Source organism: Halichoerus grypus, chromosome 1 (genome assembly GCF_964656455.1).
Source record: "Halichoerus grypus chromosome 1, mHalGry1.hap1.1, whole genome shotgun sequence".
In the NCBI taxonomy this organism is placed as follows: domain Eukaryota; kingdom Metazoa; phylum Chordata; class Mammalia; order Carnivora; family Phocidae; genus Halichoerus; species Halichoerus grypus.
The window spans coordinates 7,206,210-7,278,298 of record NC_135712.1 but is presented as its reverse complement, the minus strand read 5'-3'; the positions used below and the strand labels follow the sequence as shown (position 1 = coordinate 7,278,298).

Genomic DNA, 72,089 nt, shown 5'->3' with positions numbered 1-72,089 from the left:
TTCAGATTAAATTTACAAATAAGTAACTTGCAGAATTAGTGCTGAGTTTTGAGCCTTAAAGACCTTGATCTCAAGGACACGGTGTATGACAAATGCAGCTGTGTGAACAAGCACACATCCTTAGGTGTATTTCTTTCAATATCATGTATCATATTATTCACAAACAGCATTGCATGTGAAAAGTAATAAGATGTTTAAAATATTAAATGACAGTAGCTAGCTAGTAGCCTAGTTATCCTTATTGATTGTCCAGTTGATCACAATTTACCTTGGGCTTTTAGGACCTACTTAAGGCCTGAATAACTCTTATTCACAACTTTTGAGAGTGAGAAAGATCCTACATATATTGCTATAAATTCATCTTATCTCTGAGAGACGACTTACATGTGTATAATTTTATTTAATATCCCTAGCTATTCATTCTAATACTTGAAAAGCTCCTTTTCTTTTCTTCCTTTTCTTTTCTTCCTTCCTTCCGCCCACCTTCTCTTCCTTCCTTCCCTTCTCCCTCCCTCCCTTCCTTTCTTCCTTCCTTTCTTTCTTGATATCTTTTAACCAGTGTCTCCCCTTTTCCCAATATTAACAAAGCAATTTCCCCAGCTTGCAAATATTAGGACCTTTTCATCTCTAATAATTTTCTAGTCAGTCTGTTCCAATGTCCTATCAATAACTTATCAATTACCCATGACACCTGAGATCTCTCCCACCAGAATTTAGGTTGTGAATTTTCACAGGGAAGTTTATTTTTAAAACCAGGGTGGTCCATAAGACCAAGGGCTTAGTTAGCCCAGAGCTGTGTAAACCCTGCAGCTGCGTTGTTGAGCACCAACAGCTACACATTCAATGTGCATGTTAAAGAAGTAAGTGAAGTTTCAGAATTTCGCGTGCGCTCTGATGTTCACTGCTGCCCATGCTGAAGAGAGCTTGGAGGCCATTTCGTCCAACCCTCTCATTTTACAGATGAGGAAAACAGGCCTAATTGATAGCTGGCAATACTAAATTATAGCCCTTCTAAAACTCAATAGCAGAGTTAGTAGGCTTCTTAATGTGCTCAATACCATATGGATCCCACGAGCTGATGAGTGTGCTGTGACCTTGAGCATTTACATTCTGTGGTTTTCAGATGTTTATGTTTCTAACGTGGTATTTGTAATCCCAAGGCCCGGTAACCTTTTACTGCGGAGGCCTCGCCAGTCCCCAGTTTTGGGCACCTCCCTTCTTCCATACTCAGCCAGGGCTCCCAGGCTGTGCAGTGTCCGCAAAGTCACAGCAGGTGCTGCTGAGAGACCAGGTCCTGAGTGAGGGCCTCATGGGCCCTGTGGCCAGTTGAACTCCTTTCTTCATCTCTTGTCTCCTCTCCTGGCCTCTAGGGATCCAGCCCAGATCCTTCCACCTCCTTCAGCCCTGCTCATCTTACCCCAAATGACCATAGCATCATTCCCTGGACTAAGAGCACAGTTCATCAAGCTTCATCCTCTACTGCTTAACATTTTTCTATAGCTTTTCCTATCTCTCTTTCCCGTCCCCTCAACTGGAACAGAAGCTTTATGAGAATAAGCATTTCATTTGTACACTGGTATCCCCCGTGTCTGGAATAGTCTGGAAAATAGTAGGTGCTCAATAAATACATGTGCAGTGGGTATAACCTTTCCTCTTTCCCTCCTGTCTTTGGGAAACAGGTGTCCCCCTCCTTTCTAGGACTTAACCTCTGGGAGCATCAGTGTCTCCCGTCAACCCTCAAAACTTTGACCTCTAATTCATATCCTCTTTCCTGAAATCTTATTTCCTTAGTTGTCCACTCTGCTGAACTTACATTGCTGTCCAACCATCTGTCTGCCCTTTCTCCAGCTGCTTTGCTGGGAAGTCCTCTCTCCTTCTCCTCAATGCAGTCTCCAAGATTCTGCCCTCATATGCCTTCTGCTCTTGGTATTTTTCTTTTATATAGATCTCATTGACTCATGTGGTTAACTTTTCGAGTCTTCATCATGAGCCCCAAATTTATTTCTTAGAGATGAGCATCTCAATGCAAACATGATGAGAGCCAACCTCACGATGTTGCCTTCAATACTCTCTGCTTTTCATGTAAGTCTTCCTCTTCATCCAGGGACCAAACCCCAGAGACCTATCAGCTCCACGTCCCCTGCCACCATCCCACATCTAATAGTTGTGTGAATTTCCTCTGTTGGTAAGCCAAGGTGGTGATGCCCTTGAGTTCATGCATTGCTTACTGAATTTAACAGCATCCTGAATAATGTCTCCATAGCTACTCTCCCGATCTCCACCTGTCTTGCTACATGAGCCTGGCTTCTTTTTACCTGTTGAAACAATTCAGTTTGATCTCCATGGCCTTTTAAAATCTACTGCCAGTATAGCTTTTAATTTGTCTTCGTACTAACTTTCTTGAGGTACCACAGTGATTCTTTTTTTTTTTTTTTTAGCAGGAGAAAAACTATACAAATTTATTAATTTTTACCATTACGTGCATAGGGCACCACAGGGAAAAAGTGAATACCCCAAAGAGCAATGAGATTTGAGAGCTTATATATACCCATTTTTCTTTTTTTCTTTTTTTTAAATTTTTTTATTGTTATGTTAATCCCCATACATTACATCATTAGTTTTAGATATAGTGTTCCATGATTCATTGTTTGGAGGTACCACAGTGATTCTTAACCATCAATACACATTAGAAGCAAATAGGGAATTTTGAAAAAGTACCAAACCTCAGGCTCCAAATAATATGTCCCTCCTTTCCCTCCTCCTAATGAGAGATTCTGATTCAACTGATATGTAGGGAAGCCAAGGTACCAGGGCACTTAAAAATTTCCCCAGATGTTTCTTAGATGCAGCCACGGTTGAGAATTATTGATATAACCTATGATCCAATCAAATGAACGTACTCAGGAAAGTACTTTGCCTCACATCATACTTTTGCCTGGGCAATTCCCCTCACAGACAATTCCTTTCCTTTTATTTCCTCTTCCTACAGAAAATGCATGAAGACTTCTCTGATTCTTTCAGTTGGAAAGAATCAATCCTTTCCTGGAAGTTTCTATGTATTACATTCATTCATGTCAGCTGGGAAGACACTGAGTTAGATAAGGACAGCATAGAGTATTAGAATAAGACAAAGTCCCTGTCTTTATGTGGCTTACAGTGGGATAGGAGAAACACATGACCCAGTAAATAACATAAGTTTTGTGATAGAAGTCTGTAAGTGTCCACAAGATAATGTTTAGCCATAAAGGGTTCTATTCTGCTTGGTGTTATAATAATTCATGTATATGTCATCTCCTCTATTAGATGGTATAATTTGAGGACTAAGACCAGACATGAGACCGCATTTTCTTATAATAGTGTTAAATGTTTGCTGAATGAGTGAGTGAGTGAATGAGTGAATGAGTGAGTGAGTGAATGAATGACATGCTGGTGTCATTAGGCATCACTGGGGAGTAGTAACAGCTTCCAGGAAATAGTGGCCGGGATGGAGGGGTTGTCACCACTGGAGTTTAAAAACCATGTCATCATCTTTAATCCTAGGCTATGTGTGAGTTTTACAGTTTTCCTCAATCATCCTTTCCATAGTTTATTTAATTAGCAATAATCGCGCCTCGGATAAACCTCATTGGCTACGATACTGTCACTGCACAAAGCTCCATAGTTTATTTAAAATGGTAATAGGAATAGCATTAGAAACTAGGTCCCATTTCTCATGATGGAGAAGAGGGTAATGGTCTGCCCAAAATAATAACTTAGCCCCTTTGGTTTTAATAAATAAATCCTAGAGATCAAATGTGATGGTTTGATGGATAAAGAGAAGAACTGGAGGAGATGAGAAGAAATAGCTGCCCACCCTATTGATCCATGAGCCTTCCCTCCTTTCGTTCTGACCTTACCATGGTCTTCAAGTTAAGTCCTTGGGCCTCTTAAAAAATATTTTAATATCTTTAAGTTAATGAAGACAAATAGGATTCTGCAGCATCCAGGCTAATGTTGTGTATGTGTGTGTGTGTGTGTGTGAATGTGTGTGTATGTGGTGTGCATGTGTGTGCATGTGTGTATGGGGTAGGCAGGGTAAATAAGGGAGGAACCAAAGCACATGTGAAAGTAATTACACTTCTTTAGTGGAAACCTTTAATCTCTTGAGGAACAACAGGTATGATTAATCATTCCCTAAAACGGAAGCCATCCTTGGGGAGAAAAGCCATATCTGAACATCCATGTTCTCCTTAAGGTCACCCGTGAATCACAGCATAAGGGTCATCAGCGGAGGAAGCTGAAATGGTCAGGCCAGCTTCCGGGAGCATCTGAGTCAGGACAGACAAAAGGAAGTGTTTCTTAACCCAGAGAATTGCAGCACAGTGGACACTCACTTCCCACAGAGGTGGAACAATGTGTAACCATAAGTCACTTCAAAGAAGGAATTCAGAGAACATCACGTGTACTGATAAATGGGTTGAAACTGCTCACGTGTTTTGGGTCATGTCTTTGACCTTTATTCATTCTTTAACTTATAGATCGATTATTAATCCATTTATTAATTCATCTGTTGACTCATTTATAGAGTGATGAGTATAAGTCATCAAAACTTTTTTTTTTTGAGCACCTACTATATATCCAGGACTGTGTTACTGGTGGGTACAAAGATGAACATGGCCCAGTCCCTGCTCTCAAAGAACTCACCATCCGGAAGGGGAGTTGAACGCATTAAGAGAATGTCATGATGCTGGAGTGAGGGTACTGCCAGCATGCGTTATAGTGGGGAAGGAGAGGCAGGGTCTTAAGTGAACTCTCAGTGGGAGGAGTTAGCCGGCTGAACCATGGGCTTTCAGCTAAGGGATCTCACACTAGGATGGGCTTGTCAGGCAGCCGAGACACTGGGAAGGCAAAGGCAGGTAGAAAGGTGTGGGGCAGCACGCAGCATGCAGAGAATTGAGAGCAGTTCATCATCACTGAAGCATGGACGATGGAGAGAACATCCAAGGATGTCACCAAAATGGTAGCCAGGTGTTCTCACTTGGAAAACTCGGACGTAGGGTAAAAAGCTTAGACTTTATCATGTAAGAAATGAAAAACAATTTGAGGGCTGACACAGGGAACTGACATAGACGTGTTTTCATTTTTGAAAGGGAGATTGGCTCTAACAGGGAGCCAGAGTGAAGAGGGGCCAAAAGGAAGCCAGGGATGTAGTGAGCAGGGTGAAGCCTTGAAAGGGCGGAGGAGCTGGGGATGGAAACAAGGACTGTTCTGGAGACAGAACTGAAGACAATGGGTTGTGGTTATAAAGGAAGAGGGGAAGGGAGGCAGACTGGCACGAGGCTTGGGGGACTGTGGAGCCACTCACAGAAAGGACACGGAGGAGGCGCACCTTCTGGGTGGGGTGCTGCATGGCAGCACTGTACACTTCCAGGGAAGGCCGACTTTGTAGGCGGGATCCCTCCTGCATCTTCCGACAGTAAGCGGGGGTGTGTGTTACAGGGGACCGAGGCAAAGTAACTTTTTCTCCACTCAATTCATCAATACACCAATACATAAGAGCATTCATTTTGAGACCCATGGCTGCTTTTTCTAGCACTGCCAGACTCTAAGCTGCCTTTCTTCCATAATTCGTTCGTTCATTCATTTATTCATCAACATTAAGCCCCTGCTGAAACTTTGGCATCAGCCCCGCAATATAAGGTATGAGAGCTTATAGTCCAATGAGGGGCAATGAAGCGTGACGCACAATGAGCTGGATTTTGAGTCAGACCGACCAGGATCTAAATACTGTCACCACTACTGACGAGTCGTGTGGTCTTAGGCAAACTTCCTACTTGTCTGAGCCCCTTATTTTCACTGGAGTTCTACCAGTTACTCTGCCGTTTGGAGTAAAGGAGTAAGAACTGCCAACACAGTGCTGGTCACGTGTATGTTCTCAGCTAATGGTTGTTGGTAATTTGATAAATGTTACTGCAACGAGATATACATAAGGAAGCAAACAGTTACACCACTGAGGTAAAAATTGCGAGAGACAGAAGCACAGGGGCCGGCCGGAGAGCATGTAGGGAAATCAGGGGAACAGGGGAAGCACCTGCCTAGGATGAGCAGTGTCTCAAAGGTAGATAAGAGAAAACAGGTGGAGAAAGGGAGAGAGCTTTCTAGCAGATGACCTGGGATGTTTGGGAGCATTGAATCAATCAACAGAGGACCAACCCATTAGGGCAACTGTGAGTCATTCAGCATGGCTTGTGCAGGCTGAGGAACAGCTGGTGCCAAGGCAGAGGTAGGTGGCACAGATCCTGAAGGGCACACACACCATGTACAGAAGGTCAGGAGCTCAGGCCTTGGTTTGTAGATAACCTGGGTTCCTGAGCTGGGCAGTGGAGGAGCGCTTTCCGGAGATCACCAAGGCTGCACCCTGAGGAATGCTTTAGAGGGATGGCCACTGGAGACAGGGACCTGGTTACGAGCCTGCTTCAATCCCCAAAGAAAGAAAGTATGTGCCTCTAACCCAAGGTGATGGTGGTAAGAAGGGAGAGGGGCAGCTTCAAGGTATCCCAAGCTTGGCTGCGTGATGCAAGGCATTCTCCTTAGCTGAAATTTTTGTCCCTCCCCACAACCCAAAAACAGCAATTTGGCCTTTCTCGTTCCATGAGGGTTATTTACCAGTGATCACGAGGATACAAGAGATGGCAGACAGGGAACACAAGGATACATTGCCCGGGCTTGGCAACCAGGGTCCCGTTCCCAGCTCCACCCTCTGAAAATGGTATCTTTCCTGGAAAATAGGGCTGAAGACAGATGCAAGATAAAACATTAAGAATTGGCCTACTAGGTATAATTCAGGGGCCAACTCATGTCAAGTGGCCAATGTCGTCGCCCCTTAGAACTTCCCCTTTCGTCCTCTCCACGATCCTTGTTAATCCCGAACACATGCTCCCAGGCATTGGGGTGTTCGACTCTGAATCCTTTTGGGCTGCATTATGTTTGTGGGATGTGGGCCTAGATTCAGAGGAAGCATCGTCTTGATCACACATCGCTTTTCCCTGACACCAGCCACACAGGATAGAAGATGCGGATATTTGAAAATGGGTTCGCAACTGCTATTGCAGAGTACAAGGTGGCTCAGAAATTGAGCTAAAGCTTGTGGTTCAAATTAGACCAAAGTAGTCTTTTGAAAGTTGCACTGGGACACACCAACGTGAATGGCCAGGTACACTGTGAATTAGGAGAATCATTTTGTTTGTCAATAACGAGTGTGTGTGTTTTAACTCACAAGTATTCATTGAGCACTCTATGTATTTTTCTCCTCTTCCTTTGGACAAAGAACATTTGTAACCCACTGACTCTCAACACCAGGGTCCCATTAGGATGAGGGTGTATGGAGGTAGCTCTTTCTAGTCAGAAACTTCTGACTTAGTTTTCTTCGACTTACCATTAGTACTGTGGGATCTTTGATGATAGGAGTTGTCAAAATGTTGGTTTCTAGCCATGCTTCTCATAAAGGGGGTTTCCAGATTTAAGCCAACAGAGGAAGAGAATTGCTGACTACAGACTGGCTTACGATGCTCTTTAATGTTCTCTTTTTTTAAAGGAAGCCAGCTAGTGACCTTGAACTTTCTCCCATAGGTAAAGCCCCTTTCGCAACAGAGTTGTGTAAGAGAAATCAGCCTTCCTGGCCCCCACAGCTGGTGATGGCCATCCATGGGAGAGAACAAAGTCCCCGAAATCATTTTCTATGTTCTGTGTTGTGTCATTCAGATGAGGAACTGTGGTTGGAAAATGCTGATTGCAACCCCAAGTGTAGGTACCTCATTGCTGGGGAGCTTGCTAGAAAGGCAAATTCTCGGACCTCAGCCCAGAACTTCTGAATCAGAATCTGTATTTTAACAGGAGACCCAGGGAATCTGTCTGCACATCAAGGTTTAATAAGCACTGGTCTAAAGCAAAGGATTGAAAAATGTACAGCCCCCCCTCCACACACACACACACACAGACACACACAGACACACACACACGCACACAGACATTTTGGGACCTAAAGGCATGATACATACACTTTTTGTCCTGTAATAATATATTATGTACATTTTAAAATATACGCAACATATAAACACTGAAAGGGAGGAAGTGAAAACTCAATTTGAATACTTCTATTCCTTCCTTGCTCTTGGATTCCTGAGACACAAAATGTCAGAGACTCCCGTTCTAAGGAAGCAAACGGAAAGCCATTGCTGAAAGGGATCTTAGAGCCTTCTATATATGACGGCCAGTGTGCTTGAAACCTCATGGAACATGAAACCATAGGAAGTAATTTGTTAAGCTAAATCGAATATATTGATGCCGCTCATGCTTGTCAATTACATCAGTGTGAGAAATATAAAACCCATTTTCTCTTCAAGGCCAGATCCTGTAGGATATTCTTTGAGCTATGACTCAAAATGGAAAGTCTAAACCTTCATTTCTAGTTCAGTGAGTCAAGTCAGTGGTGGATTTGTACCCCTCTCTTTTCTGAGGTGCCTAGCTTCGGACTGGCCTCCCCTCCGACCTACAACGTCAGTTCTCGTATCTTTAAACGAGCTTCATCAGTTACTAAATCCGGACAGCTGGGAGTTCGCTTGCGTGGCATCTTTGCCCCGTTCTTCCCTCAGACATGAAGACCCTACATGTGGCAGGACTTGTGTTGGCTTTAGGGTTAAAAGATAAATGAACACTGAGCCTGGTTTAAGGAGAAACAGGGGTCGCAAACACATCACTATAGCAACACTTAAATGTTATCGTGAGGTGGGAACAACTTACAAAAGGCAGAAGGAAGAAGCAAGAGGAACTCTCCCTGGAAGCTGAAGGGGGTGATGTTTGAGCTGGGCCTTGAGGGATGAATAGGAGGTTGCCAGACACAGGGTACAAAAAAGGAATTTGGTGTAAAGGGACCTGCCTGAGCGAAGGCATTGGGCGGGAAACCTGCTTTATCAGCACGCCTCTTGAGTGAAATGCAAACTCTTCTAACCCACTCAATTAAAGGAAGCCTTAAGCTGACGTGAAATAATAACTCTGAACACTTACTGAACACTAGGTTCTTGGAGTTGTACTATCTAAACGTCTCTGAAAGTAAATTATTTCATACGGTTTGGCCACAGCAGTGTGTGGAAAGTTTCTCAGTAGGGTACAATAAGTACTTCACATTTACAGTAAAATCTGGAATGTTTGGGAATGGTCTGTACTAGGGAAATTGAATTTTCAGATTAACTCCATAAAAATGGAAAGTGTGGTTGAAAAACCTTCCTAATTTTGTTTTCCTTTGAAGAGATAACTGCTATTAACATTTTAGAGGCATTTCAGTTTAATCTTACCTAGAGAGGGAAACACAGAGCAAACACATTGTATGTCCAGCTTCATCAAATACCTGTTTTTAATTGAACACGTTTAGCACTTTGCCATGGTTTTTAAAGACTGCACAGTATATCAGCTTATAAATATTTTATAAATTTAAAATCATTTCTACCGTATTGGCGATGCAGTTTGATTTGAATGTTTCAATATTGTAACTAATGTAGAAGGCATTCTTGTACATAATCCCAATGCACACTTCTTATTAATTCTTAGACATAAAGTCACTGGGTCAAACAGTATAAATAAATAGTTTTAAACTTTGAGCATATTGTCAATTGGCACCAGAAAAAGCTACGGCAAATGACTCTCTCAAAAGCCGTATATGAAGCCATTCGCCTCTGCATGCTTGTCAGTATGAACCATTGACATGTCTTAAAGATCTTTGATGACCTGACCAGTGAAAAGCTGTGTTCCTTGGACCCGTGGCTCCTGGGTCTCCTACTCTGCCAGGCGCATAGGCTGCCCAAGGCTCAGACTGGGGCTGCTTCTCCCATACTCTATGTCTGGGAGAATCTCACCCACTTACATGTTTCAAATTCTATCTGCAGCCTTCAACATTAAAGGCGGCCCTCCTGCCCAGCTCTCTCTTGTGAACATCAGCCCAGACCCCAGGTCTTATCTTAGACCTGTCCTTTGCATCCCCCAGCGCTCCCTCAGACCCACCCCTGGAGGGCCTAGATCCTCCTTCTGTATTGAAATTGTGTGCCAGAGTGAGCTCCACACACATATCATATCAAAGTGTTCGAAAAGCATGGGATCTGAGAACATATGAATGATTTTTAAATTCCAGCGGAAGATCCAGTGTCCTCTGCATCAGTGTTCCCTTTAACCCGCTCACCCCCATCCCATCCACCCAGGAGGGCAGGAGCCATTTTTGAGACCTCATCTGCCCCCCGCACCTGTTAGAGGTGTCTATTGACTATCTGGAACAGGTAACTCAGAGCCCCTGGCTCCTCTCAGTCCACGGATGTCCAGGCATCGTGACTTACAGCTTGGATTGCTGAAAGCATCAGCTAACCAGACTTCTAGCATCTATGCTTGCGTCCTGCCACTTCATTCTGCATGTTGTGTCAGAAATGATGACTTTATTTTTTTAAGATTTTATTTATTTATTGGACAGAGAGAGACACAGCGAGAGAGGGAACACAAGCAGGGGGAGTGGGAGAGGGAGAAGCAGGCTTCCCGCTGAGCAGGGAGCCCGACGCAGGACTCGTTTCCAGGACCCTGGGATCATGACCTGAGCCGACGGCAGACGCTTAATGAGTGAGCCACCCAGGTGTCCCAGAAATGACGACTTTAAAAGCAGGTCTGATCCTCTCTTCCTTGATTGAAACCCTGAGGTGCTTCTCGTTCCCCTAGGATGGGGCTGATGGTCCTCAAGGAGCCCCCCAAGCCCTACATGGTGTGGCTTTGCTCCAAGCTCCTGCCTGACCCTGCTCTACTCCTCCTACTCAGTGCCCTTCCCTACTTCCCGGAAGTAAAAGCTCCGTGACACCTGGGGCCTTTGCAAATGCCATGCATCCCTCTGCCCAGAACACTCATCTCACTCCTAACCCACCTCCTTAACCTGTCTAGTGCTCCGTATTCTTTATGTCTCCACTTTAATGCCTTCCTGGGATCCCAGACTAGGATATATTACACACCCCATGTTCTATTCTCTCATCCATTCTTGAATGTCTCCCTAATTCTTCCCACAAATATCTTTAAAAATTCATCTAATGATTTATTTAATGCCTCCCTTCCCTGCTCTACTATAAACTACACAAAAGCGAGGACCAAGCTAATCTTATTCACTGCTGGATCTCCAACACCCAGTGCAGGGCTTAGCACATAACAGGAGCTCAGTAATTTCTTGGTGTGCAAATGAACGAACAAACACTGTCAAAATGTCTTCAGAGTTTTCAGCTTTTTAATTTTTTTGAGGTGTATGTTTATAAAGGTTGCTGTTTTGGGGGCAATGGCTTTTTGTTAACTTGCAAGAACTTTCTATAACCAAAATATTAACCCTCTGCTGTTATCGTTGTTAAACATAATTCTTTTTGGTAAGTCATATTTTGTATGTTTTGGTTCTTGCAAACACAAAATGATAATAGCTCTTATATAATAATTAGCGGGAGCAGGCAGAGCATTGTGGTGCTTTATGTATTATAACCTCACACCACCCCATCATGTGTAGGAGTTCTTATTGTCACTATTCTGCAAGTGAGAAACTGAGGCACAGAGGGGTTAAGTAAGTTGTTGAAAGTCGCACAGCTATTATTAACAGAAGGAGAACTCTGTACTCTTAACCTTTGTGATGTTTCTGAAGAAAGGCTTGTAGCTTTTTTTTTTTTTAAGTACAGAGGAGGTAATATTCAACCTGACTTTTAAAGTACAGATGGGAGTTAACGGAGAAGGGGGAATGAGAACCTTTAGGAAGGAATGGCGTGTACAAGACAAGGAGCTTGGAGGGCACTGAGTGCATAGGGAAAAGGCAAGTATGCACCCAGGCTACATCCGGAAGGGAACAAAGATAAAGAGGGAGCGGAGAGCCTGGGTTTAATCAAGTCTTGAGCTTTGCAGAGGTGTGCAGGACTGGTCCTGTCAGCAGTGAGGGCTGTTGGAGGATTTACAAAGGGGAGTGTTCTGGGGATAACTACTCTGTAGATGAGTAGCTTTCTTTCTTCCTGGTAAGAATGAGGAGGAAATCACGGTCAGATAAAGCTGGGTGCTACTGAAAGTATATTTGCTGTAAAAATCCAGCTTCACAATTCTGAGAAGTGCAATGTGGCAGGCTCTGAAGACAGAGGGTTGTGCGTGTATCTGAGCTATCTTTTCCTTCTTTGGTTCCACGTAAGAAGAAACTGTACCGTCGCTTCCGAGTAGGGGGTATTGGGTTGTCTCCCCAGGGGTACTGTCGTTCCAGTCCCCATGCACCTGTGCATGGTCACTGCCAATGCTGGGCCATGCAGTGATGTCCTGCTGGAAAAGAATGAACTGCGGTTCTAATTGTTAGGGATCCTGGATATTCTTCTAAAAGAAACAAGGATTGCTAAAAATGTTAAGAGTGTCTATGGGGCAATCAGGCAAGGAGGATTCAAGATGTTGGCCTTATTTCTGTGACAGGATCAGAAGCACTACACTTCAGAGCCTTATTCACAACAGGGCTTAAACCCAGGTCCACGGAGCCTGGAGAGATTAGCAGCAGAACTGAGGGGTGCCCATGACCTAGGCTGGGGCAGGGGGAGGAGCGGTTTGTTGTCAATCACATCTAACTAAAATTTATACCTTTTTTTTTTTTTTTTACTATGAACGGGGAACACACTGCAATCCTACCAGCCGCAACTATGACTTGGACAGAGCAGGAGTCATGTTTTTCCACTTCACAATGCATTTGTTTCAGACACCTTGAAATAAGGTTTCGGCTCAGCACACCTTCAAAATACCAGCACTTATTAATTAATGCTTAAAAGAGAAGCCCAGTTTGGGTTTTTTTTTAAAGGCTTTAATGAGTGCATTTGAATATTACTGGTGTCTTTTGTAATCCTCTTTAGCTTATTTTTATCTATTTAAACCCATTCTGAGAAGGCAGTCCAACCCAAAGGACCACAACACAAAAATGGTCAAGGACCACCCCCCCCCAGCTGAAAGATTAAAAATGAGACTAGCTAGCTAGACTTTCTGACCGCTCTGGTGAGCCATGCATGAAATGGCCACACTCTCATCCCACAATGATTACATTTGTCTTTAGGGTTCCTAGTACTGGGAAAGTCTGGATGGTTGTTCTCCTAAGAATGATATCTGTACATGAAACCCTGTCTTTAAATTTTTTGACCTTCTGAGCTACTCTTGAGCATACATTTGCTCTTCCCTAAGGATGCCAGATTTAGCAAATAAAAATATAGTTCTCCTTGGGACTCCTGGGTGGCTCAGTCGGTTAAGCATCTGCCTTTGGCTTGGGTCATAATCCCAGGGTCCTGGAATCGAGTCCTGCATTGGACTCCTCGCTCAGCGGGGAGCCTGCTTCTCCCTCTGTCTGCCGCTCCCCCTGCTTGTGCTCTCTCTCTCTGACAAATAAATAAATGAAATCTTTAAAAAATATATAGGTCTCCTTTATACCATATCTATATAGTACATATATATGGATTTTAGATAAAAACGAATAATTTTTAGCATAAGTATATATCAAATATTGCATGGGACATAGTTATACTGGAAAATTATTGTCCACCTGAAATTCAGTTTTGACTGGACATCTCGTATTTTACCTAGCAACCCTAAAAACACCGAAATTGGGCTGGTAGTCCTCCAGCTAATTAACTATAGATGGCTAGAAAGTGTCTCCTTACACTGTTTACTGATGGAGACTCGTTAACCGCCAAAGGTCTCAGACTTTGATTGAATGGGAAGGGATTTTGAAGTTTGAGATTTTCTTATTATCACTCAGTGATCATAAGCATCTATGTTTTCAACTTTGGGACCAGCAGACAAATCAGAAATATGACCAGTTCTTCAAGTAAACTGACCAAAGATCCAAGAATTTGGGTATAAACTGTGTCCCCTTGAGATACCGTGAGATTCACATATCAGAGAAGGTGGTCAAAGTTTAGACCGAGAGTGAAACTGAATTTCAAAACCTTTTGACACTTGTCCCATTGTTAAATAATCCAAATTAAGCAAAAGTCCTAATTTCCTTTGTCTGAGACAAGGTTCCAATCATGATAATAATGAGTGTGGAAATCACCAAGGACAAGAATTCCACTCTTGTGTCCAGGTGAATCACACCAAAGGCCATTAATCATCAATTGACAGAGACCAACAATTCCAAATTAATTCTAAGCAGAAGAAAAAGTAGTCAGCTTGCAGCCGGAAAAAGAAGCCAGCCTGCAATCGGTATGTATATTTATAACGTGATACTCTTTCTATATTTCTATGCCTTTATTAGAGTAAAAATATTATAAATGTGAGGCAAAGCAAGATGTGAGGGGTTAAAGGTGGTAGAGTCAATGTCTTGGTGAGTGAGAGATTTATTAACGGGAAAATCAACTTGAAATTTTGCAAATTATGGGAAAATCAACTTGAAATTTTGCAAATTATATAATGATACACTGGAACAACACAGTGCTCTAGTCTCAAGCAACTTTTCAAGCAGGGAGATAAAGGTTAGAGAAAACGAATGTCCTGGCTTGCTTCCCATTTTTCTCTTCTTCTTTTAATGCTCCAACTATATTCAGTTTGAGTTTTATTAAACAGAATACACCAAATAAAATATTTGTTTCTCTACAAGCACTGTCTGCAAAAACAGATGCCTTCCGTTCCGATTTATTCCAGGTTACGGTCAGACAAACCCAAATGCTCTGCCTTTTCTTCTCCTTATCTGAAATCTGAAGGGGACAGTGTTAAGCCACCTTCTCTGTGTTACATTTGAACTAATCCAGACAAGAATAGTAAGCGAGAGTCCATGAGCTAGTCAAAGAAATCTCTTCCCTGAAGAGAAAATCAGGGGCAGTGTTGTTAGGGAGGCTAATGCAATACAATTCGCCTTGGGTTTTTTTTTCCCCCCTCAGACATAAATTTTCCTGTTTTACCAGTCATTCCACAACAATGCATGTCCAAGCCATGCTGTGATTAGAGGGGAGAGTATGCTTATTACCCAAGTTCTTCACATGTTGGAGCACGGAGAGATCAAGGGTGGTAAACCAAAGGAAATTTCCATTTGCTGTTCAGCGGCTGCACATTCTTACTCTATAGGAAAGTTAGCTGTTATTAAGTAATAACGTTCAGCTGAAGTTGGTCACTTGTAACAACAGACAGATGTATAATGTTTTATTTAGGTTAGCCAGCTCTTTCACAAATAAAGGGCTTGAAATTAAACTGTCTTTACAAAAATATTCTGCAAATGATACCTCTGCCTTATTCCAGTGCTCAGATTCTTTGCCATGGAAAATGGAAAATGAGTCTCCTGTTGAACCCTGTGTCTGTTTAAACTTGTTTTTGCCGAGTAGAGAAAGGTTGATGTTCTACAGAATGAAAAAAATTTTAAAAAGAATCTGCATTGAGGAAGAAAGGGTATAACTATGCAAACCACATTTAGAGACGGAAAAGGATTTTTTTAGTACTTATGGAATTTGAAACAATAATAATAGAATGGAAACATAGGGAGAAGGCTAAATATTTGACCACAGAGGCAAATTGGATCATCAGACACTCACATGCAATGCAAAATGTGGGATTTGTCTTTAAAGGAGTAGTCGTTGGTTTCCAAAAGAAAGATATCGCCAACCCACCAAGCCATCACTGACAAACTCTGGCCACATAATTCTTTGGGAAGTTGGGTTCTTTTTAAGACAGGTTTTGGGCAGCACCTGCAGGGCTTCTGATTCAGTAGCTGAAGTGGGAAACTTAAGAATTGGCATTTCAAATGAGCTTCTCGGTGGTGCTGATGCTGCAATTGTTGGGGGGATGGGTTCACCCAATTCTATGCTACTTTGTCATCAGTATCCAGTGAGATGGATAGCTCATCTCAAGATACTTTGTGAGAACAAACACAGATACCTGCCTGTCAAACGGATTGAGAAGCACAAAGCCTTGCTTCCTCCCCTAATCCTGCCACTGGCTCAATGACCTTGAACAAGTCACGCAACTTTTTGATCCTCTTTTCCCCCAGATATGAAGTGCAAATTTAGACTGGATCAGCACTCTTCAAAGTGTTCTCAAATGTTACATAAATGCCAGATAGTTCAGCAGGACTTCTCAGAAGCTGTAGTATACGCCATGAGGCATCAGTCTCCAGTGGGTGCCGACCATGAGCTGTTTGGATGTTTGGTAGGCGAATCTTCCCAAAATTATCTGAGTACAAATCCCTTTATTTGTGGAATGCCTGCACCATACACTTGGGGGAAAACTTAACAAAGGACAGCTAAGACCCTTCAGCACCTGCTCACTCAGCCATAGAGTCCAAGTTCACTCTTTAGGCCTCCGACATTCTTGGCCAGTGAACCCTGAAATCCACTCCAGGATGATACCCACTATCCAATGAAGAAACTTTTGGGCAATTTTCAACCAATTGCTTTCCTTTTCCCCTAAATTTCTCATTTTTCCCCACAATATTGTACTTAAATTTCTATCCCCTAGGACACTTCTGGCAATTGAAAACTCTACTGGACATCTACCGTACTTATATATTTAAACCCACTGACTTTCTCTTCTTTCTTACACCAAAGGGCCCATTCCTTTGTTTGAAAGTAGTGAGACTGAACTTTGAGATTTATGATTTATGTGCTTGTGAATTTCCTATGTATTTTTATAATTCATTAAGTGGTGCATAGTGCAGATCATGCTCTCAAAGTGTGGTCTCAATACGAGCAGAGTCAGCATCACCTGGGAACTCATTAGAAATGCAGATTCTCAGGCTCCCCTCCAGACCTACTGAATCAGAAACTCTGGGTGGGACCCAGCCTTGTTTCAAGACCTCCGGGTGATTCTGATGGCCGCTGAAGTTAGAGAAGTCATGGTTTAGAGATGAGAGACACGGAGTACAGGCTCAAGCAAACCTTGTGCTGTATCATAGTTTCCTAACCTGGAATCCTCAAACAATAGCAGTACCTCTTTCAGAATTGATGTGAGAATTAATATATGGCACCTCTATAAGGTCTGGCATGGTATCAACAATAAATCAAATATAACTATTTATTCTGTAATGGATACGAACATGTAGTGAGCAGGAACTTACCTTATGCTGCATCAAAGTTCATCATGAGTAGAGATGCTCTTTGTGAGTTGAATTTGACGACCAAGGGGCACAGTGGCTAGATAGGAACTCAGCTATAGAGACAGATAGATCTGACTTGCCAACAAGGTCCTCCATGGATTAACTCTATGAACATGTGTGAATTATCTCATCTCTCTAAGCTTCGTTTCCTCATTTAGAAAATTGAGAAAATACTTTCTTCACAAGGTAAAAAGAAGGATTAAATACCATATTGTCTGTTGCTTTGGAAAGTTCCTGTTCCCTTTTAAGTATCCCCTACCCAAATGAAAGCTGTCAGTGATATAATGATAACGTGTGTCTCTCATCACCTTAACTAAGGGCTTCTTGTTCAACAGAATATTAGAGTGATAGCATCTAAGGCCCTTTTATCACCCTGAAAAGTTGTCTTGTCAAGATAAACTTAAATGTTGATTTAGACGCAATTTAACGAGAATTTACTAGCCTTTCCTATGTTGTCCTTAGAGGTCAAGCAAATCTTTCTTCCTACTTGAATCTTGTTAGATTTGGGTTTCTTTTTCTATTCTGTGTTTAGTCATAGACCGACATTCAGAGTTTACATTAGGGTATTTCAAGACTTTCCATATTTCCTTTAAATACCGTATCTTTTAGGTCAGGCATATAATCCTAAGACACAAAAACATATAGTAAGAGTGTCCCTGTGGTCAGGCTTTCACTAGATTTTGCCTCAGTAACAATCACTTCCAAGAATCCAGTGGCTTAAGCAACCAGAGTTTTTTGTCACTTGTGTTGCAAGTCAGCTTTGGCTTAGCTGTAGCTGGGCTGCAGGTGCCCCCCTCTCCCCATTCCCCAGAAGAAGGAACAGCCCATCTGCAACCCACCTGAGACCCTGCCATGAGTCTGATGCCTCTGTTCAGGCGTGGTGTGAGTCACTGCAGCTCACACCCCATTGGCCAACACAGTCATGTGACTACATCTGACACAAAAGGATGAAAACAGATTCTCCACCCCCATCCCCAGGGACAGGCCCAAGGAAGGATTCCTTATAGACGGACCCAGCAGAGAAGAGCAGCAAATAACTGGAAGCCACAATCAGCTATAACAACCAAAAATGACCTAGCTTTTATTTACCCCAAAGATACAAAAGTAGGGACCCGAAAGGCTACGTGCACCCCGATGTTTATAGCAGCAATGTCCACAATAGCCAAACTGTGGAAAGAGCCAAGATGTCCATCAACAGATGAATGGATAAAGAAGATGTGGTATATATATACAATGGAATATTATGCAGCCATCAAAAGGAATGAGATCTTGCCATTTGCAAAGACGTGGATGGAACTGGAGGGTATTATGCTGAGCGAAATAAGTCAAACAGAGAAAGACATGTATCATATGACCTCACTGATATGAGGAATTCTTAATCTCAGGAAACAAACTGAGGGTTGCTGGAGTGGGGGGTGGGGTGGGAGGGATGGGGTGACTGGGTGATGGACACTGGGGAGGGTATGTGCTCTGGTAAGCGCTGTGAATTGTGCAAGACTGTTGAATCTCAGATCTGTACCTCTGAAACAAATAATACATTATATGTTAAGAAAGAAAAAAAGAAGAAGAAGAATGTAGCAGGAGGGGAAGAATGAAGGGGGGGAAATCGGAGGGGGAGAAGAACCATGAGAGACGATGGACTCTGAAAAACAAACTGAGGGTTCTAGAGGGAAGGGGGGTGGGAGGATGGGTTAGCCTGGTGATGGGTATTGAGGAGGGCACGTTCTGCATGGAGCACTGGGTTTTATGCACAAACAATGAACCATGGAACACTATATCTAAAACTAATGATGTAATGTATGGGGATTAACATAACAATAAAAAAATTTAAAAAAAAATGACCTAGCTTTGTCAGTTAGGATCCAACTTCTTATCCTCAAAACACAGAGCAAGATAGAGGAAACTCAGTTGCAAATTTCCCATCATCTCCACTGGTGCTTCCCCTCAGATCATTAAGATTCTTATGGACAAGAAGGACCAATTCTACAGCTTCCCAGAAGCTGTCATTCTTCCCAGCCATCCTCAGTCCTCAATGGCCTGATGGGAAAAATGGGTTTGCAGAAGGAAAAAGTCATTTCCCCGACAGATAAGAACCATAGAGGCACCCTTTGGAATCTGCTGAGAGTCAGCTTTGTCCACCTTCTTTTTCAGTAGACATGCCCATTTCTGAGGTCACCTTGACAAAGTCAACCATGTCCTCAGCTGACATGGATGGAATTGATGACTTCATAAAGAACAGTCAGACCAGCCACTGAAGCGAGTCGTAGACTACTTTGAAGAGCAGGGAAGAGTATGGCATGAGGCCAGAGCCAAAGGTCCCAGCACATGTATTTGTGTGGCCACAGTCACAGGATCCAAAGAAAGGACAGCCAAGCCTCACTGATTTTATTTTCAATTATTTTTAAACCTTTTGAGTTCAGTGAACCCCAAGTACATTCTTGTTGAGCATTTCTTTTTCTACTTACTAGTTAAACCCATGGTTCCTTAATGTGAAATTTAATCCAGGTATTTTGGATTCATAGCTAAGAGATCATGCAAAAACTGTTTTGTTAGAAATACTTGATGTCCAAGGAAGCTTTTTAAGCAACTTTTCCTACAAACAGGAAACTGTTTTGATAGAGCTTTAAAGTCAGATACCCTCAAATTGCAATTTTCATCTGGAAATCCAAAGTTGTAGTTTGATTTGGATTTCATTATTTCATGCCTCCCCACCCCCTTTGAAGGTACGTGGAATAACTTCACTTGAGCTTTGGCTGAGGAACTCTGCTGCCTCCCTATTTTGTTATTAGCTATTTTTCTGTAGATGAAAGTTAGTTATTTTTCTGCCCACCAGGGAACACAGAATGAAGTTTTTATCATGATGGGCAAATTGAAAACTCCCAAAATTTGACTCAACAGAGCACTAAGGTTTTAGAAGGAATCTGTTGTACTAACTAGGAGGGGGAAAAAATCATTCTTTAATGCTTTAAAAAATCAGTACTTATCATTGGCCCACTAGGTAGTTGGCATTCATCTACGAGGATGGTGGAGATAGGACATTTCTGAAAACGAACAACCAGACGTTTTCAGTACCTGTGTGCAACAGTGTTATTTTAGAATGTTCAGGGAAAATGAGGGGATAAGGGTCTTCATCAAGACGGGAAAAGCTATTGATATCATTTGAACTGTATATCATAGTGTGGTAGTTAGATGACATAGTGTGGTAGTTAGATCTGCAAGCTGTTAGATGTGCAAATTCTTGGGCTCCGTCCCAAACCTACTGATACCAGAAACTCTGACCCTTCCAGGTGATTCTGATGCAGCTAAAACTCGAGCACCTTTGTCAAGGGGGCAGAGAGGGTAGGCATGGGAGCTTCACAGGGGCACTGTGCAGCTGTTGGGAACTTGGGTGAGTTGCTTAACCTCTTCGTGCCTGTTTCCTCCTCATGGGGATAATGATGGCACTTGCCTCATGGAGTTGGTATGAGGGTTAATTAAGTTCACGTATGGAAGGCATGAGAACAATGATTACAGTGCTGTAGCGTTAACTATTTATGATGATGATGATGATTATAACTTATCTGAATCTTTATTATTGTCATTGTTATTATTTATCTGCATCTTTCCCACATTGGACAACTTCTGACTCTATTTTGACTCTATTCATGCTTATTATTTGCATGCATATTTCTTCCACTTGGTCAGTGGCTTTCTGGTCATTTATAGATTGATTTCTCTGGTCATTTATAGATAGGACAGGGTGTTCCGGCTCAGTGCAGCTGATTTCTTTGATCATCCATTCTCCTAAAACCCTCTTTCTTTGACAGAATTTTGTCCTCTCTGAGGAAATGATGGGAACTCCCTTTCATTCTTCCATTCTCATTGTTTTGTCCCCAAGACTGGATGTGTAGTTCTTCATATAGCTAAATACCTTTTTCAATGTGCTTACTCTTTAGTTCTGCTTCAAAAATATGTTTTTCTTTCTTTTATCTTCAGAAAACAAATGCTCCACAGCATAGGCAAAATGACTTCATTCCATGTGTGTGTTCTTGGCTTGAAGTAGGAGAGGAATGTTGACCTCTCCATTCAGTAGTTTCAAGGACTTCACCTCAATAAAGATATCACCGTTCTAAGATTGCAATCCCAACCCACGGGCTGGAACAATATAGTGAAAACCAGAGAAATAAATACAATTTCCAGAGACTAAAGAAAACGATAATGGTTTGTAGGGAATATTGCTTATTCGTGGGATTAGGAGAGGGGAATTTAGAGAATATCTTTTAATCTTGTTTCCCAACTTAGCTTTTGGAAACTGCTCTTATTTCTTAACATTTTAGAAGTGAAGCCAGGTAGATTGCAGAATCACTGAAGAAAAAAAATCTAAGGTAGTGACATAAAATTATATGAAGTGAGTGTGTATAAACAATGAAGTAGACTTCACGAAGAAAGTCTGCTGCAGAATACAATACCGTATATTCAGAGCATACGATGAAGTGTAAATTATAAAGCATACAGGTAAGATTGATGGGTACAAAGAAGGAGATGCTGGATCTTCACAGATGATGATTACAGTGATAATAAATGCAGATGCAAATGGATAAGAGATCGTTTGCCAAACACTGCGAACACACTGGGGGAATCAAGTGTGCGAGAGGCTATCCAGGTTGATAATGGGGATTATTGGCATGATCAGAGAGTACTTATTGTAACTATTTACAGTAACTGGTGGATCAGAAAGGAAGTGTGAAGGGTGTGTATACACCTGGGTGTAAGACAGACAAAAATGTGGAGAGATCTACAGATATATATCTTAGGAAGAAGAACTCCAGAAAAGTAGGAAGCGAAAGAGCCTTTTGAATTTAGAACAGATTATGTTAAACTTTGGAGGCTAAAGAGGCATTTGTGGTGTACTGACAAGAACTCCAGTCTAGCTTTTAAAGACTTTGGACATTTTTCTTTCTGCCGTGAACCATCTTTGTGATGCAGACCAGTCAACCTCCAGATCTATCTGTTTGTTTGAAAAATGTGTGTCAGATGCCTCGGGTTTGACAATATTTTCAGCTCTGATGTTCTGTGACTCAACAGTAATAATGCATTTCCACAGGCGGTAAAAATATTCTAGACTCTTCCCTTCCAATGCTCACTGTTTACTTCCTCTGCACTTCCCCTTCCTGCCTCCCTGTTTGCTGGTCAGTTGATAGTGGGCCTCAAGGGGGGTGAGTTAACCCACTCTTTCCAGGGTGTTTTAGTATTGAGCTCCCTCCAGAGGGTGGGAATTCTATAGGGAGGACAGTGGTTGGGGCTTCAATTTAATTCTTAAAACATTCCTTGAGCCTTTGGTCTATTCTGGGCACCATGCCAGATGATCAGGGATTGTAAGGTGAATGTTAGGGCTCTAGCCCTGGGGGGAACAGTTAAGGGTCGGTTTCACTGGGTCAATCTCTTTGTAAACACCTGTGAACTCCACGCGTCCCTCTTTCTTTCAGGCAGAAGCAGAATCCCATGGTAGCCAGGTGGGTGAAGGGGAGCGAGGACGTCCCACCTGCCTTGAAGAAGACGCCTTCTGACCTGCTGAGGGAGTGACCAGGTAGTAAACAGTCTGAGGGCACAGGGTGTTGAGAGGGAGGGAAAAAGTGTTTACTCTTTGAGTGTGGTCCACCAGCCACTCTTTTCCACAATGAGATGCTAAAACTGAGACCCCCACCCCAGAGGCTCTAGGTCTTGTTCCCCCTTTAAGACCACCAATCTCGGGTGGCTATTGGTGTCCTTATCTCCAACACTAGATGTGCAGAAATGTAACAAAAGAGCTTTTAGCAGAAAGAGGGAAAGGATCCAGCTCATCCCAAAGGCTGGCCCATTGCCCCTTTTAAAGAGAGGTTAAAACAGAAGCTTCACGGCATTGCCTTCATGCAAACAGGGCCAAGTTTTCCAGAATCTGGCAGCCAGCTGAACTTGGAGCTTCGCTCATGCCCACAGGACACTTGTATGTCACTCACACTTGAAAACTTAAGCCTCTGTTTTTATTTCAGTGGATTGAATGGCATGCACTTTCCTCTAGCAGTTTCTCTCTCTCTTTCTTTTTAAAGTGCATGTGTTTACTTGTACATAAGCTGCATTTGTTTTTGGCAGTGCTCGTGATCTGAGCTTGACTAGGTGTTTGGGCATGGTGGCATGGCGTTTGGTTCCCAATCCTTCGTGGTGGTCACTTTCCTCTTGGTTACTGAGAAATGCTGCTGAGGAGCTGATAAACCTATGCTCATCAGTTATATCCTATATTTTTCTTCTAAATTGGTCTCCAAATAAGTGGAATAGGCTTCAACAAGAAAAATAAATTCTCAGTAGCTTAGGGTCCTTCTTTGCAATGAAAATGAAAAAGTAACTTTCCTTTCCAAGAAAAAAAAAAAATCATTTCAAGGGCAATTCAGTAAATGACACGCTCTTAATATAACAGGAAAATTAAAAAGCACAACAACTCCCTGCATCCTCAACAAGTGTTAGCCTCTGATGGATGGTTTCAGTTTCCTTGAAAAGGTTTGCCCAGAAGATTGCTTCCAAAACTTCTATTGAGATAATGCTGCTCTAACAGCAAAGGTTATTGCATGAATCACAGACCACTGTATCCAGTTCCTTTTGAAAGAAGGGATTTTTCCTTTATCCTTAAAATACCAATGAGGTGGAAAAAAAAAAAAAAACATGCGAACCAGGTAGAGTTACCCTGTAATCACTCACATTATCCTTTTCAAGGAATGTAGGGTGACAGATTTCAGTCACCAGGCAGGTAGTATAAGATGCTGTATGGCCTCACACCCAGCTTGTTCCTGTCTGTTGATGCAGAGGGGAATGTTCCCTGGGACTTAGCATGGAAGTCCAGCTTCTAAGTGGGTCTGTTCTGCCACAATGTCGAGTGCCTATACCTACCTACTTGTTTTTAGCTTTTTTCAAGAGATTCCTATGTTGGTTCTAGTCAGTTCTAAAGGAGTAAAGCAGAAATTTTGTGACATACCTAAATGTCATACCTAATATGACATTTTGATAAGCAGCATATCAACCAACTACTAATAAAGTGTAATTATTCACTATGTGTTTGTTGTTCGTTGGTTGATAAGTTAGTCCTTTCCAATGTCATCAAGAACTAATAGAGGTCATGGATTCTAAATTATTCATTGGATTGGGGGGAAAATGAATTCTGTTGCAGAGAACGCCACACAAAAGGGTAAGTTTTTAAAAGTTTTATTAATATTACCGAAGTTTTTAAGATATGTATTTATATTATCTATTGCTATATCAAAACTACCTTATAGATGGTACATTTTAGTTATATCAGTACTGACCCTATGCTCAGTCAAATTATGTTTAAATTTTCTAGAATTGGAAATCTGTGCTAGTTGACTATACATAAATATTCATAATACTCAGTGGGGTAGATGCATGTGAATGTGATTTCGTGAGAAGATTGGCATGATTTTTTGAGCATAAGGCTTTGTTTTGGCACTTTCTAGCTATTATCTCATTTAACCATCACAAAAACCTGAGGAGTAAGTTGTATTCCCATTTTATAGATTAGGGAGCTGAGATCCAGAGAAGTTAAATAGTTTGCCCTAGGTCACACAGCAAATAAATTGGAGAGTTGGCATTTAGCCCAGGTTTGCTTGTCTTCCAGAGTCCATGCTCCTCACTCCACCCTACTGTCTTCTTCAGACTAGTAGACTAGTCTTGCCTTCCAAATTCTCCTTTCTGATATACGTCTATATGCATTCCTACGTATTTCACATGGTTATCCTATTTCTGTTTTCTGGATGTTCTACTACATGTGACAGTAATGGAATGTCTTTCTTTGCCATTTCCTTAGGTGGTTTCAACAGCCTGACAATGGACGCCATTCACATCAGCATGTCCAGTGGTCCCGTGGTGAAGCACACTGCAGGAGCTGGACCCAAGACCAACAGACCCCGAGTCATGTCCAAGAGTGGGCACAGCAACGTGAGAATTGACAAAGTGGATGGCATATACTTGCTCTACCTTCAAGACTTGTGGACGACCGTCATTGACATGAAGTGGAGATACAAGCTCACCCTGTTTGCTGCCACATTTGTGATGACCTGGTTCCTTTTTGGAGTGATCTACTACGCCATTGCATTTATTCATGGGGATTTAGAACCAAGGGAGGATGTTTCGAATCACACTCCCTGCATCATGAAAGTGGACTCTCTCACTGGAGCATTTCTCTTTTCCCTGGAATCCCAGACAACCATTGGCTATGGAGTCCGTTCCATCACGGAGGAATGCCCTCATGCCATTTTCCTCTTGGTTGCTCAGTTGGTCATCACAACCTTGATTGAGATCTTCATCACGGGCACCTTTCTGGCCAAGATTGCCAGACCCAAAAAGCGGGCAGAGACCATCAAGTTCAGCCACTGCGCGGTCATCACCAAGCAGAACGGGAAGTTGTGCTTGGTGATTCAGGTGGCCAACATGAGGAAGAGCCTCCTGATTCAGTGCCAGCTCTCTGGTAAACTCCTCCAGACCCACGTCACTAAAGAGGGGGAGCAGATTCTGCTCAACCAAGCCACCGTCAAATTCCACGTGGACTCCTCTTCGGAGAGCCCCTTCCTCATTTTGCCCATGACATTCTACCACGTACTGGATGAGACGAGCCCCCTGAGAGATCTCACACCCCAAAACCTGAAGGAGAAGGAGTTTGAACTCGTGGTCCTCCTCAATGCCACCGTGGAATCCACCAGTGCAGTCTGCCAGAGCCGCACATCTTATATTCCAGAGGAGATCTACTGGGGCTTTGAGTTTGTGCCTGTGGTTTCTCTCTCAAAAAATGGAAAATATGTGGCTGATTTCAGTCAGTTTGAACAGATCCGAAAGAGCCCAGATTGCACCTTTTACTGTGCAGATTCTGAGAAGCAGAAACTTGAGGAGAAGTACAGGCAGGAGGATCAGAGGGAAAGGGAACTGAGGACTCTTTTGTTACAACAGAGCAACGTCTGATGGCAGTGGTCACCCCGGGTTTAACTCTGTGAGCTGTTTCCACATCTGAGCTCCCTTCAAATGCAAAGGTCACTGTGAAAATGAAAATGTGTGTGGATTCATTCTAAAAAACTATACAGACATACAAAATCCATTTTTTTCCTTTGATCTGGCGCCTAAGCAAACATTTCCACATTTGAGAAGGTTCCTCTTTAAAATGCTTTGTCTGAAGCAAACTCTCAAAATTCCTATTTTCTAAAATGGGGCTATATTTCCAAAACCGTGGTGTAGGACAATTGAAATAATGTTGTGCCGGGTGGACGGACATTTAGCAATGCTGGTGTTGAAAGGAAATGTATTTCTATACAGGATATCAGCTATAACTTAAGGTATTTATTCAAAACAAGTATCAAAGATGTTGTGGCCGAGAGTTGAAATGTGGTTCAGTATTCCTTTATGCCATTGCTTTACAACACCCTCTTTCCGAGCAGAGAAAATGTTATCTTTCTTGGAAGCTATCTGGCAAGTCAAGGGGACTCTGTACTCACAAAAATAATAATCCCATTCTTACTTGTTTTCATCAGATTTAATTGTACAGAGTGAAATTGAACAAATCAGGAGTTAACAGTTGTGAAAACATATACGAATAGAGTTGACTTTTTTGTTCACAGTAATTTTTTTTTGTTGGAATGTACTAGCTATTTTCTATTCAAAATGCAGCATCAGCACCATCTGGGAGCTTATTAGCAATATAGACTCTCAGGCCCCACCCAGACTTAGAGAAACCAGTCTGTAACTTCACAAGACCTCCAAGTCATTTCAGACAAACGAAAGTCTGAAAAATGTCCACTCAAGAAAGTGTTCAAGGGAACTTTCTGAAGCCACAGCACCCTCAGGGTCCCAAACCCACATGGCCTCCAGACCTGTCCTTCTTTCTTCAGCTTATTATTATGGGCCAATATTCTTGTCAGCCACTGCATTCCTTGTCTATTAAAATACCTTGTTTGCCAGGGAACTGCCACTGATATCCCAAGATTGAAAAAAGTTGCTTGAGGGTAATGGTTGTCTCACTCATGCTAAGCACATGCTTGTTGACTATCGTTAGCACAAAAGAAAAATGAAGCCGCATTAAAATCGGAAATTTGCTCAGATGTTGAAGTCCACAAGGTTGGATGGGGCCATGAGGAACAAGAAGACCTGAGGATAATGAATTCATATACAGATGACTCCTTGAAGCATGACCGAAATTTGATAATCTGATGATATGTAAAGAATGCCCTCAGTATTTAAATAAATCTCATGCAACCGAGTGGTATGGGGTAACATTTTGCTCTTGGCAGAACTTAGGGGCCAGGAGCCACATTTTGGGAGGCAAAGAATATACATGGGCAGGGATTGGCTGAATGTGCAAAAGGTGAATTCTCATTTCATTCAAACCAGGACAGACTTGTGTATTCACTCAAGAAGAATGTGACTGTAGGTGGGTAGGCACTGCATGGGTGTACACGTGAACACACATACATGTACACACAGGCATTTCTATACAGGATTCTATAAATTTCTATACATTTCTATATAGGAACCCACATACACACACACAGGCAGGCACATCCTGGCTTTTCGAGCATAATTGTGGAAGTTGAAAGACGTTTGCAATTAAGACAGCAAGTCGTCAACAAATGTGCTCACATATATTTTATTCTATAAAAATGGGGACACTGGGGCTCAGAGAAAAAGGGGAAATTAATCTGGATTCGGGTTATCAGTGAAATGATGCTATGGATTACAGAAAATGTAGTCATATCTTTATGCTACCACATTTTCAAATGTCCTTCCATAGAAGAGAAGATGTAGCTGAAACCTCTGACCTGGAGCCAAACACCTAACACAGATGTAAGAATAACAGGGGTAAAGTTAGTTCTAGAAGTTTAAGGGGCAATTTCAATGCACAAGAGGCTTTTTCTTTTATTATTCAGGCATTTTTTCTCTCTGTTGATAATTTAATGGCAGATTGTTTTAATTTCTTAAAGAAATTACCTTAGTTTAGTTAGACACTAGCTCTTTTAGTTATTATATGTGGTTTTTTATTGTCTATTGTGCTATAATCAACAGGAAAATAATGCCACAGGCATGTTTACAGGTTTTCTGTTGCACTATTAAATTCTTTACACAGGATTTACATCAGTGCTAATTTGAATGTGATCAAGATTAGGAATCTTGCATGCTTACATTGTATTTGGTACACTGATGTAGTGTGAGATGGAGAAATCTTCTGTTTATTCATTTAGCATTTCTATTGCAGCCAAATCTGGAGGACTTGATCATTTGATCTTTTGCACTGTACACAAAACAAATATGCAGTATCTTAAAAGCCAATACTTGTACAAGTCAATAAACCGTACTGTAATATAATATTCTGTAAATAGTTCTAAACTTGCATCTGGTTTGAAAGTTAGCATTTCCTTACTTATTATTACTTTGTACACAATACTCTGGTGTTAACATACTAACAAAAGATGTTAGGTGGCAGACTTATTTGATTAAATCTGGATAGTCTTTTGATGGAAACAGATTCACGCTCAACACCTAACTAAGAAGTAATCAAACTAAGGGAATGTTGTTGACCCAAAAAGGCTTTTGCATTTTGAAACATTTCCAACACATCAGGCCCTCTCAGTGAGACCATTCAAAAATGTCATGTTCCGTTTTAAAAACCACAAAGTAAATAGCAGTAAATCAGTGTAATCCGCAAGCTGTGTCTTATTTCAGTAAGAAAATATATTGTACGTGCATGGTACCTGGTAGTCAATGGTCCCAGACAGCATAGCCAAGATTCACTCATTGATCCTCCCTAGGAGCCACCTTTGGAGTCGGGGTGGAGTCGCACATTGGTTCCTTTCTCATGAGGGGGGATATTACAGCACCAGATGAGACTCCAGAAATGTAAAATAACTGGCTAAAAGTGAAAAATGCCATGAACAAGTGGACCAGGTTTTGAGGTGACTTTAAACAACGATTCATTTGATTTTTCTTTGAATTGAATTTTCTATTTTAATTGATGGTGATTTTGATACAATTAAATGTAAATTAAAATCTATAAATAAGTGACACTTCTACTCCTGTATGATTCTTTCTCTCTTCCTTGGATCCTCAGCACTCATATCATCTGGAGAAAGAAGGAAAGATAGACAAAAAGCAAAGAAGGCCCTAAGCTTTCGCATTGGTAGCTCAGTAAAGGATCATCCTCACCTTTGGGCTTGGTTCTGTATTTTGTCACTATAGTCAAAGGGTCAGACATTTGACCGTGTGGCATCATGAAGACTGCTAGTCTCTCAATCTTGGTTTTTCATTCTTGCTAGACTTTTCTTTGCCTGCTAAACATTTGAAGCAAGTAATTTTGAATGCAGGTTGTTTTATCAAAGCTTGCTGGGATGGTAATTTTTAAATGAAATGTTAGTATTTCAAGTCCTGATTTCCATGTTCTGTGGTGTGCACTTGAATTCCAGCATTTGACTCTGGATAGGTCCAAGATGCACTTAGTTTTCTTCCTCTGGGAGGACACACTTGAATGTCTAAATTTTAACATTTCACTCCTAATTGATTAACTACCTACATTTAACCCTCTATGAACTTCCATTTATCTTTCATCAGAATGGGCTGCTCACCCCTCCTTGGGTCTGTGGACAGCAATTTTCTTAGCCTTTAAGAAACACTGATGGCTTAAGTCCAACTTTTTCCCCGAAGTTTTCTGCTAAATACTTAATGAAAAAGAAACGGGAGGCAGAAATAAGGCTTCAGCCAGCTCATCTCATCTTCATCTTCTGTCAGTTCTGCTGAGCTCAATTTCCTTTCTATTTAACACGTGCTTCACTGGCTCTTCTTCATCTTTGTTATATACTCTATTAAGTCAAATTATCCTGTGTGTTAAAAAGAGTTAACTCAGATTAGTAATTTGGGGATATTTAGATGGCCAAAATTTGGGGACAGGGATTTTTATTTTTCAGTTGGTATGTTGCTGGTGTATAAGAAATAGAAAACCAAGATTCAGCTGGTAATTGCAGTTGATAGTTAATTCCTAATTAAATTACAATAATTGATTGTGGAAGTCAAAGGACATAACTGACATAGGAGTTCAAAAGCCAAACATGTCATATGTGTAGGTAAATCCATATAACTCTGAATAGTAATGATAATACCAGAGTGAAGAATGCCAGGCTTGCTGTGTCTACAGGATATGTCTCATATTTAATGATTTTTGTCCTTCATCCTGTATGGACTTTATTAAGATGTCATAAATGTTCTGTATTCATTTTTCCCCCCAAAATTTACAAAATTGCACAGCCAATTAGACAACTATTTCAAATTTAATGTCTTGTATTTTTATTTGCTAAATCTGACAGCCCTGCAGAGAGTACTCACTTAATCCCAAGCTATGCCCATCTCTAGAAGAGCAACAAACAAATGTCCCTTCATTTGGAAGCAGCAGGTTTCATACAACTGGCAGTAAAGAAAGGGAGTATTCCAGAAGGATATTTCCCTAGTTTGCCCCATTAGTAAAAGTAAATTTCAGCAAAACCCGGAGGGCCCCTGATACATTCTGTGCAGTGCAAAACGGCATGTTCTTCGAAGCTGTCTATCAAGGAAAGGCCTAGAATGATGGGTTCAAAGTCCTCTGCCACATGGCATACAGGAATCCTGGTTCCCAATCCCCATGAGAGAATCAGGCCGATGGTTAGGGTGGATTCCCAATGAAAGCCAAAGATGGAGAAGTCAACCGAAGAGTCCATCACCAAGCTTTTGCTTAGCAGCTCCCACTTCATGATGGTGTACTTCACTTCACCGGGGGCTTATCTTCAGTCAAGGCCAAACCATATCTAGTATCCAGGCATTCCCACCCCTTGAAGATACCCAATTTCACCCCTCAAAAATATTCAAGTAAAGGTAGAACCCACTCAAAATTAGACTCCAAGGAAGCTACCACAATTGATTATAGAGTACCTATTCCCTAAAATAATAACAACAATAACAATAATAATAATATAATAAATCAGAAGTTGTTGACTCTAAGCTTATCATTACTGTCATTGTTATTATTGCAAATGTCCTTAATATTATGGAAAAAGTAAAAAGCTTCCAAGAAGGTGATGGGAGGGGAATTCAAAGGAATGATTTTTTTTCATTCACTGTAATTTAACTCTATTCTTTCATCTGCAATCAAATCTTAAGATTAAGGATGTTGTATTAAATCAAATCATTACAGGAAGTATGACTATATCAGGGGCTTTTTACAAAAACAAACTTCCAGATCACCAGAGGAAGCTGTGTTTGTGTACTGACAGAGTATTAAATAGCAAGCAGGACAGGAAGGCAGGATAACAGCCAACTTGGATCTATTTTGGAAGAATTATTTCTGTAGGGTGTCATGGAATTGTAAGTTACAAAAAGTATGCTTTGGCAAACAGACATCTCCATTCCAAAAGGACCCACTCCAAAATACCATTTAATCAAATTCACGAGAATGTTATGGAGATCAAAATTCCAAATAACATGCAGATTTTACAAGCTAACAGTCCCACTACTTATAAACCCTGGCAGTATGTGCATAGCAAAATCTTGATTATGCCTCAGTCTCTTGCTGCATACAGCACTATTCTGATTGCTATACTGTGCCACAAGATGAGTGTCCCTGCTTCCCTCTGACTTTTGAACGGGTTTTATGCTTGGATTTGCCTAAGCAGAATCATGACTTGCATTTCTCAATATTGAGTTACTATTGGTGGATGTTAGAAATCTCACACTAACAGATACGTATACTATGTCACCACCAAGCCCAATCAGACTATGACCAATCAGCTTGAAATATGTACTTTCGTGTTCTACAAACCTGCACCTCTATTCGTCAAGGCATTTCTTGTTTTCATAGGTATCTCCTCCTTTTCCTGTTTATATATGGAATCCATCTAGTCTGTGAAACAATAGCAAATACAATAAAGCTCATTTTACAGTCCTGAGTTTCTTTTTATTTCATTGGAATGGTAATGGTGTCACAGTGGCATTCTAGTAGAGAGGGATCAGAGCTCAGAGGCTGTTTCCAATGACAGCAACTACAATAATTTGGGGCTGAGTAGGTCCTAAAACCTTGTGAAGATGGGATTATCTGTCAGGGCCAGAAAGAATGTATTTTTCCTTCCATTTTAATCAAAGAAAAGGAAATGAGACCCTGTCTCATCTCTTTCTTTTTCCTTAATGCTCTAGCAATCATTTCATTTTCGTCACTGATTAAGGATAGAGTAACTATTCAACAACATCCTTTCGGCACCTCATCCCTTACCAAAGTCCCTCGTGTTCCATTGCTCTTTTACTTTGATGGATTTAAAGAAAGAAAACACATGGTTACGTAACCCTTAAAGGCATCAGTCTGGGTGTAACTATGGAACAACACAACTATTTAAAAGCCACACAGCAGAGATAGGCACTGGGGACAGCTGTTGTCCTGGAAGCACCTTGCTGGGGAAACCATACACACACACAACAGAATAGCAGCCATAGCTCCAAACCTGCAACACGTGTCTCTTTTCGAATAATAGGCCCCTGGCAGCATGCTAGGCCCTCATGCAACCTTCTCTTTTCGAATCTTGGCTCACCCACTGCAATGTTCTCAGTGGTGGCAAGACTCTGTTCTTTGAGCAAGAACATGACAGTTGGAAATAAAGAAGGCTGGTGCATATAGTAAGAAGTCAAATTTGAGGATGCTGTCTGGTCAAGAAAACAGGAGGTTTTCCAGAAGGTGCACAGTAATTTGGAACACAATAATGAGGCTTGGGAGTAGGAAACATTTTATTAATTTCAATTTGCACTGAATTTCTCTGACCCATATTTTTTTCTACCCCATTATCTCAAGAATTTGCTTGCCCTTGTGGGTTCACGTTGGCCAAGAATTGAGCTCTCCATGTCCAAGACATAAGATAGCTTTGCCCACGGGCGCCTGGGTGGCTCAGTTGGTTAAGCGACTGCCTTCGGCTCAGGTCATGATCCTGGAGTCCCTGGATCGAGTCCCACATCGGGCTCCCTGCTCGGCAGGGAGCCTGCTTCTCCCTCTGACCCTCCCCCTCTCATGTGCTCTCTCTCTCTCTCATTCTCTCTGTCTCAAATAAATAAATAAAATCTTTAAAAAAAAAAAAAAAAAAAGATAGCTTTGCCTTCACCACACTATATCCCTGGGGCAGTGAATACAGGCATTTGTCACAGCAGCATGGGAAGCCTTGCTTCTGGGCTAGAAACAAGGCCTCCTGGCAGCTGTCATTTCTCTTCTCAGAAATCCTGGGTTTTGGTAACCTACCTTCAAAAATGTCAGACAAACAAGTTTAATGATTTAATGTTTCGTGCAAAAGTCCATGCAAAAGTCTTGGAAATTCTTACTCATTTGAGTTGTTTTGCCAAATTTTCTATATCTTTACTTGAATTTAACATATCCCTTATAGTGCTTAGTAGTATATCTGAGTGTCCCAAATGTATTTTCACCCAAAGACCACTCTCTGTCCTTCTTAGTTAGCCTTTCTGAGTCTGTCAGAAACTCTTGCTCTTGACAGCACACATTCCGATAAACTCCCTTTACGTGGGATTTAAAGATCTACCACAAGTCTGCTACAAACAACAGACTCACAGTTTTACACCAACACAGAACATTGTGTGCTTTTCCTTACCTCTCCACCTGGTGCATCTGGCTGACCTGCTACACGTGAAGCGTGTTGTAGCATGTTCTATTGCCAGTACCCTTCTTCTGCTCATACAACACATACACACACACACACAGACACACACACACATGCTTCAAGACTTCTGGCCACATGTTGAATTTGCAGAGGACAAAACCATACTACACTTGTAGGGTTCTGAACACTTCAACAGTGTCGAACATTTACCAGTCCATTATATACCTAGTGAAGGAAGTGGGATATGTCTGATCATCTCTACTTCACAAGAGAAGGACCCCACTGTTCACCGAGGTGCAGTGCCTCACCCAGTAGGAAGCCAGTTCAGCCATCTACAGCTTTCCTTCCTGCTCTTGTGTACATTCCCCTAAATTTACAACATGGAATGTCATTATGGAGCTGATTTCAATGTGACATAGGTCAAAATCGGGCAGAATGGATCACCCAGGGAAAGCATAAGGCTGGGAGTCTAGATGAACTCCATGAGGGCCTAGCATGCTGCCAGGGGCCTATTATTCAGGAGCTGAGCACACAGGATAAGAATCAGGAAGGCAGAAAGGACATGCAGCAATCATCCTGGAAGGAAAGGACAGAACGGTATGAATGCCACTCACCAAGATTGAAACAGAATTCACAGCCCTGCTGCTCATCCAAGTAGGGACAAACAGCCAAAGAATAGATGTGGGGGTGGCCAGGATTAAGAAATCCTGAAAGAAGGTCATGGTGACCAAGAAAACGTACCTCATTTGGTTCAAAGTTCTTTATATTCATTGTCATAATGAATAATTACATCAGATCTCCTTCACATAGGTAAGCATTGTTAGGATCCCCATTTTACAGAAGATAAAACTGGGGCTCAGAGGAATTAAGTAACTTGTCCAAAGTTACATAGCTAGTAAGTGGTGGAGCCAGGAGGAAAACCTGTCTTCTTCCCCAGGCTCTATCCTACATCCCGGGTGGGCCCTTACACAAGGCATCCAAAGGAGCCTAGGGGATTTAGTGGTTGATGTTTTTGGAGCAAAACAGCATTTGCTTGGCCCTCAAGTGTTTTCGCCCAGTGAAAACAAAAGCATGGTTGAGTTGCTATGTCACCACAGACCTGGCCCATGAGTGCTGAATTAATCCTGAAGAACAGCAACACAAATAATCAGGGATTTTGCTCTAGAGCTGCCTGCTGTGGATGGAGCGGTATGTTTCCAACTGGTTGTTTTGCTGAGTTCTAACAACCTGAGTTGTAAGGATTGATACTGGGATCTTCAGTGAAACTATAAGGTGGGTAATCACTTCAAGATTTGGCTGATTGAGGAGAGACAAAGAGAGCTTTGTAGGTATAAGCAAACACTACAGAATCAGCAGAACTCTCTGAAATCTAATACTGAGTATATGGGGCCTGTCAGGGGCAAGTGAGTGGCCCCAGCACATGCCATCCCTGCAGTAATAATGATCAGGGCTGGAGTGGGAGTGATCAGGACCCAGACACCAAGAAAAGCTAGAAACACAAGATCACAAGGGAGTCCCTAGAAGCAGACTGTGGAGGGAAGTTCCAATGGACCGGTCCTGATACCAGGGAAGACAGGTCTGCAAATTTTCCCATTTCATGGGCAAATGGGAGGGAAGGGTGGTATGAATTCACAACAGAGGATGAGATCAAGGGAGTGACATTTTAGGAGCAGGACCCCAATCCCAGGGTCTTCAAATCAGGAATAGAACCCTGTCCCTAGGAGGGAGTCAGTGAAGAAGAAAAGCAAGGCAAATCTTATTTCTGGAACAAAACAAACAAAAAAAAAAACAACTGAGGTTGGAACTCCAGCACAAAGAGGCTGGCTGAGATAAGAATGGAACTGGGTAAAATATTGTGGCTTCCTCCCTGGAAAGAAGGGTTCAAAGCGAGCAGGACCTGGGTCAAGGTAGACTTGGTGAGGACCCAATAGTCCATCACATCTTCACTTCCCCTGAGTAGGAGTCAGAGCTAGAAACCAGAGCTCATGCTTCAGAGCTCCCAAAGGCAAAGCTGGGAGGCCAGGAGGCAAGCCGCACCCTTCCAGATATGGTGTGTCGTTTACTGACAGAAAAAGTGGTTCCTTGCTTCACTTAATATTTGCTCAGCCAAGCCAGACACTTTAATAATCACCTGATTACAAAGCCACGTCCTTGGAGTGCTATGACCTCCACATTAGTATTGATTTGGCAACATTCCTTGCACTAAGGAGTTAAAAGCAGATTCCTGAAAGAGCCACGCTATTTGTATTCTTTTCCTGGGGCTGCTGTAACAAATTGCCACAAACTTGGTGGCTTAGAACAACAGAAATTTGTTGTCTCTGTTCTGGAGGCAAGAGTCTGAAATCAGTTGTCGGGACCATGCTCCCTCTGTAACCTGTAGGACAGGTTCCTTCCTGACCTCTTCCAGCTTCTGGGAGCCCCAGACATTCCTTGGTTTGTGACAGCATCTCTCCAACCTCTGCCCTGCTCTTCATGTGGCCTCTCCCTGTGTCTTCATATGGTCTATTCTCTATGTGTGTCTTTCCCTTTTCTTTAAGGACACAAGTTATATTGAACTAGGGACCACTTAATGAGCTCATTTTGATTTGATTACCTTTGTAAAGACCTTATTTCCAAATAAGGTCACATTCTGAGGTACTAGGAGTTAGGACCTCCACATATCTTCTTCTTATTATTATTATTTTTGGCAAAGGTATTTTATTTATTTGGAGGAAGTTCATGGAAATCATGCATTCTGGAATGTAAGCCTTGGGTTAATTTAGACTGTCATTTCCACATATCTTTTTGAAGGGACAATTCAACCTATAACCCTATTCTTTCCTAACAACTTCATCACCAGCTTGTCTACACTCAGCCCTCCTTTTATTCTCCTCTTTGGATAAGATAAAGGCTCCCCTCCATTATACTGACTGTCCTGGATCTCCCAGTGCTGCATGATGGACAGACAAAGCAAACCTCTACCAGATGTTCTGTGATTTGATCATAGCTGTGTGCAAGCTATGGCAGGGGACACTCCCAGACACTCTTTCTGAGAGAGTTTCTGGTTCTCAGTGTAGACAACAAAAAATCTTCTTCCTGGGAAGCCTCTCTACTGCTTCATATACAGGAAGACTTTTTGACACTGGTTTTCAAATACTCAGAGGCTAGTTGTAGCCTCTACAAGTTCATCATATACTGGGCTCTCCACCACCCCAACTGCTATCACTAAGAGCTTGCTGATTTCCCAAGACTTGAAAGTACTTGATTTTTAGATGCATTTCATAATTCCATGTCTGTAATTTTTTGGCATTTTGTGTCTCCTACTACAAAGGTTAGGAAAAACTCTTCTTTCAGTTAAGGCATGCTTAATGGAGACAGCTCTGCAGGGACCACTAGCTTAGAAGCTAAGGGACAACTGCTGGGTTCTTGCCCTTGCATCATTTTGCTGAATCAAGTGGCATCACATGTTCTGAGACTGATGACCTTATACATTGTTTTCATCCCCAAGCCATCTCCACCCCCAGTGCTGGAAACCTGAGACCCACCTTGCTTCTCCCACCTCTCTCCACCAGCATCTAATCCATTGACAGTCCCTGTCCACAGCACCCCTGACATGGCTCTCATTCTATCACTCCACGCTTCGCTCAGGCCACCATCTTCCTTCATCTGGTTTTTCTGAAAAGTTTTGCAGTGGCTGTACTGTCTCTAGTCTTTTTCCCTTCCAATCCACCCACCACGCTGTACTCCAGGTGGTTGTTCTAGAATGGATTACAGTAAAATCTGATCATATTACATCCTTACACCAAACCTCACTCTTTCACAATAAAGGCCAAGTGTCCTAACATGGGATTGATAGCTTTCTGAGGTCTGGCTCCTGATAACTTCCTCCATTGTCATCCATTTGCTTTGCACTCTGTTTTCAAACTTCCTGAACCATTCTCAATTCCCTGAATGCTTCCTCCTCTTTCCAGCCTCTAGGCTTTTGGTTATGCTTCTCCCTCTGTCTGGGATGTCCCTGGCCAAGTCCTGCTAGGTTGGCTCACTGCCTTGTATGAACGGCTTTCTTGACAATGTCTATGATATCCCTGGCCACTCTATTGACTCCCCATAATGCATAGTTCCCATTTCTCAGAAGGTTTCCCTGACACGTGACTGAACTCACATGTGCCTAGATAACAGTCCACAACTGCCCAGCTGTATCTCCAGAGCCAGGCCTTGCAACTGGACTGTTCCCAGGCTTTGGGTCACTTAGATAAGTAATTCAACATGGGTTCTTCTGATAAAACTAGGGTGGGGTGAGGTAAGATAATGAGACATTTGCCTTGGGTGCTAAATGTAAGGGGTGCTGAAAAGCTAAGTAATCTAGACTAATATTTTGAAGCAATGTTTTTTAAAATCAAAATTAATGCAAGAAGTCCATGATGGACAAACTATCAAAAATTTCAACAAAGATAGGATCAGTAAGAGTGCTCAAAGGAAATTCTATAGCTTTAGGTCTTTATTTTAGAGAAGAAAGGCCTTAAATCAATGATTAAACTCTAGCCTCGAGAAGTTAGAAAAAGAATAGTAAATTGAACCCAAAATAAATGGAAGGAAGGAAATATCAAAAACAAGACAGAAATCAATGAAATAAAAAATACACAAACAATAGTTCTATTTGAGGTAACAAATTCAACCTCCCACAGATAACAGCTATATATGCTGGGAAAAAATACATAAAATCAATTACCCAAGGAGTCTACAGAGTGAAGTGAAGCACGTAACCTCTGGAAGAGAGCTGAAACTCACAGGAAGCAAATTACATGGGGGAAGTTCCCATCTTTTCTGCCTTGCCCTAAGGCAATTGCTGTTGTGGTGTATCATAGGTCAACTAAAACTCCTATGAAATGTCACCATTAGTCTGGCTCAGGAGAAAAGAAGGTGCCCAGGGAAACCAGGGTTACTGGAGGGTGGCAAAAATCTAAGAAAGGAGAGAGCATGGAATGGGAATCCCTACTTCTGTGCATAAAATCTAGAAAAGTCTGTGGGTGATCACTGAACCATTGACACATGGGGCAGACTGCAAAGTCCAAACTGAGAACATAGGTACAGGTGAGATCAAGTTTGAAATTTAATCTTAGCCAAATTGTTGCCTGTTAAAAGAAAAGCATCAGCACACTTTATACTTTATAAAAAGAACACAGAAATTCAGAGTCTCTACTACATGTCCTTTGCAACGTTCAGGATACAGTCCAAAATTAAATGACATATGAAGAACCAGAAAAATATGACCTAGACTCAAGAGAAAAGACAATTAACAGAGGTTGACCCTGAGATGACTCAAAATGTTAAAATTGCTCAGTGAAGTAGAGAAAATACAATGGTGATGAATGATAAAACAAGAAACCCTCTAGTGATATAGAATATATAAATAAGAACCAAGCTGAAATTTTGGAACTAAAAAAATAAAATATCTGAAATAACAAATTTACTAATGGCTTGAATAGCAGAATGGAAGTGAAAAAGGAAAGGATAGGTAAACTTGAATATATCAGAATTATCCAAACTAAAGAAAAGAGAGAAAAAAGATCTTTTAAAAAGTTAACAAAGACCAGGGACCTGTGGGATAATGTTAAATGCCTAATGTACAGGCAGGCAGAGACCCAGTCATTCCATTTTTAGGCATTACCCAAGTGAAATGAAAACCTATATCCACTCAAAGACATATACACCATTGTTCATAGAAGCTTTATTTATAATAGCCAGAAAATCTGTGAACAGCCTAAATGTTCATCAATAGGTGAGTGGGTTAACAAAATGTGATCTACCTGTACAATGGAATACAATAAAAATTAATGATTTACTGATGAAGACAACAATATAGATGGATCTCAAAGACATTATGATGAGCAAAAGAAGCCAGATAAAGAGAATACATACTGTTTTATTTCATATAAAATTCTAAAATATCCCAAATAATCTATAGTAACAGAAAGATAATCAGATACTGCCTGGGGTCAAAGGTGGAGAAAGAAACATAAAGCAAAAGGGCATGAGAAAACTCTTGGGGGTGATGGAAATGTTCAGAATTTTTGTTGTGATGATGGCTCATAGTCTTTATATCTCAGAACTAAGTCTTAGAGGTTTGCTGTGTGACATCGTACCTATAATTAACAATACACTATTCTGAAATTTATAATATGTTATGAGGATAGATCTCATATTAAGTGGTCTCACAAAAAATCTCCATAAAATAGGACATAAGGAAATTTTTTGAAATAATTGGTATGTTTAAAACTTTGGCTGTGGTGATGGTATCATGTGTGCGCACATGTCCAAACTCATGAAGGTGTATGCATTAAATGTGTGCTGTTTTGTATGTCAATTATACCTCAATAAGCTAAATACACACACACACACACACACACACACACACACACACACGCACACATACCCCAACCGGACAATTTAAATGAATGAAGTTATTATATCTCAATTTTGCCACAATAAATAGGATTAAAGAATTAGTATGCATGCTAACCACTAGGGAGCTAGTTGAAATGAAAATTCTGATTCTCTAGACTTGGGGTGGGTCCTGAGATTTTTCATTTGTAACAAGCTCCCAGGTGATACTGATGCTGCTAGTCCAATTCTACACTTAAGGGAGCCTGAGACTATATGACTAAATTGAGATGAGATACTGCCAAGGAACATTTTATAAATCCTTTTCCCATGTGTGATTAGCATCATCTATTCCATTCTTATAGAGCTCTGACATGTCCCACAACTTCTCCTACATAATCTTATCAATCTGTGAGACTCTAATAGCAATAATAATCATATCTGGCATTAATTAAGCACATACTAAGTGTTGGATACTGTTCTCACAGCTGCACAGGAATTTACTCATTTAATCCTCAGTGCAAAGGCAGGTACTATTATCATCCCATAACAACTAATGTCAAGACCAAAGCACAGAGAGTTTAAAGTACTTGCTCAAGATCACCCAGCTGATACCCAGAGGAGGCAGACTCAGCCCCAGGCATTGCTCACGTAATCATTGTGTTTTATGGCTTCTCCTCAAAAGAATTATCGTCTTCCAAGTGTGGCAGGTTCTGGCCTGAAAGTCAGAGTGGCTGATCCATGCCAAGAATCTTCCCACTTTGCCATTCCTTATGGAGAGCTTTACTATTTCAACATCAAATATTTATTGAGCACTTGCCATGTGTCAGGCTTTATCCACAAAATGGTGGTGATCTTGGCAAGTTACCCTGAAAGTATGGCATGCATTGGCAGTTTGCTCTTTGAGCAGTTTGCTGAGAATTCCCACCGGCATTCCTCACCCTTCTTCCATTCTCCTACTTCTGGTGCTGTGTCAGAGCAGAACCAGCACCACGCTTTTCCCTAGTGTCTCCTCGGACCAGAGCCCAGGTTGTGGGAGAGCCATGATACGAGCTTCTGGGGACTTGGGCTGCCCTTTTGATCCCTACTATCAAGAGAAAGGAGTGTTGATCAGATATCCCTTCTGTAAGGGAGACTGTTAGGTGAGATGGAAGGCAGGGAAAACTCTGGAGTTTCTTCCTATAGGCCAATCAAATATTTCCATCCAGTCAGTTTCTAGGGAGAGAGTTGACACCTGGGCTCATCATGCATCCTCCAAGAAGTCCCCTGATTGTAAATTTTTAAAACTTCCTGTTTTCCTATTGTCTCAATATAACCACAAAGAGGCTGTGAGTACCTTGCCCAAGAGACCAGGTGCACCAGGGTGATAAGGCTGTCCACTGCCACAAGTTCCCTTCCTTGTCCTCCCTGACTATGACCTAGTGACATTCAAATACAGCAGTAAAACCCCCTCATGCCTTTTGCTGGTGTACTCCATCTGACCCCACTAAAGGCACTGGTCCATGGGTGTCATTCCCTCTGAGCTCCCCACCTGCCTGGTTGAGCCCACTCCCTGGGGGTTGTGCCCATGTGGCCCCTGCACGCTGGGCCATGCCATGCCTCCCTCCTCCAGGACCTGCAAATACAATCAATCCTTTTTACTTTCATATGCCTCTCTGTTGTGTTATTCTGTGTCCACCCAGATCAGTCACCAAAGAAACCCATTTTAAGTAACATAACAATTCTTTATAATATATGGTTCTTCTCCTGCCTGGACTGAGGGTAAGAGAGTCCAAGTTCCCAGGGTGAGCCTATAGCAGCAGAGCTTGTAGAAGTTGGGAACTGGGGGCGGTGTCCAAGGACATCTGAGTGAAGCACTGAAAGTGTCCAGTACGGTACAGCAGCCTTTCAGGGCAGCTGGAAGGAGGAATTTCCTGAAGGGCAAGGTTGTTGTTGATAAGAACAGATTAGCAAGGAAGACAGAACCAAACTGGAGTAACAAGGGCTCTAACCGTAGATCTTCCCAGAGGCAGAGACCTCATCTGTTGACCTCTCTGAGCCCTCACATTTCTATGAGTCTACCTCAGAGAGTTTTGAGTCTGTTAGGACTTTGCGGGTTCCACAAAGTGAAATATCAGCTGCCAGAGAAGCCAATCCAAGGGGACATTGGCCAGGCCCACTTCCCAGCTGAGGACATGGCTTAAAAACAGCCTGGGCAGCTTCCTGGTAGTCCCGTCACTCTTACAGAACGGTATTTTGGTGAGCTGAGTGTAAATGAATGAGAAACACATGGATTTAATTTCCCTTGAAATTAGGGATGGGTGAGCCTAGCCACAGTTTGGAATTACTGAATGTCTCAAACTATTTTGTTCAAGTGCTTTTGGTTCAGAAAAACCAACACCATGGTTCTGTAAAGCACGTTTCTCCTCATTTATATGAGTCTTCATGTATTTTAAAGAGAATTTGATCTGCATATTTCAACTTCTTTATACTCCACTTATCAATATGTTTAATAAAGTTTCTTGGAAGTCTGAGAAATACTTTATAACTTTTATTTTCAAACATCTAACTTAGGAAAAGGAAACAATGGGGGAAGTTTGGGGGAAATTGTATGCCAGAAAATGTGGGTTGGGGTTAAAGTTCACACTTTTAGGTAGTTCTAGGGCCCAGAATTACATACCCATTTGGTGTGCAGTCATTATGTGCTAAAGGAATATATTCAAAAACCTCTTGGACCATTCAGGGAAACATGGGTAAGTTCAATAAGGACAAGCTTGGAAGAGACTGGAAAGTGTGGGGTCAGATCACTCCAGGTTCCCTCATCTCTAGCTGTCAGGCAGCAAGACATGTAATAAAAGAGTGGCTTATGGACTGCTTAGGAGTGGATGCATGACCAGAGATGGTGGGAGAAATGTGTTACAGGCAGTGGGTGTAGAGGGGGATGAGTGCAGGGGGAATGCCAGCACCATTTTTGTTTCAGAGATGTGGCTCCAACCAAAGACTCAGAAGTCCTAAAGATCTGTTTTCATCTAAAGCTCAACTTGAGGTTCCAAGAGACCAAGTAAGACACAAAGGGGAGAGAGGCAGTTGTCTCCCCTTTCATGGAACAGTCTGTTTACCTTCTATTAGAAGCATAGTACTCACTAAGCCCTAATGGACCTACTTCTGTTCATAGTGGCATGGGCAGATTGTGGAGTGCTGGATGCTGCCCAGCAGGAGAAAGGAAGGAATTGACAGACTCCTTGGGTATCTGATAAAGTTTGTCTCAAGTGCCTGGGGGATTCTCAGAAAAACAATTTGTGGTGGGGACTTTATACAGGAAATAATAAAATTTACTGACAAAATCCAAAGAATAAGATAATAAGGTTTATTATGGTTAATATGTCCCCCATTTTAATCCTCAGGCTGTGTACAAAGAGCATACCTCAGATTACAAACCTCTTTAAAACCATGTGTACTCCAGCTTTGAAATTAGAAGACCCTAACAGGGCCATGTGGCAGTGGCAATAGCAGTCATCAATATTCTTAACTTCCCAACATTTCGTAGTCTCCTTTGAAGCTGGACTGAGGACATGCGATTGGTTCTAGCCAATAGAGTACCAGTATGAATGATATGCGTCCTTTTCTGACCAAGGCAGTTCATTCTTCCATTCCTTCCTTCCCTTCGCTCAGTGATCTAAGACTGCAGGTGCCTGTGCAGATGCCTTAGCTACGTTGGACTTCTTGCGAAGGAGAACTAAACCTTTATTCTGATAAGTCACTGGAATTTGCGGGTGGGGGAGGCTTGTTTGTTATAGTAGCTGGTAACCAGTAGACTGACACAGCTGTAAACTTTGAGTTTCTGACTTAAGATGTCATTATGATGCCCTGACATTAAAAAAACTAGTGATTTTATGCTTAGATTCTTAGAAGTTTTGAAAATGTAATGGTGCCTTGTATTAGTTATCTGTTGTTGCATAACAAATTACCTCGAAAGGTGGTGGTTTACAGCAACAAGCATATATTACCCCAATGTTTTTGATGGTCAAGAATGTGCGAGTGACTTAGTTAGGTGGTTCTGACTCCAAGTATCTCGTGAGGTTTTAGGCAAGGTGTTGGCAGGAGCTGCAGTCATCTGAGGGCTCAGTTGGGGCTGAAGAAGATGCCATTGATGGGAGCACTCTAGTTTTCACTGGCTATTGGCAGGAGTTCTCACTTCCTCACCACATGGGCCTCTGCGTGGTGATTCCCTGACCTGAAAGCTAACATCTTCCAGGGAGAGTGATCCAAGAGAGAAAGCAAACAAGAAGACACCACGCCTTCATTTGCCCTGCCCTGACATTGCCCTCTGTCGTTTGTGCTTTGTTTCCCTGTTCACTAGCAGTGAGTCACTAAGCCCAGCCCATATTCAAGAGGAGGGGAATAGGCTCCACCTTTTCAAGAGAGTGTCAAAGAATTTGTGGCCATAGTTTAGACAACGCACACCCCATCACTTCAGAACAGATTTGTAGGTAGCTGAGGGGAATGGAACAATGGATTGTACCTAAGGTTTTCAGGGGAAGGGCTTCAGTGATCCATCATAGATCAGGCTAATGGAGTTTAATTATGTGACTACTCCTTTCTTACTATGTTCCCTGGTCTCGTGAGCAAATAAAGAAGGTCAAGCCATTCTATTGAGACTAAATAGACTGAGCTCCTGACATGAAGCTGCATACTGAGATGCCAAGGTGAGCATAGAAGGCTTGCTGGTCATTTACCCCTGTGAATTACAGTCTGCATTTGACATGATGCAGAGCAGATGGATTCTCATGAAACAGGGACCCTGGTTGTGTAGGAAAGCGAAGATGCAGCTTCTCTCTGACATAACCACAACCTCCCAACTTCCCAGTTTGCCCAGTGTGATATAGCATGCTGCTTGCTGGTACAAACGCTGGCAGTTTACATAGGAGAATAGGATAAAATATAATAAAATAGGATAGATAGAAATGCTTCCTTTTGTACAAAACATGGCAGGCAGATGAAGCTGGTCTTGACTTAAGCTCAACAGCAGGTAACAGCACTAACACTAGAAATACTAGTTCCATAGGATTGGGATTTTCCTTCTTTCCTCCTATATCCATGGTGTCTATGAGAGTATGCCCTACGTAATAAGCACTTTGTTGAATTGTTGAATGTTGTGTTTTTTTATTCATTGGAAGAGATAGCACTCATCATGGAGAAGAAGGTAGTGAGATTCAAGTTCTATGTTAGGTTGCTGGTGTCAGAAACTTCTTCATCCTGGGCATATTGGCGACAGGCTCACACCCTGGGGAAATGGTTGTGTATGTGCCTATATAGGGATCACATTGAGATTTAATCCAATTCTGTTGTGGCTCATCCTTGGCTAAGCTCCCTGTGGGATCTGCACCAAAAGGCAGGACAAAGGCCAGAGATGAAAGCTCAGTCAAGCTACACATTCTCAGGCTGATGGTGTTTCCATAGCCAGATACCATACTTTGCTTCAGCAGCCAAGGAAAGCAGCCATTGGAGAGAGCTGGTGAGTGTGTTCAAGCTGGCTATGTCCCACTAGCCTGCCAGGCCCTAGGAGCTACTGGTGGCCATGAGAAGGGGATATCTCTTTAGATCTGCCCCCCCTCGCCCCTGCCCCAGATTGGGCAGCAACATCAGGCTCTGGAGCCATATCAACAGTACAGTAGCACTCATTCTGAGCTGCCAGTAGCCAGGGTGAGAAGTCCTCCAGCCTCAAGGGAGCATAGCTGAGTTTGGTCTCCTCTCTCTAGAAACAGATAAGAAGCCAGGGAAAAATGAACTTCCTTCTCATCTGGGCATATGTAGCCTTCGTTGCTAAAGTTTGAGACAACGGACTGATGAGTAAGACATCCTGGTTTGAGTTACACTTTTATTTTAGCTTAAAAAGGACTTTGTTCGTTTGAATATCAAGAAAAGAAAAAAATAGAATGTGATGTCACAGAAGCCAAGGTCACTGTTGTCTCAAATGCCCTTAAAAGCCAAGAAAATGAGGACCAAAAAGTTTCCATTAACTTCACTGATGATCCCAGGAGAACAGTTTTGATAAAATAAATAATGGGTGGGATGGGTTGAGTAGAAAGTTAAGATTAGGAAATGAAACCAATGAGTATAAATGCTTTCAGGAATTTATGCTATGAAGAAGACCAAAGAGACTGCTGAGTAGGTGAAGATTGTATAGGTTGTTGAGGGAAGGTTTGGGTTTTTATTGTTTTTGTTTTGTTTTGTTCTGCTTATATAATCATTCATGAGCATTGTTTGTTTGTTGAGAGAGAAAAACAAAGTGTAGGTGAAAGAAGGGGCAAGGGGAGAGGGAGAGAGAGAATCCTAAGCAGGCTCCACGCTCAGTGCAAAGCCTGACACAGGGCTCGATCTCATGACCCTGAGATCATGGCCTGAGCAAAAATCAAGAGTCAGACACTTAAACCATGAATCATGGAACACTACATCAAAAACTAATGATGTAATGTATGGTGATTAACATAACAATAAAAAATTTAAAAAACAACAAAAAAAGAGTCAGACACTTAACCGACTGAGCCACCCAGGCACCCCAGGGAAGGTTTTACTTCGTTTGTTTGTTTATAGTTTATTTTCTTTTTTTCCCTATATAAATGTGTGTGTGAAGCCAATATTTTGAAAATGATTTAAAATTTCTATGTCTCTTACATCAACTAATTTTTTTTCTTTTTACCTTTTGAATTTCTTCACCTATTTCTCATACTCCACACTCTGCCTCTGCCTATGGCAACCACCAATCTGTTGTCTACAACTCTGAACTTGTTTGTTTTGTTTTGTTTTGTTGGTTTTTAAAACTTCTACATTTAAGAGATATCATGAAGCCTTTGTATTTCTCTATCTGTCTTATTTCACCTAGCATAATGTCCTTAATGTGCATCCATGTTGTCACAAATGGCAAGATTTCAGGGCGCCTGGGTGGCTCAGTCGTTAAGCGTCTGCCTTCGGCTCAGGTCATGGTACCAGGGTCCTGGGATCAAGCCCCACATTGGGCTCCCTGCTCACTCTCTTTAATTAATAAATAAATAAATAAATAAATAAATAAATAAATAAATAAATAAAATATTTTAAAAAAAGGCAAGATTTCATTCTTTTTTATGGCTGAATAATATTCCATTATAGAGATGATAGATAGATAGATAGATGATAGATAGACAGATAGATATACATATACCACAATTTTTTTACTCATTCATTCATTTCCGGACAATTAGGTTGTTTCCATATCTTGGCTATTGTAAATAATGCTGCAAAGAACATGGGGGTACAGATATTTTTTCAAGTTAGTGTTTTTGTTTTCTTTGGACAAATGTCCAAAAGTAAAATTGCTGGATCACATGGGACTTCTATTTTTAATTTTGTTTAGAAATATGCATACAGTTTTCCATAATAGCTACACCAATTTACATTCCCACCAATAACACATAAGGGTTCCCTTTTCTTCACATCCCCTACAACACTTGTCATTTCTCGTCTTTTTGATAATAGACATTTTAACAGGTGTGAGATGATATCTCATTGTGGTTTTGATTTGCATTTCCATAATAGTTAATAATATTGGACATATTTTCATGTACCTGTTGGCCATCTATATGTCTTCTTTGGGAAATGTCTATTCAGATCTTCTGCCCATCTTTTCATTGGATTATTTGTTTTGTTTGCTATAGAGTTGTATGAGTTCTTCATGTATTTTGGATATTAGCCCCTTATTAGATATATAATTTGCAAATATTTTCTCCCACTTAGTAGGTTGCCTTTTCATTTTGTTGATGGTTTTCTTTGTTGTGCAGAAGCCTTTTAGTATGATGCAGTTCCACTTACTTATTTTTGCTTTTGCTTTTGGTGTCAGATTCAAAAAATCATTACAAAGACACATGTCAAGAAGCTTACTGCTTATGTTTTCTTCTAGAAATTTTATGGTTTTAGGTCTTATGTTCTAGTCTTTAATCCATTTTGAGTTAATTTTTATATATGGTGTAAGATAGTGGTCCAGTTTCATTCTTTTGCGTGTGGCTGTCCAGTTTTCCCAACACCATTTATTGAAGAGACTGTCTTTTCCCCATTGTATATGTTTGGCTCCTTTGTCATAGATTAACTGACCATATATGTATGGGAATATTTCTGGACTCTTGATTCTGTTCCATTGATCTTCATGTCTGTTTTTATGCCAATACCATACTGTTTTAATTACTATAGCTTTGTAATATAGTTTGAAATCAGGATGCAATATGCCTCTAAGTTTGTTCTTCTTCCTCAAGATTTTTTTTTTTTTTTTATGACTCAGAGTTTCTTGTGGTTCCATACAAATTTTGGAATTATTTGTTCTATTTCTTTGAAAAATGCCTTTGGAATTTTGATAGGGACTACATTGAACCTGTGGATTGCTTTTGGTGGTATGGACATTTTAACAACATTGATCATTTCAACCCATGAACAAGTAACATGGTGGAAACAGCATGCTTATTAATAATAACTTTAATGTAAAAGGACTAAATTTTTCAATAAAAAATGTAGAGTGGCTGAATGGGAAAAAAGCATCAAGATCCATCTATACACTGCCCATAAGAGGCTCCCTTCGGATGTAGGGACACACAAAGACTGAAAGGGAAAGGATGGAGAAAGATTTTCAATGCAAATGGAAAGCAAAAGAACGCTAGAATGGCTATATTTATATCAGACTAAACAGACTTTAAACACTGTAATAAGAAACAAAGATGGGTGTTACATAATGATAAAAGGGTCAATCCCACAAGAAGATATAACACTTATAAATATTTATGCACCCAATATAGGATCACTTAAACATATAAAACAAATATTATAACAGACTTAAGGAAAGAAATTGACAGCAATACAGTAATAGTAGAGCACTTTAATACCCCACTTACAGCAATAGGTCATCCAGACAAAAAAAACAACAAAGAAACATTGGCCCTAAATGACACATTAGACCAGACGGACTTAACAGATATATACAGAGCATTCCATCCAAAAGCAACAGAAACACATTCTTCTCCAGTGCACGTGGAACATTCTGCAGGATAGATCATATGTTAGGCCTCTTAATAAATTTAAGAGGATTTAAATCATATCAAACATCTTTTCTGATGACAGTGATATGAAACTAGAATTTAATTACACAAAGAGAACTTTAAAAATCACAAATATGTAGAGATGAAACAACATGCTGCTCAACAACCAATGGGTCACTGAAGAAATCAAAAAGAAAATCAAGAAATACCTAGCCACAGGGATGCCTGGGTGGCTCAGATGGTTAAGCATCTGCCTTCAGCTCAGGTCATGATCCCAGCGTCCTGGGATTGAGTCCCACATCTGGCTCCTTGCTCAGTGGGGAGCCTGCTTCTCCCTCTTCCTCTGCCACTGCCCCTGCTTGTGCGCTCTCTCTCTGACAAATAAATAAATGCAATCTTTAAAAAAAAAAAAGAAATATCTTGACACAAATGAAAATGGAAATAGAACATACCAAAATTTTCGAGATGTAGCAAAAGCAGTTCTAAGGGAAGTTCATAGCGAAAAATGCCTCCGGCAAGAAACAATCAAAGTGTCAAATTAGCAACCTAATTTTACACCTCAAGGAACTAGAAAAAGAACAAGTGAAGCTCAAGGTTAGTAAAAGGAAATAAAGAACAAAGATAAAAGCAGAAAAAAAAATGAAATAGAGACTAAAAAGACAATAGAGAAGATTCTGATCTTTTTTAATAGTTCCTCTCTGTTCCTTTCTTCTTTTGCTCTTTTACTTTGTGGTTTTATGACATACTTTAATGGTGTACTTGTGTTCCTTTCTCTCTATCTTTTGTGTATTTACTGTAGATTTTGGCTTTGTGGTTACCATGAGGCTTACATGTAAGCAAGTATTAACAGACCTAAAGGAAGGAATTGACAGCAATCCAATAATAGCAGGAGATTTTAATACCCCACTGACATCAGTGGATAGGCATCAGGACGTGATCGCTTTGCTCAAAGAATTCTGTGAGCTGACAGAGAACTGAATGAAGCCTGCTACTCAGGGAGAAGCAAGAACTGCACCTGGTCCACTTGATAAGAAGTGTTGCTTCTTAGGAGGACCTTATCTGCAGGAACAGAATGGGGAGGGACTAGAGGTTAGGCCATTTGAGGCTCCCCTGATTTGAACAGATTTAAGGCAGCACATGATATTAAGCCTCAATTTTAGGCTTTATGCCACACACACATCAAGTAACTTCATCATCAAATACCCCTATGAAATACCATTGCACCATTTTACAGATGGTGGATCTGAAGCTTAAATCTGGAGCTTAGCGAACTGTCCAACATTGGCCAGCTGGTAAGTGACTGAGGTGATATTCAAATCTGCTTGTTAATCCTGGAGCCTGATCCCATAAACCATTGCTTCCAGGGCAGATTTAACAGTTCACCCTAGAAGTGGATTGAGAGAAGGGAAGAGAAAGAAAGAAAGGAGATCAGCAAATACACCACATGCCCCCTCCCCCAATACCATGAAGCTCCATTTGAACACAGCCTCTTTCTCTGCTCACCCACCATTTGACTTTTCCAGTCCCACACAACCTTCCCCAAGGCAGCTGGGTTAATAACACAACCCCACTGACTATTAGCAGCTGGGCTCTACTTCAGATGTCCAACCTGGTACTTTAATCAGTGGCCCCTGAAATGCCTACAAGCCCAAATGCTCCAGACACACTTCTGATTACTCAGTCCCAGGGAAAAGAAATCATCCAAGCAGATCAACCAGCTCCCAAGTATTTCAAACTCCCAAGCCAGGGACTGCCCTGAATTAGTCGCCCTTTTGCACATGCATGTTGGGCATGCCAACGGGGTTAGGGTTTCTAGAATAAATTCCTCTGCACTGAAAGAGACCTTAAAGCTCAACCAATTCAACCCCTTCATCTCACCATAAAAGAAACTAAGCTTAAGTGGTATCCTCAAGGTCACAAAGCTAGTTAGGGAAGGACTTGCTTGAGTCCCCTTCTTAGACCTTTTACCAACTCACTCCTCCAGTGAGCCCTCTCACTATAAAGGTCAAAGAAGGCAGTTGCTCTCTTTTTCAAAGGCCTTCACAGTTTGGGTGACCATATGACCCAGTTCCAGACATGTCATGAGGGAATCTGCTGGAGGGAATCTGGGAGAGAATTTTCCTCCCTGATGGAAGAAAAGAGGCAAGCAAAGAGAGCTCTGTGTTCCCTGGCCACCTGTCTGGGGCTGAACTGTCCCCACCCCCAAATTCTTATGCTGAAATCCTAACCCCTAGTACTTGGAACGCGACAGTATTTGGAGGCACAGTCTTTAAAGAGGTAATTAAGTTAAAATGAGGTCATTAGAGAGGCCCTAGTCTAATAGGACTGCTATCTTAATAAGAGGAGATTAGGTCACAGATATGCAGAGAGAAGATGACACGAGGACACATGGAAAAGGGAGCATCTATGAGCCAAGGAGAGAAGCCTCAGCAGAAACCAACCCTGCCTGCTGACCCCTTGATCTCAAACCACCAGCCTCCAGAGATGTGGGTCAATAAGTTTCTGTTGCTGAAGCCCCCAGTCTGTGGTACTTTGTCATGGCAGCCCTAGGACAACATACCCCAGCCCCTATTCCCTGGCTTCTATAACAGCCTTTGAGGACATGATGCTTGAAGCCAAAGAAGGTGTCTTTCAACCATGAGGAGAACCTCAGAGATGCTACGCAGCAACTTGGCCTGAGATTGCATCTCTGGAAGCTCCCAGGAATGACCATGCAGCTTGTTGCACAGACTGCACTTTGGGGATTGAGGCTGTAAGGCCCTCTTGGTCTGTTCTCTGCTTGTTCAGCCTTCCAGCTGGTGGATCTGCTCTGGTGTCATGCCCAGACATCACTGTACTCATGAGATGTCATTTCTGGAGTCGGACTGTCCTGACATCCCAGCAACATCACTCCTGCACCAAGCCCATGCTTTATACTCTGCTTCTCCAGGTCCAGGAATTATCATTATCAATCACAATGTCGCCTTCAATCTTTCATGCTTTAGTCAAGTCCCAGGGAGCTTGATTTACAAAAAGAGAGGTATTTGGAGGCAATGTGGGCTCTATGGAGATTAGTTCAAAGTAAGGTACTGGGTTCATGCACTCCAGGATTTCTAGAGCCACTGGGGGCCTCTCAGCAGGACCTTGGTCTTAGGATGATCTATGTTATGCTATGTCAGCCCCTGAGATGGACTCAATCCAGCACTCTGCCCTAGCCCTGCCACCTGTTCAAAGCCTACCCTGACCCAGCTCATTAGGCTGTTTGCACATTTGTCTCCTGCCTGGGCCAGCCACCCCAATCCCATCCCTCCCACCCATGGAGAAGCCTGGTGCCTGCTGAGAGCTCCACTCCCTTTCAAATACCAGCCTCACCCTTCAGGCACCTCTTGTGACTCTCCTCCCGTCCTCTCTTCCCTGCCCCTCTCCCACCCTGCTCCGCAGTCCTGAGCTTTTGCTCTCCTCACACTCAAGTTCACCTTCTGCCTCCCAGGTTGTGCAGTGAATTCCTCTCCCTACCTCTCTTAGTGCCTTCAACAAGCCTCTTGTTTAGAATATGCCCAACGCCAAAGTCATTCCTCCTTTAGAACATGTTTCTTTCCTCTCAATACCTGAGCTCCTTGAGGTCAGGAACGCCTGTTCATCTTTGAATCCTTGCTTCCACCCAACCTTTTCTGGGGCCCCACCCAGTCCAACAGCCTCCCCAGGCACTCACAGGACCTCAGAGACTAGCGGGCACAGGCACTCACCTGGGTGGTATACTTGTTCTTACTCGTTTCTTTACTTCCGCCAACCTTCTGATCCCGGCAGCCAGAAGCTGTGATGTAATCAAGTAAAAAGTGAAATCTCAGATTTATTGATCACTTCCAAAGTGCTGAGCATGCTGCTAAGGATTTACATACACCCATTTTATTAATTCTGGTGGCAGCTATTATTACTATTTGTATGCATGATTTCCCACCTTACAGATGCAGGAAGGGAGGCTTAGGGTGGGTGATGGGAATATGGGAATATTGCCCAAGATCGCACAGCCAGGAAACTGTGAGGTCAGAAGCCCAGAAAGAGAGCTCCAGGAAATACCAGCCCAAACCAGATTCTTCACTGCCTTCTCATTTTCACTGGCAGACAGGTTGTGTGAAAGTGGGGGTTCCTGATTAAAAGAGAGTGGATTACTGAAATTTCTGAGCTCAGTCTCCTCCTCCCTTCCTTCTATCAAACTGTGGGTTTGCACTGCAGGATCCATGAGTCAATGCCAGGCTTCCATGGGCACACGATCTCAAATAACCCTGGCAGTGAACACTTTCCAATACTTCGAGATATCTACATATGTAAATCTCATGCCGTATATTCTCCTAAGCCTGCATTTTAGGTATGTAATTGAGAATGTATTTTAGGTGATGTGTTTAGCATAGAACATGCTTGAGCTCAGGACTCGGCTAGAATAACAAGTGCCAAAGTGAAGCCCAACTCATGTGCGCATACTGTTTGGAGGGCCGCAGGTAGATGCCAGGCAGTCAGGAGGCTAGGCTCATCCCTCAGCTCAGCCTCAAAGGCAAGTCCATACCAGGGGTTTGCCTGGAGTAGGTCTCCCACATAACATAGATGGTTCTGGAGACCAAGTCCCTCCAGGAGGCCCCAGGTGGCTCCAGGAGTTCTGGAATCTGTGACTCTGTACCCCACTTTGAACTAAATCTCCACAGTACCCCAAATGCCTGCCTTAATATAAGTCTAGCTTCCTGTGACTTAGGTAAACCAGGGATCACTGATAGTAGGCCAAGTTTAGCAAGGTCTTTGGTGTATATGGGGCAGCATTTCTTAGAATTTTCTACTGAGTACCTCCGGCTGTAAAGGAGGGTGAATAGACACCCAGCGTCTGGAAGGATAGCTTGGAGTTGTCCCATAATGAGCATGGGATGTCTTTGAAATCTTGTATTTACCCTAATAATTCATGATAATTTTATGTCCTACTCCATATACTGATGTCTATTTTATATTAAATATAGAATTAGTGATTGCCCAAAACCTCAAAAAAATTGATGCCCCAGGAAGCTGTACCCGTGGTTTCATGTTGCTTCAAGGAGGGCTGTGTGCCCTGGGAGTAAAAATGCCCCAATTTGAAAGCAAGTTAATATAAGACATTAACCTCACTGACTATTCCAGAACCTTCTCTGGCTCACTCTTAGGAAAACCACAGGCAGCCAGAGGCTTGGACTTAAACAACATGCACAGAAGGTAAAACCAACTAGAGGGCAAAATTTCCTGGGGATATTTGCACATAAGCAATCATTTCATTTTCAGGCATACACATATGTTGCAAGTATGGGTTCACCTTTCCTGCCCACAGGGCCCCAGGAAGCCCCACTATCTGAGTATTTATAGAATGTTTGATCCATAAAGCAGGGATTGCAAACAAAGGCAGTGCCATCTATCCTACAGAGCAGCCACCTGGAAGCCACTGGCCTGAAAGACAGTGGGATGGTCTCCTGAAGCTGAGGCACAGACTTACAGAGGATATGCTGCAGGGATAGAGTGCCATCATGCAGGATGTGGTACACACTACCTAATGCCCATCATATGGTACTCTGTCCAAAACACGTCCAAAATCTGAGTCTGGGGACCAGAGGCTGGGAGTAGAATGGCCCTGCTCTTACCATCACTACTAATGACCAACATAAAGAACTTGTGCTTTGATGGCCCTACAGTTTGAGGATTTCTGGGTCTAGAGATCCTAATTCCCAGAGTGTCGAAATGCTTCTCCCAGGGGATATGAAGAGCCTCGCTGAAACTTAAGCTATGGCTGCCATCCAGTAACTTCCTTATGCCAAGGGGCCAGCAGGTGAAGAAAGGGTGTGCCGTACTGCCAGTGGTAAGTCCTGGTCTTCAGGAGATGATAGTGCTGTTACTACACAGTGGGCACAGGAAAAAAATATGTTCGGCACTTGGGTAACAAACTAGGGCATCTCTAAAAAAAAAAAAAAAAAAAAAAAAAAAAAAAAAAAAAAACAAACTAGGGCATCTCCTGATGCTCCTATGCTCAGTTTCAATGTTAAAAGTATAGCAGCCATGACCTAAATGGGTATGGTACCCAGGGACTTAGATTCGTCAGAGATGAGAGTCTGGATCATCCTATCAGGTGATCTGTCTATACCAGCAGATGTATAGCTGAGAAGGAGGAAATCTAGCCTGGGCAGTGGATAAGGGGGATAAGAAGTATCAATTCAATTGTAGCTGTTGAGTATCAGCCTTTCCTGCTGCTCACTCTTGTCTTCCTCACTTCCTTAGATGTAGATCTCCCCAGAACACTCCCAGTAAACTTCTCCATCCAGCTCTCTGAGTTTGTTTTCAAAAGACCTATGCTAAGATGGTACCCTTACCTAAGATGTATCTGTCTGAGAGTGAACCTTCATTCAGGATAGTCCTTTCCCACTATAAAAATTGGTGTCCCTCACCCACTTCAAATATTACTGTGGTTCATTGCCCTTGGCTGAAATACAGCTATGACATCATACAAAAAGACTATTTCAATGACTAAACAAAGACCATTGAGCCATAGGACTTCCTGTCTTTCCCAGTCTGATAGATAGATATTTCTGTTAATGGTGAAGCATGGTATTAGAAATGGTGTATTGACCTGTATTGTGATATTCTGAATATAGAACAGCCAAAGCAGTCAGGTCATTCTCACGTGTTCTTGTATATAAGTAGAATGCTTTGTGGAATGAGCAAATTCTTCAAGATACATTATGTAAAATGTGCAGAGAAAAATGTATGAGATTCCCTTTATAGATGGTGGATTTTCTTGAATAAAATAGTTAACACTTATTTTATCAAGTCACATAACATATACTCTAATCATAATCGATCATCATCTTATAGAATATTGTGTATTTGTTTTATTTATTGCCAATAAATAGACCTTTTCAAACTTATGATGAAAACATTTAGGTTCTGACTTACAAATATATGCAGGGGTAGATAGATTTTTCATCTTTCTTTTAAGGTGTATGTGAACAATATGAAGTGTAACTACAAATAGGAAAAATAATGCCACTCATACCTGCCCATGTTTTCAAGCAATTAGTAAATAAGAAAAAAGAGGAAGACAAACAAGAGGCAAAAATACATAATAGATATCCCTCCACATGGGGTGGGGAAGGAGCATCACCTCACCCACAACATGACAGCCGCATATTCTAGATTTTCTGGGTAGATCCCAAGTTCCACTCTTTTGATCTATTATCCTTAGAAGAGCAGGCAGGGCAATCGGATAACTTGTCCTCCTTGGGAAAGGGGTATGGAACACATAGTCCTTGTAGTAACCACGCTCCTTCTTTTCCAGCCTACAGAACCTTGAAACGCAGAGGCTTCCTGTCCTTGGCTTCCTGACCAGGTGCTCCTGGCTGGCCCTTTCCCCAGCAGTTCCCAGCAGACCTGGTTCCTGGCAGTTATGCCTGTTTTTTGCTTCCAGGTATCTTTGCCCAGAGTTGCAGATTCCCTACCATAAATCCCTGTTCTTTTTCCCCAAGGACCCTCATCGGTTTTCGTAAAGGAGGGTTTGGGGGCTACTCCTGGTGCTTTAAGTCACAGCCAGCATCTTTGCTAGTGGGCTACCAGCCTACTAACCAACAACTCTGCTAACTAACCAACAACTCTGTTTTTGCCTCTGAGGAAAAGTGCTTCATGTGATCATCAGAACTTCAGCCAGAGGACACATGTGGGCAGAACCTAGACCAAGGGCCAAAGGCAACAAGCCCAAGCCAAGAACAGAGACATGAAGTCATCAACAGTCACTGCTGCTCCAAATACAACTCTGGTAGAGCCTGAGGTGTCCCTGGAGTGACCAAGAATTCCCATTCCCTTGAGTCAAGAGTCTTAGCCTAGGAGAGGTCAGTAGGCTTAAATGGACATATCTGATGCTGAGTCTTCACCGTTACATCTTGACCCTTGATGTTGTACACGTAGTTAAGCATGAGAAGTCTCACACTGAAGATCTATTATGTTCTCTACCAAAAGGTTTGAAGCCTGGTAGGGTTCCAGAAAAGTGCACACCATTGTCTGTTGTGGCCACATCTTCAGTTAACTGCTATCCATGGAACAATGTGCTAGCTCAGTGAGGGCAAAGACATCCCTCTCATCACTATTTTATCCCTAATGCCTAGATCATTCCTGGCACCAGTAAGTGCTAAACAAATATTGACGGAATGAGTAATCACTATGATTTGAAAGGGCATTTATCAAGCTTTTTATTCCAACAAACACAGGAGACCATTAATTATTACCCCTTTTGCTCTAACTTTTCAGAGTTTGCAAAGATTTCTTGGCAAGGCTTGATCACTACCCCAACAAGATATGGTGATCACCCTCACTCAACTCACCTGTATTATCTTTGATCCTGAGCACTCAGGTTCTCCAAAGCATCTTACAGAAGACCCTCTTCTAATCAAAACCAGGTAGACCAGAAGGATCAGATTCTTTAGGTGAACTTGTTTCTAGTAGGATCATGAAGGTATGAAGTTGTATTCACCCTGCTTCTCACGCTGACTTGCTCCCCACTTTCTGATAGCCTCAAAACACTTCTCAGAGCAGATGTCAGGTCTTTTGCCCTGGGAGAAAATTTCAGCTCCTTATTACCAGGGTTGTGTCTCCAAATTTGCTACTCAATGACCACCTCACTCACTCTTACTCACTGGTATGACATGGGTTGAATCTCAGGAGTCCCTGAGCTGGCAGGGAGGGGACAGTCCCTCCACAACCATCTTCTCAAATTCCTTTTAACTTTCCCACCTCAAACTCCCCACTTCCCCAAAATGATCATGAAATAGAAACAGAATCTAGGATTAAAAGGTCTCTGTGAAGCACTAGGCCATCTACTATAATACCTTGTCATCAACATATTTATAATCATATTTATAATTACAGAGTATTGGCCTTGCATTTTCTTGAGACATGCTGACCTCATAAATACCCCCAAAACGTAGTAGACTAGAGTTAAGACAGTTTTTCAAGAATGATGGGGATTGTATGAAGATTAAAGAATCAGCCCTTTTAATCAGACAGTCTTGGTAACTTAGACTGTGAAACAATCCTTCTGTTCAGTCTTTCCCACTTCATAATAATCAAATAGTCCCTTCCTCAACCTCAATGAATTCAAATGCAACAGCTTTACACAGTGAAAGAGGCCACAGTTGCCTTGGGTGAGAAATGCCTTTTCCCACCTGTGAAAATGGCCCCGCAGCGCGTGTAAGTTCTGTGAGCACTACGCCTGCCACAAGTGAGCCCAGAACAGTTATTTCTGCGGACATTGCCATCACTCTCTCTCCCCAGGACACTTCCTCTGTTATCAAGTAGAGCAAAGCCAGGAAAAAGTAAGTGAATCAAGTGTTTACTTGGCTGTTGAGAGTCGATAAAATGTTGGCCTTTGTGTGGTTCTGGACGAGACATGCACTCTACAACCCAGCCAGCCCCAGGGTACAAAGAGAACCACGGAGCAGGTGACAGTCCTTAAACAATGCCCAGTTCCGGGTTTCCAGCCCCGTGTTTGTTCATTTACCCCAGAAGCTTGACTCACGAGGGGCCGTGTTTATGCTGAGTCCATCTCAGGGTCATTGGCTGAGTGTGTCCACCGGTGCAGGTCCCCTAGCAAGAGACCGAGTCCTAATGCCAAGACAGATTAGGAGCCTGCTGGCAGGAAAGAACAGGGAGGGACAAAAAAGAGCAGTCCCAAGTCACAGAAGTTGCCAGCTTGCTAAGCTGTTGTGAGCTTGTATCTACTTGTGGAAAATTAAAATCAGTCTTTAGCCCGGTTGAAATAATCTTCAGACTGTCTGAAAACATAGACCGGGGAACGGGTTTAAAGACATCTTTTCAGATTGGGAGTGCAAGAGGGTAGAGAATAAGTGAGACAAAATAAATAAGAGCCAACTTAAAGCTTCACTCAGCTGAGACTAGAGACTGTCTTTCCAGAAAGGCAAAAAAAAAAAAGAAAAATCGTGATTACTAGTATTACTCTAATTATTGTTATTATTATAATGATCTCATGATCATACATTAATAAACCTTCAGTGAACTATTTGCTCACTTCTGCTGGTGTCTACACTTTCTGGCTCCCTTGAGGTTCACTGGTGCAATGTGTCAAAAAACTGGACTCTTCTGAACACCAAAAGAAAGAAAATTTTCACAAGTTTAAAGCCTGAGTGATCTAATTGGACAATAAAAGGAATCTAGATATTTGCACAAAAAGGGTATCACACAAAAGGATATTCTCCCTGTGACTGACCTCGCTCTCCCTAAAAAGTGGAAGAGTGAAAAGCTCTGAGTGTTGAGAGATCCATTGTTTTCCTCCTGGTTCTGCCGTGAGTTGGTGCCATGGTCTTGAGCATGGTACTGACCTCTGGATGTCCTCTCAGGTTGGGGAAGGGATTGATATCTGCCGTGCCTGCCTTGATATGAGAAGTCAAGTACATGCGGAAGCCCTCTGAGAAGGGCAAAGGGCCAAACAGAAGCAAGGTCCATGGGGCATGTGTCCTCTCACAGCTGGGCCTTTTGCAAGGATGTGCATTATGTAATTATTCAGCTTTGTAGAAATTATCCTCATAAGAATATGGATTATGGGTTGGAATATAAAGCCTCTAATGAAAAAGGAGAGGTAAGTTCCTTTTGCTTTTGTTCTTTCTTTGGTTTTAATTCCTTAAGCCCAGCAACAACTCTAGCGTCAGGTTATCATAGATCAAAACTCCCACACACTCAGACACACAGCCACCCCGGATGATAGGCACATATCACTAGAGACTCATTCAGGAAAATTCCTTCCAGACTGATGAGTGACTGAACAGCAGGGAAAGAGTTAGAGAACTGGCGAAACCATAAATCAGGCAGAAAAAGCAGGTAGACATGATGATGCCCTGCCCAGATTCCCCTTCAATGGAGGCTATATTGCTACCAGCTACCAGCTACCAGTTACCAGCCCTCCTTGCATGGCCTCAGTCACAGAGAGATGACCCACAACCAATGACGGATGGAGAAGGGAGTATAAAGGCCCAGCTTTTAGCCGTTTTAGCTCCCAAGCTCCCCATAGGGTCAGCCGGGGCTGCCTGTCCTGCACCGCAACTCACCTTCTCCCCCAGCCCAACCGTGCTTTTCTTCCCTTCCCTTCTTCTGGTGTCCATCCCAAGGTCATGCTTTCATAAACATCCTTTACCCTAAACTCCATCTCAGAGTGTGCTGCCAGGCAGCCCAACTTGTGACAACTAGGAAATAAAATGGATGGACTTCTCCAGGACAAAGAGGAGAATGAGAAGTACAAGGGGCAGACCTCCTTCCTCTGTACTGTTGTCACCTGTCCTCGTCTGGGTTACGGCTGCAGCCAGATGCTGGAGCACAGCTAGTTTCCTAAGGCGTCTGTCTCACCCTAGCTCTGTCACTCACTAGCTGTATGATCCTGGACAGATCAACATCTTGGGCCCTCTGTTTACCCATTGGCAAGTGGGGAGACTCATGACCCCATCTGCCAGTTGAGTCTTTGTGAGGGTCTGGTAGGGTAATGATGGGAATGAGTACAGGGAACCATGACACTCCACTTGCTCGTGACCATTTCTCTTCCCTCCAACCAAAGATTGAAAAGCCAATAGGAGCTTGAAAACAATAGCCTAAAAGGAAGAGTTTCTACTCTGCCCATCAATTCCCAGGCTGGCAAGGTGATTACAGGGAACTGTTGGAGGCTGGAAGTGATAGGAGGTGGGGGGCATTGTTGTCTCATTAAACTCTCATGCAATAGGGTAATCTTGAATCCCTGCTAACTGCCAGGCAGCAGGCCAGTCCCTCGTACTCCTCACATGGGGGTCATGGACATTATTAAGAATCTTACACACAAATAAAAACCTCCCACATGGAGGAGGAGCAAAGTAAGAGGAGTCACAGAAGGCCTCCCTGAAGAAGTGGCACTTGAACTAAGAAATAAATGACGGGCAGGAGTTATGTTGACAAAGAAGGGAGGGAAGGTGATTCCCAATCTGAGAAAATGCAAGTGCAAAGAAATGCCCATGGTGAAGAGAGCAGTGAGCACAAGGTCTGGAAGCATGAGGGTGAAGCCTGGAGAAGAAGTAGGGGAGTGAGCTGTGGGGCAGGACTGGAGAGGTAGGTGAGAACCACATGGAGCAATCCCTGGTAGGTGAGTTAAAGACTTTTATCTGTATCTTAAGTGCAAGGAGGAGCCATACAATGGCTTTATGTAAAGCATTCGAATGAGTATTCTGGGTGCACAGGGAAGGACAGATGAGAGGAGGCCAGAGTGGGTAATAATAATGACAACTAGTATTGATTGATTTAGTATGCGTCTGGCATACTCATATGTGTTTAAATGAGGTATCTGATGAAGCAGGTACTATTATGATCCTCATTTAACTATGAAGAAACTAAAACAAAGAGAGAATAAATAGCCAGTATTCCAACTAGGCTATCTGGCTGCAAAGTCACACACTTAACAACTACACAACACTATGCTACGGTTACACCAGATGGATGGCTATTTCAGTAATCTCAGTTGGGTGGAGCAATGGAGCTGGGGAGAAGTGGATATATTTTGAAGATATGTAGGACATTAAAAGAAAAAAAGATAGAGGGGATTAAGAGTACACTTGTGATGAGCACTGAGCAACATATAAAATTGTCAAATCATTGTATTGTACACCTGAAATGAATATAACACTGTACGTTAATTACACTTTAATAAAAACTTTAAAAAAAAAGGAAGAGATCAGAATTCAGTTAGAGATTGGTCAGAGATGTGTGAAGGAGACGGTCTCAGGGATAGGGCTCGGGTGGAACTGATTTGGGGACAGGAATTCATAGGGAAGGGACGACAGGCAGGGCCCTCCCCTTCCCTGCAGTCCATGGCACCAGCAACCCACAAGGAAGCGTGTCGTGTCTGCTGAGATGCCTCAAGATTCTATCACTGTTTGCATTAGAAATAAGTAGCTAAGTTTCCCAGTAATTCTCACCATCTGTACCAAAGAGGGAGCAAGAACTCACGTGAGTACAGTTTTTAATAGTTTTCTTTTTTTTCCCAACAATCGTTTTCTTAAGAGAAAAGAGGGGGAAAGAAAGACTGAACTTATACTTCTGTGTGTACTAGAAGAAAAAGGAAAAAAAAAAAAAACATGCACCTGACCCCTTGCTACCCTTCCTCAGGATGGGAGGTTCGTGTCTGGAACCTCACAAGCTGGGGCTTCATAACGCACCCTTGCATCCCTGTTTCCTGGAATCTGCTAGAAGAAAATGGCAAACTGGCCAAGATATTTGACTGAGGTTTGCTAAGAAAACATATTCTTAGTTTGGGTTGTTTTCTGAGGGGAGGGTCGGAGATGTGGTTTAAGTAAGAAAATTGCTCGTGGACAGTTATGGAAATAATGACTCTCTTCACTGTCCCGCAGGTCTCTGGCTAGAGTTACAGGAAGCAAAGTGGAACAGTGTTTTCAAATTACCTGGGGAACGCGGGCAGGGGAACAACCAAGTGAGACAGCTAGAGCCAAGGAAACATCATTCTATGTCAGTGATCAGGATAATTCCACAGCCAGAGCACGCGGTTATTATTCTTAAGTGGGAGGTGGGAAGGTTCTGGTTTCTGGAGCCTGGCTAGACTTTGAAATGAAAGAAGAGAGTCTACTTCATCTGATTTGTTGCCCACACTCCCTAGAGAAGAACGTAGCTCAGGTCTCTGATGTCTACCCACCATGAACCTCAACGGACTTACTTTTCTGCTCTTTAAATAAGGTCAGCCTATCACATGTCAACCAAACTGTTTGACTCGAAGATGGTTCTAGGTAGTTATAGTATGTACCATAAAGGTATGAATGGTTTCTGTCGCTCTGGATCAATGCATGGAATAATCATAATGATGGGAAAATGCAGATAACGTTAGTTGTTTGACCATCACAATTAGTCTTTTCTCTCTGGTGGATCTTTGTGGTTACCTGTGTGATGTCCTGTGTCTCCTACCCTCTATGTATTTGGAGAAAGAAAAACTGATGGCATGGTACATTTGTTTTTATATTTTGGGTTAAAGACTCAAAAGTTTTACTTATCTTCACTAATCAGGGGAAGATCTTAAATCCCTGGAATCTTGAAGCTCCAACGGTCAGGATGGGTCGTTCATTACACGGTACTTGCTCAGTGATGTGTCCGTCCCACCAGCCTATCCACACGCATTTGGTACCCGCAGGACGCCTGGTGCTGGGCCAGGTTTGGGTCTGGCAAAGTAAGCCCGACCCTACCCCTGAATTCGGAGAGCTTTCCAGCCACAGGGCAGCCTCCATAGCACCATGGGAAGTCAGAGGAGGTGCAACAGCCCTTTCTGCAAGCATCCTGAACCACTGTAGGGAAGACAGCTTCACTAGTCTGGAAAGAGAAACCTGCAGAGCTGGACGTGACCTTGGAGATGGTGGCTCTCAGAGGCAAGCATAGGTCGGAATCACCAGGGCAGTATGACAAGAGATGGGGCAGCTGGGACCCGCCCCTGGACATTCAGGTGCAGTCTGGGGCTGCCTTTGTCCCTGCACAACACTTGGTGGAACCCTCATTGCCCGTCCCGAGTGTTGTCTATCCCCCTCAGATCCGAGGAGTTTGAAGTCGGGCAGGGCTGAGTTGGTGAGAGGGGCACCTGGCGCCTCCCCACACGCCCCCATCTAATGAGGGTCTCCCAACGGGATGGACATCGGTTTTCTTCTCCCCCTTTTCACTTGCCTCAATCCATCTCCCAGAACCTGATGAGAGCCTGTTGAGCTCAAAAGATCCCCAAGAGCCAAGATGCAGAACTGCAGCTTTTAGAGTAGCTGGTCTGAGGGGCGCAGGGCCGGCTGTCCTGGTGCCACCAGCTGTCCCAGCCGGCCAGGCCTCATTAGATCCAGTCAGCAGCCCCTGCTGGGCCCTCACCAGAGCAAGATGGGTGGGCACGTGCGTCACTTGATCCTTGATGTCTCCTCCTGCCTTTCTGTTCAAAACATCCCACAGCAGCTGCCGCTGGGAGCTTGCAGGAGATGCGGAATTTCGGGCTCACCCCAGACTTTAACAAGGACCGAAGGGATTTTTTTGTGAGCACATTAAAATTTGAGACGCTCTGGTCTCTGCCTCCTGAGCTGGCTGGCACTCTCCCACCCCATGCCCAGGGTAAAGAAGGAAGGGAAGGGAGAGGAGGGGAGGGGGGAGGGAAGAGGAGGAAAGAGGAAGGAAGTGAGGGAGGAAGTTGGTAGGTGGGGAGCAGGGGGGATAGAAGCGGGGGAGAGAGAGGGATGCAGGATGTCCAGACCTACTCTCTTATGTGCAAATCACATGACACAATGTTTCTTCTTCTTTCTCTTTTTTCCCCACATAAGCTTTGATGATGCAAACTGAGACCAGAGGGTGGGGAATTTAAAGAAATTTGAAACAAAAGACCTCTTTTGTTTGCCTTCCGCTTCCTAAAAAGGAAAGCCTTATTCACCATTCCTGTAAGAGACGCAGAAGCTATGGGGATTAGGGGTGACTGGTCACCCAGAACCTTGGAGCAGGAAGGACATCAGACCCAACCGTGAGTCTGCATGCAACTAATTGAAACCCTCAATTAATCCAATTGGCTTCCACCTTTCAGGGAAAAGCAAATACTGAGAAAACAAATTAGCACCTGGGACTGATCCTCTTTTTGTAACATTCAGAGAGCCGCTGGGGGCAGGGGCCCAGACATCCATGCCCCAGGGCTCCACGGCAGGGTGTGGTGGCAGGGACTTGTCATCAGCGTCAGGGTTTCCATCCTGAGCTGCCACACACGGGCCCTGTCAGCTTGGCAGTCTTGATTTCTTGGCCCCTGCACTGGGGATTAAAAACATAATAACCTATTCAGTAGAACCATTGTTGGGAAGATGAAGGCTTTGTGAGGCTGCTCACCTGGTAGCCACTCCACAGGACTGAGTACCTTTCTCAACTCCTGCACACAGTTGTTGAGGTAGCAAAGATGTGCGGGTTCAGAGCCCATGACCAAGAAAGAATTCTTGAGATGTCTTTGGTTCATATGGGTGGTTTTATTAAAGCACAGGGACAGGACCCGTGGGCAGAAAGAGCGGCACTGGGGTCCTGAGGAGTGACAGAGTATATACTTTGAAGTTGAGAGGGGGTCAGGGATAGTGAGAGTGTCTAAGGAATTTTGGAAGCAAGATTTCCAGGATCCTGAGGGGGCTAGCTATTGTTGGGAAAAGGTCATTAATGACTGTCTAATAAAACCTTAGCCATGAGACCCTTCAGATGTATATCGGTGGATTATATGCTTGGAGGATGATTGCCAACACATATCTTGGGAGGGGGGCAGAGATTAAGGAAGTTTGCAAGGAATTTTTATATGTTAAAGTAGACTTACAGGATCCCGGGGGTAGGGCTAAGATTGCCTTTTGCCCTTAGCAAAGTATTAACATCGAGCAGCTGAGTTCCTAGACGAAGGTGACTCTGCCTATTTCAAGGATTTGTCACTGAACTGTAGGGAGTAAGGAAATTTAATTTTTCTTTTGCCTTCATTTCCCACATCACTGTCTTTGCATGAGGTGCAGGGGACCCTGGGCTGGCCCCAAGACCTGAGACCTCGGCTCTGCTAAGATAGCTTTGATGATGTGCCCCCCCCTCAGCTAACACCTGCAGGAGGGTGTTTCCCCCCTGGGAGGCTGGGGGGAATCCCAGGAAAGGTTTTCCCTCTCTAAAGCAACAACACAAACAGGAGCCTAAGCCCTTCAGGGGAACCTGGGAGTGAGGCTGAGCAGCCCTCAGGCACCTCCCTTTTAGGAAACACAGCACCATCTCTTGGCGGAGAGCCGCACTGACTTGGTTTGGCTGCTCCCTGGGATCCTCTCACTTGTGCTTTCAACCGAGAACGCCAGGGCTTCTTCCCAGAGAAATGTTCTTAACTACTTCCTTCTAAGGGTCTCGAATACCTTTGTTGCCTTTCCCTCTACCCAAACCATTCCTTCTCTCTAGGTTCACTGGGTCTTCAATCAGTATTTCCAAGTTTCCGTCCTAATTTCTAAATTTATAACTCAGTCCAAACCTTCAAAGACTAATTCTCTAAGAGGATTATGTTCAGCCCTGTAACACAAAGGGCTCTCCTTCTTGCCTCTTAGCAGGGGTAGTGTAGCAGAGCAGTTAAGATCCTGGACTCTGCTGCCCGGCTGCCTACACCATGGTCCCTCTCCCGCTGTGTGACCTTGAGCAAGTTACTTAACCTCTCTGGGCCTCAGTTTCCTGACCTGGAAAACAAGCTGCTGGCGGAAAGCACCTGGACTGCTTGTTGTAGCATTAGGTGGGTTAATCCGTAAAGCACCTAGAAGAGGCCCGTGGCGGATGGAGAGCTACGTGTATGCCATCAACGGTTTTCAGTGACTATTCTCTCGTGCAGCACTTAGCACACGGGTGTAAGATTTCACTCAGTTTGTTGGGTCACCCACCAGGCCTGTGTTTCTGCGGAGCGTGCCGTAAAAGCAGACAAGGGCCACACTCGGGAATGCACATTGTTAACACACAGACTCAGTGATTGGGATACGGGAGGTCTGCAGCCTCATCTTTAGAAAGGCTGCTCCCCCTGGGACCCCCCGGGGCAGGGACTGCCCTATCCTTCCAGCCCCCCAACACTTACGTAGAGGGAGCACCTGGCCCCCTGGAAGGAAGTGCTCGGCTCACGTTGGTTTCCTCCTCCATCTCTTTTAAGAAACGGTTTTTGAATGAACGAATGCCAGACAGACTGGCCATTATGTTACAATAACAGGACATTTCAGGGCAACTGGGCAATCTAAGCATTCTCCTTTTTACTCCATTAAGAACACAGGTGCATACATTTTCCCTATTAGAGCTGAGCCGTTTTCATGAACTCCGTCTGAAAAGGAGATGAAGTAATAAATGGGTCTTTCACCGCACAAATCTATGGAGCAGGTTATTGGCGAGGGTGATGGGGACTCTGGCTCTGAATTTCACGATGTTTTACAACAAAGGAATGTCTCCCTGTTACATCAACTGCCACACGTGGACTTGTTCTTTAAACTGAAGGACATCTGAGTGGGGGGGAGGCGGGAAACTACCCTTCACAGAGCGTGTTGGTGCTGGATTCCTAACACACCCCCTGTGTGACCGGCTGGGGCAGTTACAACAGGGGACCACGCCTGCCTGCTCTCACCCAGGATCCACCAAGGAAGACCCTTCTCTGTTTCTTCTTGGGGAACGTGACCATGACCGCAGCCCTCAGCCGATAACCCAGGGCTTTTCTTGGCACCTAACACCTCCATCCTGTGATGAAGGAGAACACACAGCCCACCCGCAGGAAGGGATTCGAATGCACTCACAAGGGACCAGCCTGTGTCCTGAAGTCAAGGCCAGGGCAGGGTCTGCAGGAGGCTCCCAGACCCCAGGGGCCATGAGGAGTCTGCTGACCCAAAGCTCCCAGAGCTGACTCTTTTCAGGGGGACCTGCTCCAAATTCTCCCCAACAATCTGAACTGAAAGGACAGTTCCAGGTGACGCTCTGGGACAGCAGCCCCCCCCCCCCACGCACACACATGCACACACACATGGACACACACAGAGACTCGCAACATACACACAGAGACTCCACACCACACACACAGGCACACACAGACTCACAACACACACACAGAGACTCACCACACACACTGCTACACATAGACTCACAACACACACAAGCACACACAGAGACTCACAACACACACATGCCCAGAGACTCACAATAGACAAACACAGAGACTCACAACACACACATAAGCACACAAAGACTCATAATAGACACACACAAAGACTCACAACACACACCTGGGCACACAGAGACACAACACACATGCACAGGGACATCAAAAAGAGAACAGGCTCAGTCCCAAGTCTTTCTCCAAGCACTGCCCAGGCTCGTAGAGGGGGGTTGCATGCAGCCCACGGGCCCCTCCCAGATCTTGCATATTCCAAAGTGGGGGAGAAACATCACACTGATGAGCCCTGATGGCCAAGCTCCCTGATGGAGGTTCTGCCCTCCTCTTCTGCCCACCTCACATAAGGACGGATGAACACAGAGAGCGTGGGGGGAGGGGAGAAGGACAGAGACCGTCTCTGTAAAGGAAGGAAGAGCTTGGACAGGAATTCTTTTGTACGTCTCCCACGTCCTTGTGAAGCCCGGGGTTTGTCACAGGACCGTTGGGGACAAGAAAGAATTCAAGGGCTCTCGGGTGCCTCCCTCTTCACAGGGAAGCCGTGGGCGGAGAGGTGCAGACGCGCTGACCGTGACCGTGGCCGTGCCAGGTGATCGGAGCTGCCGGGTACTGGAAGCCAGGGGAAGGGCCTTTGAAGGCAGTCAAGGAGGGCTTAGGTGCATGGAGCTGGGTCCTGTAATGTAGGCTTCTGAGAGGGGTGCCTGAGGGCGTTCCTGAGGGGTCCCGATGCAGGCCTGCACTGACTCGGCCTGCAGTGCTGGGCCCGGCGCTGCAGGAGCTGCACCTGTCCTGGGCGCTGGGCCAGGCGGACAGCAGAGCAAGGCGGGCAGGAGGGAGCACGCACTGGCTAGGCAAGGAGGCCGGTTCTGCGGGGAGCCGGGTCTCAGGTTCCTGGAAGAGGGAGGCCTGGGGTGAAGGGAATGGCCGCAGTGAAGCAGAGGCCACGAAAGCCCTTTGCCCAGTCTCACCCCGGTGTCCCCGCTTTAAGCCGGGTTTGTGTGACTGGCGCCCACAAAGAGCTCTACTTCCGGCCTACCCCCCACCCAACAGGTGCACAGCCCCCGACCTTACACCCTCCACCTCCAGTGGCACATAATATCCAACCTTTGGAAATCAGGGCAAATATTACAATTTTTCTAAGAACCGTAGAATGTGCTTTCATCAAGGCGATCAAAATCCGATTTACATTTATAATCTGAAACAGTGAGCTGAGGCTCCCTCCGTCCCCAGATACGGTGCCGCTGGGTCTCAGTCGAAACGTCCATAAAACGGAGTTTTGGTGCTTAGGAAGTGCCAGGAGATGACCGAACAAGTGGCCTCTATATTCTGGAGAGATGAGAAATGCCTTAAAAATAAAGCGTTCCTGGTTAGGAAGGCAAACCAGGCAAGACTCGGGCCTTGGTTCCCCGACAGTAGCGGTGCGCGCAGCTCTAGCGCCCCCTGGTGGCAGGACGGGGTTCGTCTGGCGCTCTGGAGCCCAGGGGCCTCCCCGCGCTTAAATACTTCCAGTAGGCATCTGACCTGGGGGCCTTCTCCAGGAGAGAGGGAGACCGACTCCAAATTCTCCCCATCGATGTGAACTGAAAACATGTTTCAAAGGAATTAGAACTCTGACACTGTAGCACACAAAACATGCATGGACACACAGACACACACACGCACATACACAGGGACACACACAGGCGCATGCAGACACACACACAGACATTCAAAAAGAGAAAAGTGTGTGCCCACAGGCTGAATCCCAAATCTCTCTCCAGGCCCTGCCCAGGCTCACCGGGGTGGGGAGGGGGCTGCACGAAGCACAGTCCCCGTCCCCCCCCGCCCCGCCCCAATCTTGCTCTATTCTAGAGTGGCAGAGAAACATTACACCTATGAGCCCTACTGGCCAAGCTGCCTGATCAAGATCCTACCCTGATTTTAAACTGAGTCTCCTTTTCTGCCAACCTCAGCTACAGAGGAGGGTGGGCAGTCCCAGGACGGGGAGCAATGGAACAGCCTAGCTTCTCCCGCCCTGAGCCAGGGTGGTTGAGGGTTTGCATTTACATTCTCTGCCTGCTGGTCCCTTATCAGGACCATGGCGGAAGGTCCTGGGGACAGGTCAGCCCCCACGTTCCTATCAGGAGGCTGCTGGCCCACCAAGCTGTAGAGTGCTTCCTGCTGAAGCCGCGAGATGGGGGGGCTGGTAAGTCCCCTTGCAGGCAAGTGAGGACAGCCTGCCCTTCCAGAGACTGGCTGACCCTGCGGGGAGCTGATGTAAAGTAAGTTACAAGAGGCCAGGGAAGGACAGGATTTAGAAACGATAAAGGAAAACAGAGATCCTGACAGCTGCAGGGGAGGAAATTGGTCCCATCTGACAGCAGACCTCAGCTCTCAGGCCCGGGTGTGAATCTCTCAGACTTCTGAGCTGTGAGACCTTGGATGGGCCTCTTAACCTCTCTGAGTCTCAGCTGCTTTATCCACAAAATGAAGATTTTTGTAGGGTGCGCCTCCTAACGGTGAGCCAGCAGTATGTGTTTACCTGAGGAAGGGCAGGCTTTCCTTGCCACCACATGGAACAGATGCGGGGTGGAATCCACGGGCTCGAAAAGTAATGTGGGCCTTTCCTTGTCACTTGAAGGGGGTGGGGGGAGGCAGAGCCACATAATACACAACTCAACTAAATGTACGACATAGAAATTGTAAAAACCCTTTACCCACTTTTCTTGCCGAAGTCCACACAGCAGGCGGCTGTCCCAAACCTCTCCTTCCTCTCCAATGTCTGCACCGCCCCCATGCTTTCCTTTCCATGCATTCTCGATCCTCCTCACACTCATGGCTCTCAGCCTTGGCTGTCCATTCAATGCACCCAAAAAACTCTCAAAAGGACCAACCCCTGGGTTCTACCTCAGACGGGTGAAATCAGAATTTCTAGAAGCTGGATCTGGGCATCACTAGTTTTTAGGTGCTCCGAGGTGATTTCATATGCATCTAGGGTTAAATCAATACTCTAAATATTTTTATAAGTACTCCTTCGAAACATGAATCCATTTACCACTTCTGGCCTCTGCTCATTCTCCTCCACGTGTCCAAGATTACTCATCGCAGTGTTATTTGTATAATGAAGAGACTGGCAACAACCAAAAATTCCTTTAATAGGGGAGAAGTCAAATAAAACATCACACACACAAGCACTGGAATATCATGCAGCTATGAAAACAAACCGGGCAGCTTTCATGGAACTATTATAGAATGTTTCTGGGGCACATTTTTTAAGTGGAAAAGCAAAACACACAGCAGTATACAAGGGACATATTCTGCTAACTTTCACAGAAAAGGTGAAAGAAGATAAAAGTTTATACTCATGGTTTTTTGTATATTCATTTTAAAAACTATATAAAAAGATACACAAGAATTGAACAATCGTTACTAAATGTTGAGAGTGGCATGGGAGAATGGAGGACAGGGTGAGAAAAAAGCTTTTCACTATATGCTATTTTATATTTCCAATTTTTTTTAATATTTCCAAGTTTTTGAATCGTGAGAACATGTTAATTATTTAAAAATTAAGGTAACCCTGCTGACTGTGTCCTTGACCATGTAACCTGCTTTGGCTCGACGGACATGAGCAGAGTCAGCAAGAGTCTTAGGGCCATTGCCTGGTTGGTTCTTTTTTTCTTTTTCTGCAAGAATGAAGTCCCAAACTGGGAGAGAGAGGCCCTCCTACAACCCAGGATCTAGAAGTAGCAAACACAGGGGCGAGGCCAGGCACTGAACACAGCTGCTGACATGAAGTATGAATGAGAACTAGATGGCTGTCAAAAGCCTCTGTGGTTCGGGGATGTTTGTTAGTCAGCAAAGCTGTCAGCTACAGGGCCTGTTGAGGTCTTACACTACAGAGGTCTTGGTGGAGGTGATGTGACCTGAACTGATTTTATACACTTTCTGAAGATAGAACCCACTGGACTTGAATAGGGAGCTTGGTTTGGCTTGGGGGCATGCCCAGTGTGAGGTGGTCATTGCACATCCGAGCGGAGACTGGTGCCCACGGAAGGGGTCAACTAGAGGCACAGCTGGGAGCCATCTATTTGCACTTACACCCTAAGCAGTCACAGATACCAATAGCACCTCAAGTCGTGGGGCTGTCTGAGCTCATCCGGAGTGGGGCAGAAAGCGAAGCCTTCTGAAACCTCGGCCTGGGCACCTTCAAACGTGTAAGACTGCGGTCTCAGGTGGTCCTG

At 43.3% G+C, this 72,089-nt stretch overlaps 1 protein-coding gene, 1 long non-coding RNA gene and 1 pseudogene across 3 annotated transcripts; 1 reads left to right on the top strand and 2 right to left on the bottom strand.

Moving 5' to 3' along the window:
• Window positions 1–3,580: 3,580 nt before the first annotated feature.
• On the bottom strand, window positions 3,581–3,655 carry LOC118552156 (U4 spliceosomal RNA; annotated as a pseudogene).
• An 18,929-nt stretch (window positions 3,656–22,584) lies between these two features.
• Window positions 22,585–32,085, top strand: KCNJ15 (potassium inwardly rectifying channel subfamily J member 15). The gene is made up of 2 exons (XM_036118416.2): window positions 22,585–22,685; window positions 24,948–32,085. Exon 2 carries the CDS (start codon window positions 24,968–24,970, stop codon window positions 26,093–26,095), a length of 1,128 nt encoding a protein of 375 aa, XP_035974309.1. The 5' UTR covers window positions 22,585–22,685; window positions 24,948–24,967; the 3' UTR covers window positions 26,096–32,085.
• A 16,533-nt stretch (window positions 32,086–48,618) lies between these two features.
• Window positions 48,619–61,598, bottom strand: LOC118552153 (uncharacterized). 2 transcript variants are annotated; one of them, XR_013448229.1, is made up of 4 exons: window positions 58,708–61,598; window positions 57,533–57,760; window positions 52,907–52,974; window positions 48,619–49,577 (listed from the first exon to the last, which is right to left on the bottom strand). It is a non-coding gene; the product is annotated as an uncharacterized LOC118552153 (long non-coding RNA). The 2 variants fall into 2 exon arrangements; XR_013448221.1 differs by lacking the exon at window positions 48,619–49,577 and adding an exon at window positions 50,057–50,565.
• Window positions 61,599–72,089: the final 10,491 nt, after the last annotated feature.

Bases quoted from the DNA above. Each gene is read 5' to 3' on its own strand.
- KCNJ15 (XM_036118416.2), top strand. From the start codon at position 24,968: ATGGACGCCATTCACATCAGCATGTCCAGTGGTCCCGTGGTGAAGCAC.